Consider the following 50,642-nt stretch of genomic DNA (forward strand, 5'->3'; position numbering starts at 1 on the left):
GTATAGGAAATACCTTTGTTCATTCAACCTAGTCTAAGCTTGCATTCTCAGTACTGTACATATGACTGCCATCTCCCCCTCTTTTGTTTATTTAATAAAATAGGATAGAAAATGTAAGACAAAAAAAGACATAGTCTAGAGCAAACTGGCTCTAATACTATCCTGGACTTTATCCCCATCCCAGTTTTTCTCTTTTAGTCCAGCAGCTTCTTTCACCTGCCTGCTCACAAATCTTATTTGTGTATTTCTTGGCTTTTGCATTTGATTGTCCTAAAGAGAGAAAAATCTATAGACACTGTTGATCTGAAAGTTTTAAATCAGGCAATTGTTCAGTCTTGAGGTAAGATACTCATTAGCTTTTTCTGCTTTTTCCCTGATTCCTCTAATTCTCTACTTATTTCTTTTATCCTCATTCTGTATCTTGGCCAGGTCCAATTAAAAGTCAGTTGAACCTTTCTGAGCTTTTGCCAGATCGAGCTGGTTTTTCCACAGAGCATCAGTCCCTCGGCTAGCGGTCTGGGCAGGCTCTGAGCCTGGACGAGTCAAGCCTTTCCATGGCTGATTCCTTTTTTGGATGTCCCTGCCAAGCGCTTCCGAATCCAAGGGGCTGATTTATCCCCTTCCTCCTTTAATTCTGCTTTAAGCTCCTTTGCCTCATTTTTTTTAACTGAGTTGACCTTGGGTGTTATGTATTAAGAACCAATGTTAATGTGTTGTGAAACTAATGTACCTCCAAACTCTTTTGGAGGGAAACTTTAAGAATTCAAGTTTGGGCGGGAGCGAGCTAGGTTGCAATTGGCTGTTCCCCTAGAGGCAGAAAGTATAAATTGCAGGCATTTTGCTGGTTTTAGACAGTTGTGTTCTGACTTAATAAACACCGTTTTACCATACCAGTCTGGTCGTTGCCTACAAAACCTACTACACAATATTGAGGGTCTTTCTCCTGGCCTCAGTCAGCTTTCTTCTTCCTTGCTGGGCTCCTGGATTCTTCCCTCTCGGCCTAAATTCCTCCGCCATTTCAAAGATGGCTCCTTTTTAGGCCTTGTTTCTCTTGCTAGCCTTGCCAGGTGGCTCCATATTACTTCAAGGAAAGGGGCAGGGCTCAGCCCAAAAGCTGGGCCGGGAGGACAGCAAAGGGCTCGGCAGGCCAGAGAAGGACCCAGAGAGGACATTGGCTTTAAACCCACAAGTGGTTCAGCACTCTGTTTTCTTTTTGTTAAACGAAGCCAAACATATATGTCTCATGACATCATATGTTATAGAAACCCAACTTTTTCCTCGTGGTAAAATCACCACTCTAGAAATTGTGAGACATTGAGTTTAAGTCCCACCTTAGCCATGAAAGCCGGCTGGGAGACTTTGGGCCAATCCCTCTCAGCCCATCCCACCTGACAGGGTTGTTGTGGGGAAGACAGGGGGAGGAAGGTTTGTTGGCTTTGTTTGCTGTCTTAAGTTATTTGTAAAAGTAATAAAGGTGGGATATAAACAAACAAACCCTGGAAATTAGGTCAGAGGAGTAGAGCATGTTTGTGTCATGCCCCCACCGGAGCCTGAATCTGCTGAGGAAGATGATCTGGAACTGGAGCCGATGGAGATCGAGGAGGAGGCATCTTTGGCTTTGGAAGAATATGGGGAGGACCCTATATCTAATTAAAGATTCCTACCAAATGACATTTAGTAATCCAAATCAACGCTATGTCTATATTTAATGTCAATTATCAAGTATCAGTCAGAAAAATATTAGCACTTTCCTCTACTGCCAGAGTGTGAAAGTGAATGAATTTAAATGGATAATATTTAGTTCTTTGTCTTTTTGTATGCTTACATATTTTGCCACGTGTTCATTAATATCTCCCAGAAAAATCACTGAAGCTTTCGTGCTTCAATGCTCTCATTGCTGTGTTAACTGAGGCCAGGTTTGCAGGACCCTTGTCAGTCTCGGGCCTAGAGTTTGTGGTGACTACATTGATTATTATATTATTATCCTGATTAAAACCATCTATCTGGTGAATCACAGTGAAGTAGCGAATGCTAGAGCACAGGTACTTTCAACCAGATACAGCTGACATGTTTTCTCCTGAGTCACACAGCATGGGTTTGTTGCATTTGTCTCTCTCGTTTGTTAAATCTGGTGGGAATTTAAAATCCCAAGTACACATCCTGAGTCCTTCATGAGTAGAACCATTCTTTATGTCTTTTAGTATCCCCTAATCATCTTTATTGCTCTTTTCTGCACTCTTTTCCAGAGTCCCTACATCTTTTCTATAATATGGTGACCAAAACTGGATGCAGTATTTTAAGTGTGATATTACTCAGGCTTCATAAAGTGGTACTAATACTTCATATGATCTTGATTCTATCCATCTCTTAAGGCAACCTCAGACTCAGTTGGCAATTTTGGCTGCAGCCGCACACTTCTGGCTCATATATATTGGGACAAATAAAAAAACAACACACAGCATGGCAATACAAAGGGAATAGGAGTGGAAGCTGACCAACAACTGTATCAGTGACTCTTGCTCAGTCAACTAGCTGAGTAGACCTTCCATTCAAAAAGGCAGTCTACAACCAAAGAGCCATGCCTTCTGTGGCAAAAGATGAGAAATAGGCAGCTTTGGTGATTTGTTGGTAGGTTCCTAGAGACCTTGTCTGGCATTGGTGTGTGTAGAAATGGTGGAGAAGGTGAACTTTGATAGGATGCCAAAGGAGGCTTGTCATAATCATCTCCATGGGGATTCTACTGGTTTGATGATGTCATCCATCCAGCTCAACTGTCAGTTACTGTCAGTTCTCAGTGATCTGAGTGGAGATGGCTGCCAAGTTTTCAGTAGTCTTCAGAAGTGCTCCTGGGCTCTGGGTAACCTTCCCCATTGTAGGCACCTTCTCAGAGGATTGGGAGATTCCAGAGGTGGGAGCAGCCATTTGTGGTCCTCTTAGGAAAGGTAAATAGGGGGCAATCGTGGCTTTCTTTTCCTTTCCTTTCCTTTCCTTTCCTTTCCTTTCCTTTCCTTTCCTTTCCTTTCCTTTCCTTTCCTTTCCCTTTGCTTTCCCCGCAGCATAAATGTTCTTAATCTCTATAATGTGACCATGGGAAGCTGCAAAGAACTTTGAATCTTGGTCGTAGGTGGCTCTGGTCTCCGTTGTACCTTTGAATGGTTGCTAAGTGACCAATCATAAGTTGAGAACTATCTGCAAAGAATTCATATTGTGTTCATGACACATGGATGACTTCTTACAGATAGTTAGATACACACTTTCCTATAAAAAAATTGTTTTAAACGTAGTTGTCAATCTATGACAATAGAACATTTGTTTAATATGTCATTCCCCACCCGTTTGCTGTGGTTGTTCAGTGAGTCAGAAGCTGTTAAGTGAATCGTGTGCTTGTTAAGCAACTCTGACTTCCCCCCTTGATTTTGCTGGTCAGAAGCCAGCTGGGACGGTTGCAAAAGATGATCACGTGACTCTGGGACAGAGCAACTGTCATAAATAGGAGCCAGTTGTCCAGTGTCTGAATTTGGATCACCTGACTATGGAGATGCTGCAATTGTTGTAAGCGTAAAAAACGGTCAGAAGCCACTCTTTTCAGTGACCTTGTAACTTCAAGCGGTCCCTAAACAAACTGTTGTATGTTGAAGAGCCCTGAGGGTGGAGAGCAGGAGGATGATGGAGGATAGGTGGGGGGGGGGAGGAAAGAAGGAAGAATCTGGAGAAAACGTCACTCTTGAGCTCATCTGGATGAAGAAGGCAGTTGCTTCTCTTGGCTTCCCTCTGTCTGAAGGCATCTGGTGACAATCGGGTGCAGGAGAGAAGAACCTCTGTTGGGCCACCATTCTTCATTCTTCACTGCTTCCGGGTGATCTGATAGCCGGTTGGGGTGTCTAGAAGCATCTCTTTCGCCTCTTTCCAAGGTCATTCCCCAGGAGGAAACCTCCGAGAGCTCAGCTGGATCATGTTTGCAAGTCTTCTGCTCAGGCAGAGGGCTGGACTAGAAGACCTCCAAGGGCCCGTCCAAGCCTGTTATTCTAGGTTCTAGACATACAGAGGCTCTGGATGTACTTTAAGTTTTATATAATAATATCTACGAGCCATTTCTAAAACAACAACAAACTATCTAACAGCAAAACCCAAAATCAAAGTTACATTTTTCCCCACCTCAAGCTGTTGGCCAAATCTGGCTCTAGAGGTTCTGCCTCGTTCTACATGTTTTTCCAATAAACAAACCAGTCAGAAAATGATTTAAAAGCATTTTATAAAGTACTTTGATCAAGTGGGGGCTCCATAGGAAAAGGGGAAACTTTGTTAAAATGGTTTATATTGACTTTTACATTAGCAAAACAAAGAACTTCAAAGCAGGACAAAAAATTATATGAAATCCAAAAAGAGCCGCAAGAATTGGATAAAATTATACATGGAACAGAAATAAAATTAATTAGCAATTTATACAAATACCTATTGAGATATAAAATATAAGACGAGGTTGTCAAAGACGCAATGATTAGATGGGCAAAAAATTTCGGATATAATATAGAATTGGAGAAATGGGAAAAAATATGGGAAATAAATATAAAATTGACTATGTCGGCGGCATTCAAGGAAAACCAGTTGAAGATGTTTTACAGATGGCATCTTCCACAGCAAAGCTTGCCAAGATGTTCCAGAACAATTCACCAACATGCTGGAAATGAAAAAAAAGTACATGGAACATATTATCATTTATGGTGGACATGCCCAGTTGCAAAAAAATACTGGTCTACAATAAGAAAATGGATTGAAGAAATGATAGACCAACCCGTAGACTGGAAACGAAAGATCTTTTTGTTGAGTATTTTACACAGAAAATATAGTAAAGAAATATGGTACTTAATTTTACATATAATAACGGCGGCAAGAACAGCATATGTACAGTGCTGGAAAAATGAGAATATGCCATCAGAGGAAGAAGTAATAAGAAAAATCCTGGCCTGTGCTGAGATGGACAAATTAACAAAAGAGATAAAAGAAAAGGAAGACACAGAGTATTATATAACATAGAACAAGTGGTATGTCTGTTTGGAGACTAGAAATAATAGAGGAGAATAAATATGGACAGGTCAAAAGTGAAAATATGTGTATAATAATGTATAATAATATAAATTATTCTTAGTAAGAAGTAGAATATGAAGGAAGAAAAATGTAAATAAGAAACAACGGGGCAATAAGGACAAATATTCTAAAGAAGAATAATGGGAGAAATGTAAATAATAGATTACCATTACGCAATCGCTATAAAAAAAGGGAGAGGAGTATATATTGTGTGTGTATGTGTGTTATGTTTTGCTTTGTTTTGTTTTGTTTTGTTGGTTAAAAAAAAAATAACTTCAAAGCAAACCTTGATTGGTTTAGAAACAGTCATGTGTCCAGTTACATCACAGAAATTAGAGCATCCAATAATACGTGAGCACAGCCATAGAAAAGAGCATTGCATGCTCAGTAAGAGAAACATTTGCAAAGGGAAAACCTCTAGATGTATCTGGGTAGGAAACATTCTCAGCTCTTCCCAAGGTTGAGCTTGAATCTTTGCTTTGATCACGGAGGCTTCAGAACAGCTGAAAGGGAGACTGTGATCTGCAGAGTATGGAACGCTCTCCTGCCAGTCCCCGTCTCTGAAAAGGAGGCATTTTTCTGAAAGCGAAGGCTTATGGGAACTTATGAGTCACACATTTGAAAAAGCAAATTTAAAGTACAAAAAAATCCCATGTTAGTTAGCTGGTGCAAGAGTACAACAAAAACCATATTTCAGCTATTACAAAGTCCATCAAGGCACAAAGCACAAGTCCAAAAGAGGTTTCCAATAGAAACAAAATTTTGTTCTTTTCTTTAATTAAAGCAGTCCATTTAGTGTCTTTCTTAACTCCATCAACGTTTTGCAGCCATTTGTCCACTTTGGGAATCAAAGTATCCTTCCATTTTTGTGGAATTATTCTTCCTCTGTCAGCATATATAACATCAAAGTTCCATTTCTTTCAAGTTCTTTATTCATTCAGCCCAAGAGAAAAGTCTCTGAATTTATCTTGATATTCACTTTAAGAATTTTCTGTATTAAAAAATTTTTTTGTGTGACATGTCCACCATAAATGGTAAAATGTTCCTTCTTTACATTTACATTTCTATAATTCATCTGAACGCTTCATACATTCTTGACAATTTGTCCCGTGTTAGTTACCAATAGTATGTCATGTAAAAATTTTCTTTTCAGCTATAATTTAAATTTTAAAACTTTTGTCCATATATGTTTCCTTTGTTGAAGCATTTAATTATATCCAAGATTCTTTGCCCACTGAATGATATAATGCTTTACAAATTCATTCTCCATATTCAATAGCAATTTATAAACCTTCACAATAATAAGTTAATCACTACCACACAACAGAATTTGCATATACTTTTTTACAAAATGAAATCCATAGATTTTTAACAATCTAATTATTTCCTTCAACTGTAAATATATCAATCAATGGCCAACAATTCCTTCTAATTGCAACTCTTCTTTAGATTTGAGTAGAGGGTCACCATAACAGAAAAATATTATTTGACCATAAGCCTTACCACCAATTTTTTTCCAAAAAACAACACAAAGCTTCCTGGAACGACACCCAAGGGGTTATTTTTGCAGAGAACCTTATTTGATATTTACTTCAAACTCTTAGGATGGCATGTCTAACAAAATGGTTGTTGAAATCATCATTTCCTTCAACTTTTTCATAGCATAAATTGGCGTGCCATCCAAATCTTAATTCATGGCACTGCAGCTCAACTCTCCTCTTATTTTAGAGGGTCCCCCGCTCTCTTAGCCAGACCAAATAACAGGCATCAACGTACAAGTTCAAAGTTGGTAATCCCAAACCTCCTCTTTAGTTAGCATTTTGCAATAATTTATATCTGATTCTTGGTTTTTTCCCCCCTTCCTTCTTCAAGATGTTTGTCTGACATTGTTAAAATGGAGCATCAGATACAGAAAAAGAGTCTGAAACACAAAAAGCATCTTTGCTTGGACATTAAACTTCATTACAGAGATTCTACCCAATAAGTTATCTCATCCTAATTAGTCTTTTTTACTTTTGTGACAAAAAGGCTCAAAGTTATCTTGAAACAGTTCAGAATTTTGTTGTCAATGTAAACCTAAGTATTGCAACTTTTTCTCCAACTTAAAACCTGACTTTTTATTTAGTATCTCATAGTCCTGAGAAGCCATATTCTTAACAAACATTGTTGTTTTCTGTTTATTTATTTTATAGCCCACTAAAGCTCCAAAGTCATTTAGTTTCTTTATCAAATATTCTATAGTGTTTTTTCTGGATAACTCATCAGCAAATGAGTTTATAAGCTTCCTTTTTAAGATTTATACTTGTGATTTTCTCATCTTGCCTAATATCTTTATTGAAAACTTCCAACACTGATGCAAACAGCAGGGGAGATAAGGGGCTTCCTTTCCTTGTATCCTTTGGGATTTGACTTGGTTTAGTTAAGTCTCCATTATAATTTGTTTAACTTTTTTTAATTAAGCCTATATTCTGCTCTGGGAAGCTCGGGGGGGGGGGAGGGAATGGGTGGTTTGGGAGGGGTGGGGGGGGGAGTTGTTTTGTTTTGTTTTTTCTTCTTCTTGTTGTTGTTGGTATTGTTGTTTTTTGTCTTTTGTAAAAGTCTTTAAAAAATTTCAATAAAAAAAAATAATAAACTTTGCTTGATATGACATATGGGTTGCTTTCACCAGTGTTATAAACTGTTTTGGCACCTTATGTATAATATTTTGTGAATTAAAAAGTTGAGATTGTATGTTATTGCTTATTCTACTGCTCCAAAAGAAATTGTAACTCAGTGCTTCTCTTCTCTTCTCTTCTCTTCTCTTCTCTTCTCTTCTCTTCTCTTCTCTTCTCTTCTCTTCTCTTCGCTTCTCCGCCTTTTCCTACACATTTTCCTCATTCTGTTTTCTTCCCTTTGTTTCCCATTATTTTCATTTTCCTTCTAGTTCTCCATATTAGATTTGGTGACAAAAAGGCTCAAAGTTATTTTGAAACAGTTCAGAATTTTGTTTTCCCTATAAACTCAGATATTCCAACTTTTTCTCCAACTTAAATCCTGACTTTTTATTTAGTATTTCATAGTCCTCAGTTCCATATTCTTAACAAACATTGTTTTTTTCTGTTTTATAGTCCACTAAACTCGAAAGTCGTTTAGTTTCTTCATCAAATATTCTTTCGTGTATTTTCTGGATAACAAACCCATCAATAAATGCTGTCACTTCCTTTTTAAGATTTATACTTGTGATTTTTTCATCTTGCCTTATATCTTTATTGAAAACTTCCAGCACAGAGGTAAACAGCAGGGGAGATAAGGGGCTTCCTTTCCTCCTACTCTTTGAGATTTGACATGGTTTAGTTAAGTCTCCATCAATAATAGTCTTTTTTTGCTCTGATGTATGGATTGCTTTGACCCATTGGCACCTTATATTTATATTATTATATATATATTATTTTGTGAAATAAAAAGTTGAGGTTGTAAGTTATTGCTTAGTCTACTGCTCCAAAAGACATTGTAACTCAATGCTTTCCTTTTCTTCTCTTCTCTTTTTCCCCTTTTCCTACACTTTTCCTTTCTCTTTTCTTCCTTTCTTTCCCCATTATTTTCAGTTTTCTTGTAGTTCACCATATTATATTTTGATAAAATAATAAAAGTACTTGACTCATCACATTCCTCATACTGCACAGAGGTGCATGAGAAGAATATCAGTCTCAAATGAAGAAGTGTGCTGGAAATGGACATACTATTGTAACCTAAATTAGGGTAATGGAATGTGTCAGGAGGAGCCCTCAGTAACTTCAAAGGTCAGAGAAAGAAACGTAGGAAGCAGCCGCTGTAATGGATCCAGAAATAAAAAGTTGCAGTTGGAAGTTTGTAGTTTAAGACTTGCAAGATGCTGTTCAAGTAGCTCTTTTTGCTGAATTTCTATTTTCTTTATCTCGTGTTTCTCTTAAATGAGCGGCATATAATTGGGGACATATAAATATCAGATAGATGCCAGAAACATTAGCTGGAAGGGCTGACGTTTCCCTATGAAATCTCTTAGTCCATCCATCAGTGGGGCCTGTGGAATCGCAGAGTCTTTCATGGTTCCTCCAGCCTGGAGAGAGGATGGCCCAGTTGGTAACAGTCGAAGGAAGGAGGTGAGTTCCAGGCGCCATGTTGATTGCTGTCCCAAAGTCCTAAGGAGACAGAAAAACCACATTGCAAAAAACAACATGAATCCTATACTCGAGAGAGAGAAAGGCCACATTTGCAGAAAGTGAATCGTTTGTTAGTCCAACCCTCCACATCACCAACCTGCTGCAGCACACAAAAACGGACGAGAGTTTGTATCTGCTCCACAACACGAGTAGCCTTCTCGCGATCTTCCAAAATCAGTGGTGGTCTTCAGTAGCTGAGAGATCTGTTCTTGAAGGGATGAGGCGGTCCAAGAACCTGAAAGCAGAAATATCAGAATTTACTGTATTTTAAGTTCAGAAGAGTAATTGATTCTAAATGGGAGAAACGAAGGGACTTTCCTTCAGATAGACTGGAAATCCTTTTGATCCATCCTTCTGTGTCCAACGGCGGCAGGGAGTGAAGACGTCAGAGCTCCTCTATTGTTAGGTCACCTGCATGGGGACAAAAGTTGAGACAAATGAAGGAAGGAAGGTGGCAAATGGAAGGGAAGCGTCTGCCTATCAGCACAATGAGAACACGCGAAGGATACAGAGATGCTGACATTTAAGCATCTGGAAACCAGATAAGGGTAGTCCTCAATTTACAACAATAATTGAGTCCAGAATTTTGGCCAATTATACGATCATTTTTCTAATGGTTGGTAAGTGGTCTTAAAGCAAGTAATGTGGTCATGAATCCAAATCCAGATTATTCATAGATCAGTTTTGTCATCTATTTTTGTCCAGAAAGCAACACAACAACAAAAATTGGAAAACATGATCACATAACCACAATACGCTGCAACTGCTCTTAAGTGTGGACCGATTGCCAAGCGCCCAAAATGTGATCACAGGACTGCTTAACTTAACTTTCCGCTGTGTCTTAACTTTGAATAACTGTTATGTGACCAGTTGAAAGTTGAGGAGTACTTAAACCCCATTTTGGATACAAGGGGGGGGGGTGTTATCCTTCCTTTCATGTGCTGATACCTGCACACAAACGCACACACACACACACACACACAGACCTCTCTTAATGTTCCAAAAGAAAGTTACCTTCATTGATGAATCTGTCTTCATATCCAGCCTGCACAATCTTCACTGGAAAGTGTGGAAATGTCCTCTGGGCTTCAGTGAGCTGGAAGAGAAAGAAAGAAGTCCATCGTACTGTTGCCAAAGTGTCTTGCTGAGTCATTCCCTATGTTCAGTTGGGCCCATGAATACAAACATCAGCTATAAAACACCATGTGTAGGGATTCCCTAGTCTGCCATAAAGTGGAAGCAAAGGAAAAAGAACCCCTTGCCCCCCTGTCCTTATCTCCCAAGAGAGAGGGGTTATATGAGGATGGGGTCCCAAAAACAGTGGAGGACCCAAAATGTGCAGTCTTATTTTGATGTTTCTACATACGTTGATTCTACTTTGGTGGATTCCACAATAGAGTAGCTGATTCCAGGCAGACGTGAAGCATTGCCGTCCGTGTTTCTCAAAGTGCTGTGGAATTGGAGCAAAAACATTACCTTTGTTACTATTCTTGGGAAGCTCATTGTCAAACACACCTGTGTAATTTAGGGTACATTCCTCAGGCCTTTAAAGCCGCCCACTCCCTCTATAGCTACTCCCAGCTTCTTTGGTGGAAGGTGGAAGGATGGGATGGCATTTGAAGCAAAGGACCCCATAAACAAGTTTTGTCTCTCATCTGCAATTCTGGCCATGGAGCATTAGAGATAAAGAGGCTTCTTTGTGAAGAGGTCCCTGAATGTTGGAAAACAGCGCTTGTGGGAAGCCGGATTCCCATCCTCCTTGATGCCTGTCCTTAAGAACTATCCCCTACTTAGATTGTTCCCAGTGGACGATTTCACTGGAGTTCTAACAACGGATTTGGTGAATGTTTCCAAGGGCCCAATGTCCCTTCAAGCTTCCCTGGGACATGGATGCCCTTACCTTTAAAATAAAAATGAAATGCTCCGTTTTGGCCGATTGTTGCAGAAGACCTCGGAGCAGGAGGCCAAAGACGTCTTCCAGCAGCTTCTTCTCTTCCTGAAATGAAAGACAGGGATGATGATGTGTGAAATGTTTTTCCAGCTGTTCCAGTACCAGAAAGGAACTCCCAGAAATGTTGCTGAAGGTGGTACCTCAGAAATATTCTCCTCTCCGTTTTTCATGGAGGACAACCACACGGACCCAAAGATTTTCAGGAGGCGAGACTCAACTTTTGGGTCCATGGCTGGAGGAACCTTGCTGTGAGATCAAAGGAAAGAAGAGACATCAGTGGCCATCTTAGTGAACAGCTGTGGGGTTCATTTTTCCCGAGAGAATAGCAGGCAAAAGAAAGAAAAGGCGGACCTGATGTCGTAGACTGCAAGCATTGCAGCTAGTCCTGCCGTGAAGCTGCTTAAATTGTTGTCCTCCATCAGAGCCTGGCAGGAATCAAGAGTGGAGAGAAGCAGAGAAGGGAAAGTCAGCCTTGATGCTCCAGCCCAGCCCTTCCTATTTCTCCCAGCCCCTTTTGACCTCTTCTTCTGCCACAGCTTCCCTCTCAGTACAAAGGAGGGTTAGCCCCTGCTTAAGGACCCTTTGCACAGGATACATTTTAACCGTCCAGGGGAAGCTTGTCTACTGCTCCTGTTTCCCTGTCCTGTTTTGCTTGCCTCCAATGGCCCCTGCCTCCCTCTGACCTACCAAGACAGCCAGGCTGTAGAGGTCCTTGTTTCTTGGCTCTGGGTCTGCCATTTGCCCACTCCGCTTCAGCTGAAACAGAGTGGCGATGGAAGAGAGGCCCCGAACGATACTGCGCTCCTGCTGCAAGAGAGAAGAGTTAGGCTGTAAGTTGGGGAGGCTGTTGGGCAACTTAGTCCCAGGGTCCCCCGTCTTCTCCTTTTCAGAAGGGAAGGTTGAAACCCTTCTGAGTCTCTCTCCCTGCCGAGGAAAAGTTTGAATCCCATTGAGACTGGGATTCCCCCCTGGGAGAAAGGCTGAGCTATGGGACCCTCTGATTCCCAGGGGTACCTACTGGTTGGTCTGTCTTCTGCATCCTCTCATGGACCTCTTCCCATATCTTCTGGCTCCTCCATCGGTCTCTTCTGCAGCAAGAAGCCTTCTGATGTCCTTTGTCTTGAAGAAAATTTTCTTCTTTTTTTCTGTCGTGTCCTTTCTGGGGAGATCTGGGAATGGAGAGGCAGGTGCTCGGCAAAGTTTTAGGTCTCCCCCAGATGAAGAAAACCCTCCAAAACCAGGCTCATCTTTGCAGCGTTTTTCCCCTTGTGACCCGACATTTGTTAATTGACTTTTGTCCCATCTTATGACCTTCCTTGACACAGCTGTTAATTGAATCATTGCTTCCCCATTGATTTTTCTTGGCAGAAGGTCGCAAAAGATGCTCACAAGACCCTGGGATACTACAACTATCCTAATTATGAGTCAGTGTCTGAATTTGATAGTGGGGATGCTGCAGCGGTCGTAAGTGTGAAAAACGACCATGCCATTTTCCTCCGTGCTATTATACCTTGAAACGGTCACTCCATGAACTGTTGTAAGTCAAGGACCACCTGTCTATCCCTACATGGAGGAATCCCCTCCTAAAGAGCTGCTTCCTCTCCTACTCAAGGTCCCAGCCCATCCCTGAGCATCTACTCACCACATCGCTCCACTTTCTGGAGCTCCACATCCACAACGAAAGCGACTCGTCTTTGCTCAGGAGCCTTGGTGCTGTCCTCCAGTCAGCAGGTTGGGGAACTGGGAGCATCGGCCCCTGGATCGCTCGCCTTCCTTGTTTTCCTCCGGAAGCAGGAAAATAACTTGGCCCTAGAAGAGAGAGAAAGGAAGGGAAGGGAAGGGAACAACTGAAGCCTATTTTCCAGAATCCCTTGGATTTAAAAAAGCAGAGTGGAAAAATAATGCTTCTGGGTTGAGCTTATCACTTTTAAACTTGGTTTGGTTTTACAGGACTGAAGGTGTTCCACAACCATGTGAGTTTTCAAATTTTAAAATGTTCCTTAATTTGGAGCTTAAGTACGCCATGTGATCCTGATTAATTGGGGAGTAACCAACCCAGTCTCTTAGCACCAATAAGGAATTAAAGATAAAACTGCTCTGGAACAAATTTGCCCCAGGTCCCTTTTCCTAAGAGGACAACAAAGGGCTGTCCCCATCCCTGAAATCTCCCAATCCTCTGAGAAGTTGGCTCTAAACTGGAGAAGAGCCCAGCAGCCCTTCTGAAGATCTCCTTACCTCTTGAAAGCCATCTTCCCTCAGATTGCCCAAAGAAAGTGGCAGTTGAGCTGGATGGATAACATCATCAACCCAGTAGAATCCCTGGGAGATGACAGGCCTCCCTTGGGATCCAATGAAAGCTCACCTTCTCCACCTTTTCTACAGACACCAATGCCAGTCCAAATCTGTAGGAACCTACTAACAAACCACCAAAGCTGCCTAATGCTTATCTTTTGCCACCAAAGGCTCTTTGGTTGTAGACTGCCTCTTCATATGGAAGCTCCACTGAGCTAGCTGATTAAGCAAGACTGCCTGATGCATCTCCTGGTCAGCTTCCAGTTTGATTCCCTTTGTGATTAGATGTTGGGTTTCTTTTGGTCTCAATATCTATCTAGGGTTTGTTATTTCTGCTTAGGTGCAGAAACTCTTTTTCTGAATGCCAAAGTATTGTTAGATGATGCTGTGTTTAAGGACAGAGAGAGATTTTGAGAGAGAGAGAGAGAGAGAGAGAGAGAGAGAGAGAGAGAGAGAGAGAGAGAGAGAGAGAGAGAGAGAGATTTTCTCCCTGGGTTTTTAAATTTAGATATCATTTCTCATAAGCAGTCTAGACCAGAAAAACAATTGTAGAATAGATTCTACCCAAAGAAAATATTTTATAGGATAATGAAGCTGAACATCAAATCACAGGATTCTCTTTTAGACAAGTTCTAGTATTGAGGGATGCTGCTCTTTTCAGAAAGCCAAAGGATCAGTTTTTTTCCTTTTTATTCATGAGGCCTAGATCTTCCAAGGTAGACTGCCCCTTGGTACTGAAGCTCTATTAAGCCACACACCTGAGTGAGACTTATCATGGCAGCTTTCATTTTCTACCTCTTCCTCTTCAGTTCAGCTGACTTTCAACACCAAGGTGGCTTCTCTAAGACGGGAAACCTGAAACCTAGTTCCAGAAGAAATGCTCCCAATGAAGAATGAATTCATTTGACCATCACCCAGTTGTTCAGAGAGAAATGGAGTTGATTCTCACATTGAGTGTGTTATTTTAAGGGCAAAGCTTACCCAGTTTGCACCTCCTCTTAAGTTCGTTCATTTCTTCCTAGGAAGTGCAATTCAGGGTTTGAGAGCTTCTGCTTTAGAGAGTGTTTTCTGGTTTAATATAGTCCCCCTCCCCCCAAAGGTTTGTGTCTCTTAACAGTTCAACTTGCTTATCTTTGCCACTGACCTATCCTTGATCTGGCAAAATGCAGCTTTGAAGTTTGGTTTCTGCAGTAAAACCATGCTTCTCAGATCTGTAGGCAAACCGTGGTCTAAATTTGCCCTTGTGAATTCAAGATCTCTGGCAAGGAATGGGGAGGTTTTCCAGAAGGTCCCGTGGGAGGAAAACCTGAAGGGAAGGGAGGGCGGTTGGAGAGGAAGGGGTTCTTGGTTTGTTGGCCTGGATTTTGTCTCTGCGCCATCTTGAACTTCGCAGAAAAGAGACCTCCCCCCATAACCCAGAGCTGGTGCTGAGCGACCACTACTAAGGCATTTCAAACCAAAGACATTATGACAAGTGCCTCAATTTGAGTGGCGATTATGTCGAAAAGTAATGTAATGTAGTTTTCTACTGTGTATAATAAAAGTTCTGTATCTGTGAGTGTCTGTCATTGATAACCAAACGGAGGTTTATTTCCGAATTGCCCTCACAATTCAAGGAAGTGAACATATCTAATCCTCCTTCCTCTTGTTTTCCCCATAACAACAACCCTGTGAGGTGGGTGGGGCTGAGAGAGAGTGACCAGCACAAAGTCCCCCAGTGGTTTTCTTGCCTCAGTCAGCACCTGAACTCAGTGCCTCCTGGTTTCCAGCCAGGTGCCTTAACCACTAGAATCTATAGGAAGGACATGCCTAAGACCTCAGTGAGACTTCTCTCATGGCCAGGAGCCTGCTTGAGAATCACAAAAGCTTTTTAATGGATGAAACTGGGTCTCAAAGGGAACAAAGATAGAGTTGATTTTGGCAGGATTTCATCATCTGGAAGAGACCTCAAAATTTGCTGAGGATCCCAGCACCTGTTTCTCCTTTCTCAGATTTCCCCACAAAGGACAGCTTAGACTCAGAGAAAAGGAACATTCTTTAGAAAAAAGACTTACAGCAACCACACAATACCCCTTGGATGTAAAAAGTCCCATGGCTGGGCTTTGCTGTCATGTTTTCATCTCAATTTCTTTTGTCCAATCTCAGTTTGGTACAAAAGATTCCTCAGGAAGGAGAGTCCCAGAAGGATTTCAAGCTTCCTCTCTGAAAGAGAAACTATTGTGGACAAAACACCTCACAAGCCTCCTTGACTTACAAGCTGACTCTTTTCTGTTCCACCAGCCAAATATTATTATTCAGGCCTTCAGTGCAATCACTGCTCTGTTTCAGCGGAAGCAGAAGAGGCAAATGAACAGTGCCCCAAAACAAAGATGTCTACAACCTTGCTGTGCTTATAAATAAGTGGGAGGCAGGTGGCAATTGGAGTCAAGCAAAAGAGGATGGAGGGAAAGTAGCAGTAGTCTTGTGGAATACGAAAGGACTCTTAGGAATTCCAGAGGGTTTAGCAGAGAGATTTATTGCGCAGGTTCAGAAGCTATAGCAACAAGCAATTCTGAACCCCGAGGGCGGGTTCAAACTTTAGTTTTATACTTTCCCTTTCTCAGGAACAAAGGGATATACATTGTAATACACATTGTAATACATTAGGTCCATTTCCCACGGTTATACAATGGAGAGAGTTTGCTACATATATTATATCCAAGTGCAATGCGCATTAGGTTAGTCACATACTGCTACACAGCATTATTCCAGTAATTATGCAGACACATCATTATTTAGTGATTGTTCATTATTATTCCACATTAGTAGGAAGGAGAAAAGCTACCTCAGGATTTTCAGAAGAGTTAGCAAAAACTAAATTTGACAGAGAAACAGAATGAAACTTTCAAAAACAGACTCATGCAAGGGATTCTTAACTTGGGGTTAATTTTCCTTTGGACAAGAATAGCAGGTCAAAAGGGGCTGGGACAGGAAAAAAAAAAAGGTCTGGAGCAACCTGGTTGACTGAATTTGCTGCTTCTCTCCATTCCTGTTTCCTGCCAGACTATGTTGGAAGACAAATTAAACAGCTTCTTTGCAGCACTAGCTGCATTTCTTGTGGCATATGATTTTAGGTAAATTATGTTTCTTTTATAGAGGATAGCTTGATCTCCCCATATCTCCTAGCAGATGACCCTGTGGATCCTATTCTCTTGGGAGAATGAAACCCATCCTTGTTGACAAAATCAAGTGCTGATGTCTCTTCCTTCTTTTGCCCTTACAGCAAAGTCCCACCAGCCATGGATTCATGTGTGGAATCCATGTTCCTTGATGTCTTTTTCTTCCTGTAGATAGGCACCATGGGAACAAAAGATGAGGATGTTACTGAGGCACCACATTCACCAATACTTCTGGGATGTCCTTTGGTATTAGCATGGCTGGGAAGACCTTCCACAAAAGTGCACATCATAATCTCCGTTTTTTATTTCAGGTAGACAAGACTTTGCTGGATGTGGCCTTTGGCCTCATGCTCAGCAACCATCTTCAGCCGTCTCCAACACCAAAGTGTTTGATTTTTATTTTGAAGGAAAGGGCATGGAAGTCAGAGGAGGAGCTTGAACAAATACTTGGTTAGTACAAACATTCACAGAATCAAAGGTTAAAACTCCTTAAATGTCCCACTGTGAACAATAACTGGGGGATTGGAATGTTCTTAAGGACAGGCATCAAGTACCATAAAAACATTGGTGTTTTTCTTCATGTTATAGTGACCTCAAGTTCTGTGTTGAAAATGCCATCCCAAAGCTTCCTCCTTCAAAGAGGCTGGGAGTTAGGAAAGTTGTGGCAATGTTACAGGTAGAGGATGGCTGCGGAGGCCTGGAGAAGAATGTATCATAAACTACACACATATACTTTGACAATGAGTTCCTTACGAATGAAGGCAAATATACGTGTCCCAGAATAATGTTGCAGGATCCAACATTATTTATTTATTTATTTATTTATTTATTTATTTTTTATTTCTGAGACTTACATACCGCTTTAAGTGCAAGCACTCTCTAAGCGGTGTACACCAGTAAGCAATGTATATATATATTTACATTGCCCCCAACAATCTGGGTCCTCATTTTACCTACCCCGGAAGGATGGAAGGCTGAGTCAACCTTGAGCCGGTGAGATTTGAACCGCTGACCTGCTGAACACAGTCAGCTAAAGTGGCCTGCAGTACTGCACATGGCTGAAGACGTTTCTCCTCAGTCTTGAACCAGTTTCCCTACTGCGGGAACCATCATTCTATGATCAATGTACATAGCAAACCTAAAATACCATGGATTGTAGGCTTTGGGTCCCCTGCTGTTCTTGGGACCCTGTCCTCATATAACCTCTCTCTTGGGATAAAAGGGCAGAGAGACAGTGTTCCCCCCCCCTTTTTTTTTATTCCACTTGAATGGATGTTTGGCTGGTAATATTTGTGTCAAAAGGCCAAGGTAGAAGGGGAATTATTCTCCAAGACACTTTGGCAACTTTCTTGCAGTACTCTACAGCAGATATTCCCACAAGCTCCTGCAGAGGTCTCACTGAAGTCCAACATGTTGGAAAAAAACTACAATTTTATTAATGAAGGTAATTTCATTACAATATTAAGGGGGGGGGGGTTACATGAAAGGAATGAAGGCAAAATCTTTGTATATTAAATGGGGTACATGTTTTCCAGCTATGTACCCAACAGATTAAACTCTTGTCTTTCAATTTTTTTGACAGGTAGAGGGTTCCCTACCATTTCCCAACTTCCCTTTTTTATCTTTTTCTCATCTTTTCTTTTCATGCAAATGGCCTGGCAGAGATGAGCTGTGACCTGTCTCTTCCCACCCACCCATTCCAGTTTAACAAGCTAAACTGGGGAATCTAGATCAAAGTGGAGAATGGGGAGTCAGATCATCTACTTGCCTCTTTGTTGACTGTTGGTTTTTCAGTAGCCTTGAGCAACGTGATAGACATTTGAGAAAATGGCAAGCTTTTCCTCTAGGATTCATTTTCTGAAGGACGAAGATGTACACGTAGGATGTTAAATTCCCAACAGATTTCAGAAAATATAGGAACAAACATAACACATCACCTGCTGTGTGCCTCTGGAAAAACAGGTCAGCTGCATCTGGTTGAAAGCCTCTGAGACCCTGCAGTCTGTTTCCTCAGTGGTCTACAAGATGGATGCTTTTTGAAATCCCAAACATTGGGAAAATAGATTTCCAGATGACTTTTTTCAGAACAAAACAGAGTATTATAGTGCTTTGATCCTGTAGTTCTAAGAGAGGTTCTTCTTAACCAAAGTCCTTCCATAAACATGGAAACAGAGGAAAGTATCTACAAGTAGTAGTTTTCAATGACAACCATTTATTCAGCAACTGTTCAAAATTACGATAGCACTGAACAGAGGCATTTACAACTTGCACACAAAGTTACGGCTGTACAGCATCCCTCTAGTCACGTATACAATATTCTCAGAGATTGCCTTTGGGAAAGAGAAACAGCTAATCTGCCCCACAGCTTTCCTATGTGGAGGGTCACAGGGTGCTGTCCTAGAAGTGACTACCATTTTGGGAGTGGTCACAATTTATCATGGCTGAAGAATTGTAGCTACTTCTTTGTAGTTATAGGAAGGCTGTGAGCAGCTTCTCCTTCCTGAAGGTGATCTTCGGAAAAGGGAAATGGACTGAAGCGTGACCCGGGAAGGGGCATGGGGAAAAGTCCAAGGCAATCACATGGATGACTTGCTTAACAACTGCCACAGTGATAATAGGCAGGCTCCATTACAGTTATAAGTTGAGGGCTATAGCTAATTTATTTATTTATTTATTAGACTTGTATACCGCTTTAAGTGCAAGCACTAATCATTTTCTATTCTTGGGAAACAAAGGATCTCATCTCTCTTCGTTTCTCAAGTTCTTTTGACTTGACTGGATTCTACCTCTGTTCTCTGTGTGTGTGTGCGTGTGTGTGTGCACAATACTTATGAAATCTACACACAGGGAAAAAGAATCCACAGGATCCCAGCACATAAAAATAAGATCAAATAATAAATTTAATCACTTTAAAAGTCCAGGGTTGCTATTCATGTAGACATTTGCTTCCTCAGTTTATCTTCAATGATTTTGGTTACAAATTATGTAACTATACCAAAAAGCCAGAGAAGTAAATATTTAGCCATTGCTGAGAGTACTGATATTTGTATGACTGATACTTGATAATTTACTTTAAATACAGGATTCGGATTACAAAGCCTCATTTGGTAGCATTTTGTAATTAAATATATGTGATGTGTTTGAATTGTAACTACTATCTTGCCATAAAAGAGACAAACTGAATTTAAGGAAGATGATTATAGTCACATTTGATGGGGTCTTTTTGTTATGTTGAAATCGCAGTTGAATCATGAAATCCCACAACTAATCTAGTGATACTGAATAGTGCGTTATGAAAGCTTTGGGATTTCTGACACATGGAAGAAGTCACATTGAAACTTGAATACAGTCTATTATATTAGAAGGATGGAGATGGTAACCTCAAGATTCTCAAAGTTTCTATCAAGTTCAACAGCACCAAACCCAAGATGCCACCTCACCATTCAGTAAGAATGTGGATCATTACTGTGGACAGTAATATTCAGCCTCATATTCATTGAAAAGTTTATTTTGTAGCAATAGCAGCAACTCAACCCACCTTAATAGCATGTGTATTTAATATGGATTTTTCATATGCCAGTCTATTATTAAAAGCCTCACTTAATAAGAATAGTTCTAAACTGCAAATTTAGATTGTAGTAGCAGTCTGCTACATTCATCCCTACCCTTTGTTTTTTATAATCCTGCAGGCAGTACTTGCCGTAATTCAGAGGTTGATTTAAAAAAACTGATGAAGCATTTAATAGTAAGGTATTAAGTATTTTACGGCCAGTAAATACATGTGCTTTTGCTTTCCTTGGAAAAAGCTTAATTCTATGTTTAAATGTATTAAGTATTGTTTGCTACGATATGGGTCTGATTTTCATATTGTATTTGATTACATGTTTTAGTGCGTGTATTACCTACAAAACAGTATAGTAACTTTACTAAACATTGTGTTCTGTTATTGTAATAATACAGGATTTTCAGGTTAACGGTTTGGACTGATAGGTTAATGAATTCTGCAGGACCAATTCCTGTCTCAAGAGTATTCAAATAAATGTGACAGATTAGCAAACTGGAAAAATAAAAATAAAAAGTGGGCAGCAATATTGGATAAAGTTAATACATTTCAATAATTATTATTGTTAGTTGATGTTTAGATTGGATTTGACATTTTCATCCATTTATTGATAAGTAGATGTTGTTATTTGACGGTGTTAAACATGTCATAGGATATAAGCTCTTCCAAGTAAAGCTGCCTTTTGCAATTGACTGATGATTTTGCTGATCTGTTCAAGTGGTGCTTCAGATGTTTTGGGTTGCACCCAGGGCACTTAGACATAGTCCTCAACTAATGGCCATAATTGAGTCTGGAATTACAATTGTAAGTCATGCCAATCCTTAACGCATGACCATGCTTGATTTTATTTTTTTGCAGCAGTTGTTTAGTAACATGGTGATTGTTAAATGAATACCGCTCTCTAAGAAAATGTCATCATGAGAGAGGTCATGAAAGCACTGACTATTTCTACAAGGAATTCTCCTTATGGGGCAACAGTATGCAAACAAAAGTCATGAGTTTTCTAAGGAGATGTAAACAATTCATCTGGTTTATCAAGACCACAAAATACAGAAGATTCCATTTTAAGGATCTGAGCTTTATGCTATATGATTCAAGTGGTAACATCCAATCCAGGTTGTTTCAAACACCTAGGAAAGTTAAATAGCAAGTCTCTATTTAGTAAAGGAACCCAATATAGGTCAGCTGTCATGAACTGTTTGAAGCCAAGATGTTGGCACAGCTCCTATACGATAAATTAAACAGGATCTAAATCATCTTCTTAGGAAGTGGTAAAATGTGTGTCCTGGACAGAAGACAGAATTCTACATTCAGGTTCTTTTGGAAAGAAAAAAAAAGATCCTAAAATAATTCAGAGTTTGAAGAATTTGTGCTTTACCAATTGTAAAACAGACCAAGCACGATCACAGGCCTTTTTTTACTTCCTCAGAGTGGTCCTGAAACAACTGTAAAGAACATGAGAAGAACTGGCTCTCAATGGCATTAATTAAAAGATGATGGGTAGATTTAATGCATATATTTAATATTTCAAAATGAAAAAAAGAATTGGTTTTGGTAGCTGAGCCATGATTTGAATCTTTCATGCTAATGGAAACATCTCAAAGAAACATCTATGGTGCAATGAACCCTCTCCGACTTTTCCTGGTGCATATTTATCTTGAGATTCAAATGTTGGATGTTACCTCAAAGTCAAATTATTAATAATTTGCTGATAATTGTTTATTAAAAAAATAATGAAATATCATGGATCATATGAGCCAGCTGAATCTTTTGAAATGGTAAGTTTCATATCATTATTTAAGCAAAGCATCTTAAAGGAAGTAGGTGGGAACATAATTCTGTTGGATAAAATAATTACTTCAAATGCAGTATATCAAGAAAGTAAAGCAAGCTTAAAAATGCTGTACAGGTATACTTCCACAGAAAAATTAAAAACATGATAATTATAGCCAAAAATGAAACTGATTTGCAAGTAAAGCTTAGTGATTTTCAATATATATGTAAAAGCATACTTTGTTAAAGCAAGCTGTAACAAATTGAGCAGACCGATGCGAATATTTTCCAAAGCAAATTACTTCTTGCATGTAAATTATGCATATATTCTATATGACCTAAGGGACATTTTGTTCTGACAGATGCTATAGGAAAAAAAAATGCACTAAACAGCTCACAGAACTGAAATATACCATTCTGAAATACACATTAGCCAAATTATGCTATGTGGACCTAAACAATAGATGTCACGTGGCAGTTGTTGGGCTCATCCAAAAACAGGGTACAGAAAACATCGTTGAAGAATGATGGATGATATTTGCATGCTCTGTCACAGTCAGGGTTGAAATTCACCTCTAGAATCTGGGGCTGCATACGTTGCTTCCCTAGAAGACAGATAAGTACAAAAATACCAGGTGAACTGTTAAAAAAAAGCAAAAGGAAGCAGAAACTGGACCTAATCGGAAGTGGCCTAATCGCCAGAAGATGGAGCCTTCCTCTGAAATTCACTGAGGGAGAAGGCCCCCAATCAATTTTCCTCCAGGCCCGCCTCTTGTCTCAGCGCTGCAGAAAGAAGCCTTTCCCCTCCATTTCACCTTTCCTGGAACAGGAAATGCCTATCTCTAAATTGCATTGTTGTTATTAGCTGCAAAATCGTGTCCGACCCATCGTGACCCCGTGGACAACATTCGTCCAGGCCTTCCTGTCCTCTACCATCTTCTGGAGTCCATTTAAGTTCACACCTACTGCTTCAGTGATTCCATCCAGCCATCTCATTCTCTGTCGTCCCCTTCTTCTCTTGCCCTCAATCTTTCCCAGCATTAGGCTCTTCTCCAGTGAGTCCTTCCTTCTCATTAGGTGGCCAAAGTATTTGAGTTTCAACTTCAGGATCTGGCCTTCTAAAGAGCAGTCAGGGTTGATCTCCTCTAGGACTGACCAGTAAATTGCATTAGCCCTAATATTTAATACCCACACTGGCTACTTCTCTGATTCATGTTACAGGTAGTCCTCGACTTACAACAGTTCGTTTAGTGACTGTTCAGAGCTACAATGTGACTTATGATCATGTTGACAAACTTCAAACGCTTGGCGACGGCTTCATATTTGTGACCGTTGCTGTGTCCTAAGGTCACGTGATCATCTGTTGCGACTTTCTAACAAACAAAGTCAATCTGGAGAAGCCAGATTCACTTAACAACCAGGTTAATAACTTATCAACTAGAGTGATTCACTTAACAAGTGTGGCAAGAAAGGTCGTAAAGTGGGATAAAACTCACTCAACAAATGTCTCACTTGACAGCAGAAATTTTGGGCTCAATTTTGGTCGTAAGTCAAGGACTTACCTGTGTAGGAAGGATGAGATAGCTAAGAAGTAGGAATTTCTCCTGACATCTTAGAAAATAGCTGCTAGAAGTGCTTTAAGCTTGAAGCAACCCAGGCTCAGACCTGAAGCACTTCTCCATCCACAGTGCCAGTCAGCTGGGGTGCTTATACTTTTTATGCCTAGGAGAAAGGATGGGGGGCCAGGCAGTTCCTACAGTTCCTTTCCAAGCTGTTCATTGCAAAGGTCAATGAAAACACTTTTCACGTACAATCTTTTACAACAACAACGACAATAATAATAATAAAGTTGGAAGGGACCTTGGAGGTCATCTAGTCCAATGGTATAGGAAACCCTATACCATTTCAGACAAATGGTTGTCCAGTCTCTTCTTAAAAACTTCCAGTGTTGGAGTATTCACCGTTTCTGGAGGCAGGTTGCTCCACTGGTTAATTGTTCTAACTGTCAGGAAGTTTCTCCTTAGTTCTAGGTTGCTTCTCTCCTTGCTTAGTTTCCATCCGCTGCTTCTTGTCCTGCCTTCAGGCGCTTTGGAGAATAGCTTGACTCCCTCTTCTTTGTGGCAGCCCCTGAGATATTGGAAGGCTGCTATCCTGTCCCCCCTCATCTTTCTCTTCATTAAACTAGACATACCCAATTCCAGCAACCGTTCCTTGTATGTGTTAGCCTCCGGTCCCCTAATCATCTTTGTTGCTCTTCTCTGTACTCTTTCTAGAGTCTCAACATCTTTTTTACATCGTGGTGACCAAAACTGGATGCAGTATTCCAGGTGTGGCCTTATCAAGGCACTGTAAAGTGGTATTAATAAAGATATATTAAACCTTTAGCTCAGTTTAAAGAAATTCTATTCCAAAATGTCATACTTTATGAACAAAAATTAATATCATGGCTGGGATTCGCCAAGATCTAAGCCATTTTGTTTGCAATACAATGCCATCCCCCTAAAACCCTTAAAACCAGCTTTTTGGCGAATAAGGCAAAAAACCAAACAAACCACAAGACAAGGCCACCAAATCCCATAAAAAAAAGAATCAAAGGATTTTGTCCCTCCCCCTCATCTGCTGCAACAATACAGGTAGTCCTTAAGACCACAATTGAGCCCAAAATTTATGTTGTTAAGTGAGACATCTGTTAAGTGAGTTTTGCCCCATTTTACGACCTTTCTTGCCACAGTTAAGTGAATCATGGCAGTTGATAAGTTAGTCGCCTGGTTGTTAAGAGAATCTGGCTTCCTGATTGACTTTGCTTGTCAGAAGGTCACAAAAGGGGATCCCATGACCCCGGGACAAATATGATAAATATGAACCAGTTGCCAAACATCTGAATTTTGATCACCTGATCATGGGGATGCAGCAAAGGTCATAACTGTGAATAACGGTCATAAGTCACATTTTTCAGTGCCATTGTAATTTGAATGATCACTAAATGAACTGTTGTAAGTGGAGGACTATCTGTACTATACCACCTACTAATAACAGAGATAAAACTACCTCCCAGTTGCTTGGATTACATTCCTGCTTTATTTTTGTTTGAGACTTTGTTGACTTTCAGAATAGTTCCCAAACTGTCTGTGGGTAAAATGAACATATGAACAAATGATTGCAGGATTTGGGAATGGTCAGTCTAGAGAAAAGAAGGACTGGGGGGTGGGGGGGACATGATAGCAGTATTCCAGTATTTGAGAGGCTGCCACAACGAGGAAGGGGTCAATTTATTTTCCAAAGCACCAGAAGGCAGGACAAGAAACAACGGATGGAAACTAATCAAGGAGAGAAGCAACCTGGAATTAAGGAGAAACTTCCTAACAGTGAGGACAATTAACCAGTGGAAAAGCTTGCCTTCAGACGTTGTGGGTGCTTCATCACTCGAGATTTTTAAGAAGAGTCAGGGCAACCACTTATCTGAAATGATATAGGAACTCCTGCTTGAGCAGGGGGCTGGATTAGAAGACCTCCAAGGTCCCTTCCAGCTCTGTTTTGATTGATTGATGGATGGATGGATGGATGGATGGATTGAAATGAAACAGGCACTAAGACTCACCATTACCAGATGATTCCCATTTCAGCATCAGGTCAATGGCATAGATAGCTCGTGAAGACGGATAATCACAGATGCCAAGGGGTGCCGGTTTGGCACAAGCTGCTCGGAATAACTCAACGAATGCCTTAAAGATGTCTTCCTAAGGACAACAAGAAATGCAGAGGTTGATGCACCTGAGCACTTATTTTTAAAAACTAAGAATGGTTAAAACATGACTTGAGATAGGATGGGTATCTCTCGACTGCACTATCCCTTAAACCAGTGGTTTACTTCTAAAATCCTCCATTGCAGAATGAAAACACCACCTGTGCTCCTAACTCTTTGGCTTTTGTGCTGCTTATAGTCTCTTGATAATGTTTTCAGGCTCTTTGTCATATCATTCATCTCCACATGAAAGATGAGAAAGGGATAACAATCTGTGGGCTTGATTATTTTGGTAAGCTTTTCAGTCACAGCTTTGATCTTTGCTAGTGCGTTAACAACATATCTCCCTTGATTGATTGTCTGGTTTATAAATTGCTATTTCCTTTCCTCTGAGAAGTGAGTCTCCTATCACCAAGACACAACATGTTTTTCTTGGGGAAAACTGGGCTATTTTTCTTCCTGTCACTGGAACCCTTGATGACATCCCTTTTTCAGATGTCTGCTTTCGTCCAGGGGAGGATATGAAATCAACTGCTTAGCTCCAGTGGGGCTGGACTGGATTAGACAGCAGGGTCATTTTTCTTGATATTTTTTTTCTATGAGTGACATGTCATCTATCTAACTAACTAAAGGACTTTTTTGGCAGTTTTTTTTTCCCTTGCTGTGTTCAGTTTGGATACAGTCATACAGACTTCTTCCTTTAGTTGGGAGTTTATCATTTTGTTGGGTGAATCTTGTGGCAAGACTTTGCTCTAGACACAAAAAAAAAAAAAAAACAACCACTCTATTTTTTTCCCCAAGACTATGTTTTTCTTCTTGTAGTTTCAAGGTATGGTATTATTTTTAGCCCTTTTTCTAACTTTGTAGCCTTGGGATCCTTCTCCTTGTATGCAGGATTTGATTTTTTTTTTATTTTTTTCAATATTGTATCACTTGGGTCCCTTTTTAAAAAATTGGTCTTTTGCTCCCTCCTGTGGTTAAAGTTGAAATAATAATTAAAAGTTAATTTTTGCTTATTGTTTACTACTTTTTAAAATTTTAAGTTTTTTTAAAAAATATTTTTTATTCAAATTAGATTTTAAGTGGTTTATAACAGCAAATAGAAGCAAGAGCGACTTACTTCAACAGTTTTCCAAGAATATTCTGAGTACTGCTTCTCAAAAAGTGGAATAAATTCATCATAATGGATCTGCAAATTAAAAAAAAAAGAAACATTTGATTATATATTTTCTCCTTTGCTTTTATTTTAACCTTCTACAGTAGAATTTCTTCTTTCCCTACTGGTTGTTCTATAAAAATCTGAGAGACATAGGAATAATAGCCAACATTTCAAGCAATGAGTTTCATGGTGGATTTTGAAATGCTTACCCAATGTATTAATTTTAATCAGCTTGTCTGAAGATTAAGGAAAAGAAACTCAGCTTGGTCAATCAACCTTCTTTTCATCATAACATTTGACTGGCTCATTACAGACTAGCTGTACTGTGCTTCAAACAATTTTTTCTTGGGACATATATTAAAACTTGTTTACCATACTGATTAACTCAACATCAATCCATATTGTTCTGTTATGAGAAACAATACAAACTATAATTCCTGGAATGATATTTTTTAAAGCTTTGGTAGGCATTTTACATGTTTGTATCTTCAAAAAATAAAAGCAGCACTATGGATACTTCTAGGCAATCATTTAAGTTTAGAAGTGTTTATCTTCAAAAGGGCTACCCATAAGCAACCCTGGCTGATGCAGTCCTACGGCCTCACCTTCACCCTAACATGGATCCTGCTATACCAATGTAATCACAATTCCAAAGTAACATCTCATTTTTCTGTTATCATTTACTCACTTGCTTTAAAGATATCCCAGGAACATAATTCATAACAGTAAAATGCTTCTCATAATCGTCTAAATCATCAAGTGAAAATGGCCTTAAAGGGGGGGGGGAATAGACAGGGACACAAAGTTAGTTTATGAAATTCAGAAATTCCACAAGCTTAATATCCCTGTAGAAGATGATGATTACCTATTTGAGAATCGGAGCCAAAACACATCGTAAACATACAGTTTGAGTGGATTAACTGATCTCAGCAGCACGATATATCGGACATCAAATTTAACCAGTCCCACATCTTCAAGATGAAACAAAACCGGATTTTCAATATATTTAGACACTACCTAAAAGAGCAGAAATTATTTTAAAAAGATAGAAATCAATTTTGCTTAGAACACAGCCAGTCTTGGGCACGCAAGATAGCTTGTAATTCTGAACCAACTCTTCAAAACAAAATAGCTACTACAGATTCTAAAGAAATTTAAGAAATTTAAAATCTGTAAGATGTGCCATTTTGATAGATGAGAAACTCTCTAAATAGGTAAATTGTGTCAATTTCCCAGATTAATTAAAAAAACCCAGAATTTGGAAACAAAGAGAAAAATGAATGGCATCTACATAATATATGTAGAATGTGAGTTACAACCATTCATTTAGTGACCGTTCAAAGTTTCATACATATGTCCATTGCAGCATCTTCTTGGCCACGTAATCAAAATTCAAATGTTTTTATTTAGGATTGTGACAGTGTCCCAGGGTCATGTGACCACCTTTTATGATCTTCTGACAAGTAAAGTCAATGGGGAAGCCAGATTGCCTTAACCACTGTGTTACTAACTTAACTGCAGTGATTCATTTAACAACTGTGGCAAGAAAGGTTATAAAGTGGGGCAAAACTCACTTAACTGTTTTGCTTAGCAACAAAGTTTTTTGGTTCAACTGTGGCCATAAGTCAAGGGCTACCTGTACCTTGATTTATGTAATCTTTAACTGGGTGTAATGATGTACCTTAGGGCAAAACCTTTTCAACCAAGATACCTCAGATGGGCTAAGTTACAGGATGCACCCAAAATCCGGGACCCATGACTCCTGTGGAATTTTGCAAATTTTATAAAACATATGATAATGTAAGCATTATCAGTGTATGACATGATACAAAATGTCATATCTGCCCTTTTGGTTCTTTAGTAACCTTGAATCCAGGGGTGGGCAGTACGGCAATAGAAGTGATGGCTATAAAAAAAAATAATACCTTGCTTGCTCTAGGAAGGGCAGGGAGTGAAAGCCTGTATATTTTCCCCTGTTGAGGGGAAAAAAAGACAAAACAGTGATCCTGTTAGTGTACTGGAAAATTTCAAGAATCTTGTTTGAATTCCTAAACCTTATATTCAGACTGGTTCTGGAGTTAACTTTAGTTGTGGGAGCTAGAGGATTTCAATCTCCACGCCCTGGATGCTGGTTGTGGGAAGGCTCAGTTCATAATCTCCCTGATAATCCTGCGCTTATACTAAAAATGGCCTGATTCACACAGGTAGACAATTGCTAAAAAATTCCTTTCCTTTACAGCAGATGTTCGATCCAGCTCCAGATCGATTATGGTCAGGTACGACCACTGGCCACTCCTTCCAAATGGTGGGCAGGCCATCCCAGACACCTGCAGGGGAGTTTCCCAGAGAATTGACCAGCAGTTCTTCTAAGCACCTTAAATCAAGAAATGGCTAGGGCATTTGATATGACATCTCCCAAATGGCCCCAGGAAAGTAAATGCATTTTAGGTTAATTCAGAATCTCTGGGAGATGAAGCAGCAGAAGAGACACCTGGAGTGTCAATGGAGGAAGATGAAACATGAATGAGTTCATGTGAAAGTGCCTCTTGGCAGCAAATACTCTTACTTTTCCACTGTTGATATATCAGTGAATTGCCATCTACTGACCTTGTTTTAGGTTGTCAGTTCCCTGTTCTTAGAAAATGACTGGTGGGAAAAGCCTTGTTTGCATCACAGTTTCCTTACAGAATTGCTAATGTCATTGTAACCTTAATTGATGGGCGGAATCTATGTAGTTTGGGGAATATCTTGCTCCTTTTGGCCTGTGAAATCAGTTGATATGAAGAGGGTATTCTCTAGTTCTCTCTCTGCCACACAGAGGCTTCATTCATGTCCTTCCTGGCTCCTTCAGGACTAAATGAAGGAACAAATCTTTCTGAGCTTTGACTATTAAGAAAAAGAAAGCACAAAAGTTACAGCTTGTATTTTTGTTTTCAAATCGAGCTTCTGTATAGCTAATTCTAAACTGTTAAGATTCTTACTTGCTTTTTTCTGGTCCTTCAATGATAGAGGAGGTTTGTGTCAGACACAAGAAATCAGGAACCAGGGTTGTTCAAATAAGTATAAGTTTATTCTATGTTATCTCTCTACAAAAATCTGAACAATTAATGGTCAAGTCAAAACGGTGCTACATAAGAATCAATGGAATTCAAGGAGGGCTGGACAAGGAGGGCTGGACTTAGATCTCTTGTGGGCGTGAAGGGACAACAAATGGATGACGCGCTTCACCCTTCCTTGGGCTTAGTCTGGTCATCTCCTACATCTTGTGTCTTTTGAGGTTGTGGTCCAGCCTGTGCTTGTTTACATAGTAATGTTAACCTTATTATCAGAGTGCAAATCCACTCTCGGAAGAGGGTGCAGGAGGGGACACCAATTATAGCATCTCCTCAAAGCATATTACAAACATCCTTTCCAGTCGTCAGATGGAAGTAGATGCCTCGTTGATAACTTTTGTAAGGCTTTAGATGGTGGGGAGTGGGGGAGTGTACCTTTCCTGGTCTTTTAGGGGCTCCTCCTACAAACTATGGCCTCCTCTTGGATCTCCCAAAGGATGGCAGGTGGAGGCAACATGCTTCTGAATAGACGGTCCCAGTCAGTGGAGAAGGAAACGTCCATTTGATAGGTTCTTACTTATAGGTTCCCTCAAGACTTGGTTATCTTCCCCTTATTTACCATCTCTATGAAAGTGCTGGGGAAAGTCATTCATAGATCTGGGGTGAGACACTGATAATAATTGTATATCTCCATTCTGAATAACCAGAAATGCTATAGAAGGCCTGAATCCTGTTATGGCGTTCAGGCTGAACCTGAACTCAAGCAAGATGGTGTAGTTGTTTGCTTCTTCTAGCTACAATCCCCAGTGGTGTTTCCCTCATTTTTTTGTGGGAAATAGGTCTAAGAAATGAACTTATTTTTCAGGGAGAATTTTAAATCTATAAACATGTATCTACAGTATATGTGCCGTTTTACAATCTTTTTTTGCCACAGTTGTTAAGCAAATCCGGGTTCTCCCATTGACTTTGCTTGTTGGAAGCTGGCTGGGAAAGTTACAAATTGTGATCGCATGACCCTGAGATGCTGCAACCATCATAAACAGCTGCCTAGTGACCGACATTTAATCACATGACCATGGAGATGTTGCAACTGTTGTTAAGTGTGAAAACTAATCCTAAGTTACTTTTTTCAGTGCCATTGTAACTTCAAATGGTCACTAAAGCAATGGCTGTAAGTTGAGGACTTCAGTAATTTATGCTTAATGATGTATTTTGGAAGAAAGTGAGTGCACTGAAAATTCTTTAGAGAAGAATGTAAGGAATGAAAAACTGCCAGACCAAAATTCCCTTATTGTCCTGAAATCAGAAAGATGTGGCTTATACTATGAAGAAAGCATAATGCTTCAAACACTGTGAGGCTGCAGCAAGTCCAAGCAGCTCCAAAAGAAAAGAGTGAAAGAAAGAGAAAACTTGATTTGCTTCAGACTTTTTCAGTAAAATAGTAACCGTTTTTTGAAAAGCGTCTTTCGCTCTGACCTTAGGGAGGCTCTCTCTGTGTCTGATGATGTTGTTAAGACTTTTGGTGATGTGAGTGTCCAGACCTCTAGCCAGATTCCATGGTTTGCAGATCCAATGATTGTCTTTTCCTCTAGATTAGGATCCACAGAAGAAACGGCATTGTGTTTAATGTTTGACGGTAAGCGTCTTTTCCTTAGATCAACTTTTATCATGGTGTCACAAGTTTAAAGTTTGTTTTACTTAATTCCAATCCTTTGATTCAGAAACCCAAATTATTCCTGTAGAGCTACATGCAGAAAATCAGCATGGCACATTGATTTAAGTGTTGGGCCATAACTGGGGAGACAGGATCAAATCCATCCTCAGCCATGGATCTCACAAGGTCACTTTGAATTAGTTAGTCACTCTCTAGGTCCAATTTACCATATGGGAAACTGGAAGGGGGAAAGCTCTCTTGAGCCCCTGAATGAAAGACAAAGTATAAATCTAAATACATATGTACATAGAAACATACATACATACATACAAACACATACATATAAATGCATTCTTTCAGTTTCTAACAAGTAATTACAAGTTCCCATTATGAGAACAGAATTAAGTTTGACAATAAGCAAAGCTATTGTTAACCGCTTACTTAGTGCAGCATAATATAATTTTATATAGTGCTTATGCAGCATGTGGAAATTTTCAGCATAAAGACTTCTAAGTAGAACTGGGAATGATGGTTCCCATAAGAACTGAATAAAGGGGCGTCATTCAATTGGACAACTATCGTTAACTATGAGAAGAGGATCAGGATGGGACTAGCCAAGACTGAGTTATAAAGTAGTTATGAATAAAAATATATTGTACACATTATATATATATACGTATACGTGTGTAAGTATGTAAAATATATCTATATCTAATTTTCTGTCCCTTTCTCCATGTTATAAAACTGGAGAACTTCAGAGCTTTCACACAGAATGAGGCTTTATCCCACTTCCCATCTCTAGGAAAAATGAGTATTCCTGGAGGTGTCATAAGGACTTCTTTTATCTCTCTCCATCTGACATCTACAAAGTAAGAATGGACGCTAATATGAGGGAAGATGAAAATGCATTAGCTGCCCTATACCTGTTCTCACGTTGCTGAAAGAAACTGATGAACTGTGGCAATTCGGTACAAAGATTGAAAGTGTGAGGTAGCCATTTTGGCCCCTCTGAATTTCCAACTCTTCTTGAAATTGAGGCCAGGCAGTCCTTCACAGTCAAGAGATTTTCACACGGAAACTGATTCACCATCACATGAGGTTTGTCTTCACTTAGTTTTCTGAAAAAGCAGGAAGGCATTTAGCACAGGGGATCCCTTAGTCAAATATACAGGTACTGAATAGGTAAAAATAACTGTTACTTGCAGGGAAATAGCTGTGTAACCTGTAATCTTTGAAGTGGGTGAAGATGTAGAGAATATCAGCTTCTTGTTCCAAGTCCGTAAACTCAAAACGGGGGTGATTCAGGTTCTGACGCACCTGCTGGAGATCGGTGTAAACTCTAACAGAAAGATCGGGGAAATGAACAGAGATTATGCGATTCAGAAGTTGTTACACACTTGACATTCCTGAGAAATATTTCTATTCTACTGTGGAGAATAATTTGTATATGTCAACCCTTCTGAGTTGCTGTTTGGGCCATGTAATATTAGCAGTTGGGCAGATATACGGGGGTGGGGGGTGGGGGGGAAATCAATAATTTATTTCAGGCTATTTAAGTTAATATCAACACTTCACAATGGGCTTGAAAACTGATTGGAAGACAGCACAAATCGCCAAAGATTCATGCAACAGTATCACCTTTCATGCTTGCTTGTTTACTTTTCACATTTTTGAACTACTCATCTCCCTCAAACAAGGATTCCGGGAAATATGTAATAAAATGTTAATGGGATGAATGCAATGGGATGAAGATGGTTCTATAGGTAGCCTGACCCCATGCCACATAGGGTTCCGTAGGTGACAACCAACACCTTGAATGGGACCCAGAAGGAAATTGGCACCTTTGCAGAGCAGAGATGTTACCTGCGTCATTCTTTGGGTGTCTAAAATTGCACATGCAGTCACATTTTGCACCAGCTGAAACTTTCAGATACTTTTCAAGGGCAGCCCATGTACAGCTTGTTGCAACAGTCCAAACAGGAATTAACCAAAGCATGAGTGACTAAGTAGAGAAACTTCCTATCCAGGAAAAGGCATAACTGGCACACAACACAAAGCTGAACAAAGGCCCTAGCTGCCACCTGTTTTTCAAGCAGGAACTGTGAGACCAGGAGAACACCCAGGTTACGCACCTGGTCTGTCTGAGTTAGTGCAACCCCATCCAAGACAAAAGATGATAAATTCCTGGTTACAGAGGGGTTTTCATTCTTTGAAAATCTGCTTTTTTAAAAAAACAAAACAAAAACCACAGCAGTTAGATACTTATCTAGAAAGCAAAAACATTTGGAAATACGTACTTGAAGATTTTATTCTTCTCATAAATGGGAAGCTTTATTGAAGTTGGCAGTTTTTCTTTGTTTTCAGTTAATATAGCCTAAAATACATACACAAAGAACCCCATCAGTTTTAATTTCATGTTATCTTTTACAAGCAAACACTTCTGAACTTCAGCATGAACCATCTGTTCGCTTGGTAGCCTATTGGGCAAAACAGTGATGTGGGCAGAAAAGCAGCTGACTACAATTAAGCTACCCAACAAATAACCCAGGCTTTGATTTAAAAAATATCATCCATGTCTGCACTACCTTTACCATGCTTGTTAAGAAGAATTTTCAATCCCATATCATCCAGAATTGCACAGGATTTATGCCCAGGGAAGTAGGTCTATCCCCTCATCTAGATCATATATGAAGATGTTGAAGACTATGGGACCCAATACAGGTAGCCCTCAACTTACAACCACAATTGAGCCCAAAATTTATGCTGCTATTAAGTGAGTTTTGTCCCATTTTACTACATTTCTTGCCAGAGTTGTTAACTGAATCATTACAGCTGTTAAATTTTGAACTCTGAGATACCCTTCTGCATTCTTCCCTCCATGTAGATGTAGTTCCATTAAGGACTATATGCTGAGTGTGGTTAGTCAGCCAACTGTGAATCCATCTAGTGGTGGTACTGTCTATCCCAGGGGTTCTCAATCTTGGCAACTTTAAGATTTGTGGACTTCAACTCCCAGAATTTCTCAGCCAGCAAAGCAAAGCTGGCTGAGGAATTCTGAAAATTGAAGTCCACAAGTCTTAAAGTTGCCAAGGTTGAGAATCCCTGGTCTATCCCACATAGTTTTATTTTATCAAGAAGCAGGCAGTGGTTTATTATATCACAAGTCTAAGTATAGTATGTTCACAATATTTTCCTAATGCATAAATTTAGTCATTTTATCAAAGAAATAAATAAGGTTTGGCATATGTTTTTAACAAACCCTTGCCGTCTTCTAGTAATCACCTTGTTCATTTCTAGGTGTTCACAGATTAGTAACTGTATCACTGTCCCTGGGAAAGGATTTATTCTATAAATTTATAATTACTGCACTCCTGTAGAGAGTTTACTTTGATCTCCCTGGCCTTCCTTGGCCCAGCTTGATTGCTGTTGCTATGAGGAGAAAATTCACAAATTTCTCCTGGTGGCTGCAAGGGAGCATTACAACCTCAAGGACTCCCTGACTCTCCCTCATTTCCTTCTTTCCTTCCTTCCTTCCTTCCTTCCTTCCTTCCTTCCTTCCTTCCTTCCTCCCTCCCTCCCTCCCTCCCTCCCTCCCTCCCTCCCTCGTATCTCTACTGCTCCTGCACTGACAGGTTCCCTCTGATCTTCATTGTCCAAAGGACATTTCATAATTTCCTCAGAACAATGTTGTTTGGTTTGGGAGTTACAGTAATCAAACGAGCTCTAGTAAGCCAGCTCATTAAAGCAGCTGCATCTTTCTCTCCTAGAATTTTTGTGGAAGTCTGAAAAAAGATATGGTTCCTTTGAAGCAATGCTGGTATCAAATTTACAATTCCTTCCTGAATCATTTTTTTAAATCATCCACAATCCTATTCAATATATGTATGAATATGTATGTTTGTGTATGTGTGTGTGTGTGCACACACACACACACAAATATTATTGTGCCTTCAAGTCATTGTTGATTCATGACAGCTAGTTTCGGTAGTTTTCTTTCACTAGATTTTCAAAATAGTTTGCTACTACCTCCTTTCTTTGTTAATTAAAAGAACAGAACGTGTGAAACCACAAAAAAAAAAGTCTGTATCTTAACCTCCAGATGAAAATTCACCAAGAGCTTCCTAGAATGAAGCTATGGTAGATCTATAGCTAAATTAGATGGATTTTTAACTATCTTTTTTTTTTAAAATTATACCTGATAGTGATCATCTGAGGGTTCAGTGATGAAACAGCTGACATTGAGCAGCTCACTGGATCTCCATGGCAGCAGCCGACATTTTCTAATTAAACAATCAGTTTCCCCATAGGCGTAATCCCGGGTTACTTCTTCTGCAAAGAAAAGAATTGAAAGAATTCAAAACTCTGCAGTGAATGCTAGAAATAGACAAAAGAGCAGATTTCTGGGATTCTTCCCCCAAATCTGGCTGATGCAATAGGCATCTATTTGAGGTGTATGAATGTAAAAATTTGTTATGAGTACCAGAACTGAACTGAACTCATAATCCTTTGTTGCCAAAATGCATTCCTGGTGATGCATTCTGCATTTCAACAATACAATTATTGGGATTCAAGTAAAGGAGAAGTTGATATGTTGCTATTGCCCCTTTTGAACAACGACTTAAAATCACTCTAGATCTACCAGCAGAGTAAAATTTTATCACCCGTATCTTGGTTTAGTGGGGGATATTCTTTTCCATGCAGTTAAGAGTTGGAATTAAATGTTGCAGCTGCTAGGATAAGCAACTAGCAGTTCTCCACTTTGGGGAGGTATGGGAAACAGAAACATTGCTTTTTTTTTTTAACTGAAATTTTTATAAACATTTTACAATAAAATCCCTCCCCACCTCTCTCCCTCCCCCCTCCCACTAACCCCCCCTTCCCAGAGCTGAATACAGAGCTAAAAACAACAAAAAACATAAAAAATTAAATAAACATCAAACAATTGTACATAAATCCTAAAAAGTTATTAAACCCCTTTAACTCCATTACAATAAAATCAACAAATCTAAACATAACAACTTTATATAATAAGTTATTCAAAAGCTAAATAATACTTTCTAATCCCATATTTGTTCTGAACAAAATTTACCCATCTTTTCCATACAGAGTTATATCTCTCTTGTAAAGAAACATTGCTTTTTTGTAGCCTCACTAGCCCTCTGGAACGGCCTCCCACTACAGCTTGGTTTAGCTTGACTTTAGCTACCTTCTGGAAGCAGGTGAATGTGAGCTGTTCTAGAGTATGTTTGGATTTGATGCCAGGGTTTTGTGGGGTTTTTTTTGAGTTTTGTATGTTTTTAAGAACAGTATGTGGTGCTGGATTGGGACTACAAACACTTATATACAGATACAATTTCAATGACGAAAGCAGTGCTTTGAAGGAAGGCCATAAAATGCACCCCCTGTCCAGTTTTCAAAGAATCAACGTTGAATTTACAAGCAGTTGATATGACTGAACATTTATCCTACTCCAAAAGCAGAATGGGAACACAGACATACTTACCACCATTCTCAAGGTCTCTTAAGGGCCAGAGAATAGTATAAGCAATTTGTTGTGGCATGTAAAACAAAGGTGCTGTTGCAAAAGTGGGCTCGTCTGAATGCTGGATACGGGATCCAAACTCATCCATAATGTACCAAACTGGGACTTTCTCCTCAGCTGTCTGTATATATATATGAAGCAAAAATGCATCAATAAGAAGCTATCTTAATATACCATGGCAATACAATATACTTCTATTACACTGAATTTTTTTACATGTTTCCCTTCCTATTCACCTCAACAATTTTTAAAATTACAGTCAAGTCTCAAGATAAATGTAATTTCTGATGAATTCATGAACAAGTACTTTTCTTGGCAAGAATATGGAAAAAAATTGTTACTGCCTTTTTTTAAGGATGTTTTGGCTTTCCAATGTAGTTTTGAGATCCCTTGAAGGTTTCCCATTCATACCTGACCTTGTTTAGTTTTCAAGTTCAGACAGGTTGCCCAAGTCTACCTGTTGAGATTACTCTTTGTATCCTTGTAAATAGAACTTCCAGTTGAACAAATGAAGGCACTGTGTTGCTAAATTTCTCTTCCTACCTATCCTAAACAAATAAATGTCAAGTCTTTTCTTGATTGCCTCCAGCAAAACAAGCTGTCCCATTGGTTAACTGCTCTGTCAAGAGATTTCTCCTAAATTCCAAGTAGGATCTCAAATGAGTTTCCACCCACTGCTTCTTGTCCTACAAACAGATGCTTGGGAAAATAAGTCAAGTGTTATCTCTGGGATTGCCTCTCAAGTACAAGAAAAGAGCTATCGTGTCACCTCTAATTCTTCTCTTCCTTGTGCTAGACATACCTACTTCTCTTAATCATTCATCTTACGGTTTAGCCTCCAGAGCCCTTATCATCTTTGTTGCTCTTCTCTCCATGCTTTTTAAGTCTCAGCATCTTCTTTGTATCGTGGTGACGGAATAGAAAACAGTATTCCAAGTCTGGTGTAGTTTAGACCTGTACTATCACTTTTTGTGATCTTGATGCTATCCTACTATTGATGCATTCTGGGATTGCACTGGCTTTTTTTTTTTTTTGGCAACTGAAGCACACTACTGGCTCATACTTAAGTACAAATGGACAGCCAACACACTTTCTCCTATATTTTGAGAAATATTTAATACCTAGCTCTAAATCAGCGGTTCTCAACCTGTGGGTCGCGACCCCATTTGGGGTCGAACGACCATTTCACGGGGGTCGCCAAACAACGCAGTCCGCCACTTTTTCCCCTTTTCCTTAGCTGTGCTACTCTCTTTTATTCTATTGGCTTTTGAAAGCCAATAGAATAGACTCCCTTGAATAGAGTGTAATTCTATTGGCTTTCAAAAGCCAATAGGAATTGTCCAGGCTGTTTCTGCCCTGCTGAGCCCGCCAAAAGTCCCATTCTGCAAACGGTGCTGCAAGTTGTCTACAGCGAAGGCGAGCTGTCTGGAAGCTTCCACCCCTCCCTGCTGAGCAATTACTAAAAATGTAAGTAAAAGGGCCAGGGGTAGGAGGTGGGAGGCCGGCGGGCGCAGGGAGGGTTGCTGGCGCGCGTGGGGCCCAGCGGGTGCCTTACTTCCCTTGGGCTGGGCCAGCTGGTGGTCACCCTGCGCCGTCGCTGCCCCTTGCCAGCTACGCCTCGGCCGGCGCAGGGGGCGGCACCACGCCTACGCGGTGCTCCCGGGCAGGGAAAGTCCTCGACTTACGACCGGTTGGGTAGTCCTCGACTTACAACTGGTTGGGTAGTCCTCGACTTACGACCGGTTGGGGTCGCGGCATTAAAAAAATTGAGAACCACTGCTCTAAATAAAGCTGTAATGCTTTGTTAGGTTTGTATTCTTTATATTGGGTTGGAAAGCTACAATATTCATTACTGGTTATGCTGCAGATCCAATTCTACTGTAGGACAAGAAGTTGGGAAAGGCAGACCTAAAATCCTGAAACTGAAAGTTATATTCTGCAGATATCTCTTCACAGGAGATGAACTATCCCTGTTCAGGACACTTTCCTAAGATAGTTGACTTACAACTTCAAAGCTAGAGATCTTTAACAACTTCAGTCATTCTCTTATGACCATACCCCACATGACAGCTGATAGGTCTGGTTGTATCTCCACATTTCTTCTAAGACTTGATTGACCACTGCCTCATCGGGAACCTCTCCATGGAAGTCTATTCCCATCAAGTTGGCCATTCTGTGAAGCAGGCCAGGAACCTCCATAAGCTGTTGGCGGGCATGTTCCACACGGTACGTCCAGGCATGATCGATAAGAAAAACGCTTGGAAGACAAAGATAAAGACGTGTTAAGCATAAGCTCATAGAACAAAAACTTCTGCTGGGATGTAAATCCAAAAGCAAAGCAAAAGATTAGGAAGTTTATTTTCACTTCTTTTCCACTTCAGAGTACAGGTAGTCCTCGATTTATGACCACAATTTCTGTCGCTAAGTGAGACAGGTGTTAAGTGAGTTTTGCCCCATTTTACGATCTTTCTTGCCACAGTTGTTACGTGAATCACTGCAGTTGTTGAATTAGACTGTTAAGTGAATCGGGCTTCCCCATTGACTTTTGTGTGAAGGTCACACAAGGTGATCACGTGAAGCCAGGACCCTGCAACCGTCATAGGAACCAGGTGCCAAGTATCTGAACTTTGATCACGTGACCATGGGGATGTTGCAATGGTTGTAAGTGTGAAAAACAATCATAAGTCATTGTTTTCAGTGTTAACTTTGGCCACTCCATGAACTGTTGTAAGCCGAGGACTACCTGTATCCCCATATTCCTTAGATATAATTTTATTAAAGTTACCATAATATACTATAAAATACAAATGTAACAAAAATAATAGGGAAATGAGGGAGGGAAAAGACAGGGAAAAAAGAACTGTGGGGTAAGAGAAAAAGAAGAAAAAAAAGCATTAACTTGCAACTTTCTTCAGTGCAGTAGAATAAAAATACAGCCTCAACTTTTTACTTTTCACATATTTAATATACTAGCCATTTTTATAATAACAAACATATCTCATCCATAAATCCCCAAATCAGAATTTCAATTTATTCCTATTGGAGTATAAAAGCATTTTCCAGTAGAATCAGTTTCAAGAAGAAAAATACTTCCTATATTTGACTCACTGCAAGAATATGGTCCTTTCTATCCATTTCCACTGGAAAATTTACCATAGCTGATGTAAACTTTCCAAACTCTCTGTTTCTCTGTCCTCCTTCTTTTTCATTGTAGATATTATAAATTATGATCTGTTGCTTCCATTCATTTGGCTTTCAACCACCACTAGTCAAAAGGACTCTTACCACACAAAACGCAGCCCTTGAGATGCTACCTTCTTTCAAATTCCTTCTCTGAAAACTTTGACATAACAACTATTTTGCTACTAAACCTATGTACCATAACTGAAATAACCCTGTTCCTGCTGACTCGCTTCCTTTTTTCTTTCATTATGAACAATCCCTCTTAGGTTGCCTTTTTATATATTTATTTAAATATTTAAAATAATTACTAATTCGCCTACAATTCAGAGCACCTTGTTGCAAGTTATAATAAAAAAAAAATCAAATAAAGCGAAGTAAATAAATTACAAAAATGCAGTAAAAATAAATATATTAGAACCAATCTGATCTCTCCAAGAAAAGAGTATAGGGATCATTAGGCACAATGACAGAGAAGATCCTCTCCCACATGACACATCCTGGATCTCCCACAACTGTGGAAAGTGAGGCACCTGCCTAATCCCCCAATCTTAACACAGTGGGAGAAAAGCTCTCTTAACCAATAACTGGCATTAAACCATTAAAAGCCTTGAGCATCAGTGTTAAAATACTGAGGTTTAACTACAAACAAAATATTCTGTTGCAAGATAACATTCAAAAACATATATGCAAAATGTGTGACATCTGAATGCACTCAGCTTGCACGTGACCTTCCCAGCACTCATGCTGCTAAAAGTTTGCAGCAAAATGGCAAAATGTGTGTGATATTCAAGGGGGCATATTTTTTTCATTGTGGTCACAAAGACACACATAGTGAGGTGAGGTTAAGAATTAGAACTAATTTGCCCCTGGCCCTTTCTTTCCCCCATTACACTGGGAAACTAGCTAGAATCATGATCCTGCAAATACTTTGTAAATATCACAAAATTTAAAAATGTTTTCAAGCAAAAACTCACCTGTCACAATTTGATGCCTGAAGACCATTTTCATTTGTGACTATCACTTTGTAGCAAAGTTCATTGCCAAGATTGGATTTCCTTTTCGGTTCCTCCTCTGTTTCTTCCTTATCTCTTTCTTCATTTGCTTCCTCCACCTGCATTATCCCAAAGTATTCACCTGCATCGAAGACCTAGAATCATAACCAAAAAAATTGACAATTGAAGAGCAAACAGCACAAATTGATATAGCACTTGTTAAATGTCCTTTTAAGTGAAAGCATTAGAGCAGGTAGGAGCACCAACCAAACACGGATAATCTTGGAAAAGTTAAGCAATATCTGATCTAGCTAGTACTGCAGGGGGAATATCATTAGGAAGTACCAGGGTGCGAAATACAAGTGGATATTAAAATATCTTCTTAGAAGAAGACAATGGCAAACCACATCTACCTTGCTGTTAAGGAGCTTGGTGGCATATATTTTTAAAACAGTAACAATAACAGAAACTACTTAGTAGTAACCAGAATATGGGAACCACTGCTTGTAGCCAAAGATCACAATCTCCCATCACTCATTTTGAAGCAACTCAATTTTCATAGCAAGATTAATCAAGAACATAATACACGCCGAAACACAAATATAGTAAGAAAGAGGTGGGTACCATCACTCTTTTTGGCATCTGACCTCAACATCCACTTCTGAGCACAGTCAGCAAACAGGAGCAAACAACCAGACAGGAAGTGAGGAAGAGGGAGCAGAAGAAGATAGAAGATGGGAGAAGGAAAAAGAAGGAGAAGGAAAAAAACAGGAGGACCAGTAGCGGCTGCTATGAGCATACAACCAGTGAATGAGCAGGTGAGTAAGCAGGGAAAACCTGGCAGCAGCGGACGAATCCAGAGAAGCGGTGGGCGCAACTGGCAACAAGCAGCAGGGCAATATTTTATTTTTCTGGAAACAGTATCATCAGACAAAAGGGGGTTGCATTCTGCATTAGCAAAAGTAGCTAAATGTGTTGAGCAGGGGTCTTCAAACCTGGCCCTTTTATGACTTATGGACTTCAACTCCCAGAATTCCTCAGCCAGCATGCTATAAAAGGGCCAAGTTTGAAGATCCCTGGTGTTGAGAATCACAGAGTATACAGCCATTGCATAATATCTATCCAGATTCAAAGCAAGTCATTCAACATCATCATACTACAAATCTACGCCCCCCACTTTAGACTCAAATGATTAAGAAATTGAACCTTTTTACAGCGAGCTTCAATGTGCTCTCAAGCAAATATCAAAACAGGATCTTTTGTAAAGTGTGGGCGATTTCAGTGCAAAAGTGGGCCAAGGAGACATCGCAAGAATAGTAGGCAAGTTTGGACTTGGTGGATGGAATGAAGCTAGCAGTCGTCTATGCAAGTTTGCCAGGAAAATCATCTCAGCATAATGAACACGTGACCTATGCAACACAAATAACTTTTATACACATGGACAGCACCAAACGGACAGCACAGAAATTTTATGCCAGCAATGCTGAAACGGTTCAGTTGCATCTGTTAAGACACCTCCTGGGGCTGATTGTGGCTCAGACCATCATTTATTAGTGGCTAAACTTAAGCTTAAACTGTGCAAGGTGAAAAAAAATAATATTCCGCCCAAAATTCAATGTGAACAACATCTAACCTATGTGTGCTATAGAAATTAAGAATAAGTCTGAACTACTGAATTTAGAAGGGAAAGACCCAAATGAACAGTGGTGAAAGATCCAAGATAACTTCATGGAAATTGCTGGAAAGTATGTGTCATGCCAAAAACCAAACAGAACAAACAAGTGGCTCTCTGATGACACCATCAAAATAGCTGATCAGTGAAAGGCAGCCAAAGGTAATAAGGATAAAGTTAAAAAGCTGAATGCAATTTTCCAATGTGAAGCCAGGAAAGACAATAATAGGCAGAGGGAGGAACAGTGTCAACATCTGGAAGAAACTGATAGGAAGGGACATACTAAGGTCATGTTTGCCGTAGTGACAATGATGAGATCCAGCTTTTCAGCTCAGCAAGGAAATGTTAAAGACCACAAGAGGAATGCATTAAGTGATCAGCAGAAGATCAAGAACAGGTGGAAAGAATACTGTACACAAAAGGACTCTAGTTTGACTTACCATCAAGATGGTAAAGATGACAGCCCAATTAACAAAGAACCAAATATCTTGAAAGAAGGAATAGAATGGGCCATGAAGAAATTGCTGAACTGGAAAACCACAGGTATTAATGGAATATATATGGAATTACTAAGACCTGTGCCAGTTAACATTATCACTGCCCTATGTCCAGAGATATGCGCTACATGCCAATGGCCTCAGGATTGGAAAAGATTTGTTTTTATCCCATTAGTAAAGAAAGGGAATGACAAAGACTGCTCCAATTTATTGCACGATGCATTGATTTCTCTTGCAAGCAAGATTCTGTTAAAAATCATTAAACAGAGGCTATGGAATATCATTGATCAAGAGTTAGCCGATGTACAAACTGGCTTTAGAAAGGGGTGCGACATTTGAGATCAATTGCCAGTATTAGATGGATTATCGATAAGGCTTGTGACTATCAAAAGGATCTTTATGTGTGCTTTATTGATTACAGAAAAGCTTTTGACTGTGAGGAAAACAATAAGCTATGGGCAGCTTTGCATGATCCTGGTGTCCCAATTCACCTGATCAGACTCACCCAGTCACCATACCCTGATCAGAAAGCAAAAGTGACACAGATTGGGTCAGAATCAGTAAAGAAGTTAGATAGGGATGTATTTGATCAGCTGTTTCGTTCAATCTGTATGCTGAGGTGGTCATGCGGAAATTAGATCTGGAAATGCCTGATATTGGAGTAAGATTGGGAGAAGAACCATAAATAATTTGAGTATGCATATGATACTATTGTAGATGATACTATTGGCTGAAAATAAGAAAGACCTGAAAAAAATGATCTGGAAAATCGAGGATGAAGGTGGAAAAGTAGGATTGAGCCTTGACATCAGGAAAAAAGATAATGATAACAGCTGCAAATGGACATGAGACATTTAAAATCAACAAGGAGGAAATTGAATTAGTTCAAGAATTTATGTTCCTTGGATCCAAAATAGTTCACAGTGGCAGTTCTACTTCTGAAATCAAATTTAGGATAACCTTAGGCTGCTTTGCAATGGTTAACATAAATAAGATCTGGAAAAGTAGGGATATTGATTGAAATATAAAAAGCAGGCTAGTTAGAGCAATAGTCTTCCCTATAATGATGTATGGGTGTGAGAGTTGGACACTACAAATGGCTGATCGAAGAATTGATGCCTTTGAACTGTGATGTTGGCATAAATTACTGTGTATGCCATGGACAGCCACAGTAACTAACAGAGAGGTGTTAAATTGTATAAAACTGGACACATCACTAGAAGCTAAAAACATAAGACTGCGTCTGATTTTACTTTCCCCAGGTCATGTGTGCAAATTCATTGGAGAAGGAATGATGTTAGGAATGGTTAGTGGACAAAAAAAGGGGCAAGCAAAGAACACACCTTCTTGTATCCAAACCTGATACCAAGTTGAACATAAAAGAATAAAAAAAAACCTCTGCTTGACAGGGTAGCCTAGAGAGCACTTGCCCATAAAGTCAACAAGACACAATTAAATGGTTAAAACAACAACAAATTCTTGAACTAATTCAATTGGTTCAGTAGCGAATTTTTTTTTTTAATCTCCGAATCACTATTTTTCCTTGAGCCACCTGTTGTTGCCCAAGAAACTATCCACCTGAGGAGGTAAGCAGCCTCAGCCACTAAGGCAGCATTTCTCATCCATTGCGCCCCAAAGGTTGGAGACTTTGGAGAGTGCAGGCCAGTCCAAGCACCCGGGTTTCTTTTTATGAGAATTACTAAAACCTCCACATTACTTAAGTTCCCTGAGAAGAGAAGAAAGAGCGGGAAGCGCAGCCAACGTTATTAAGAGACGGAAGCTTCCCCAAAAGACTACTGCAGTGTTTCCCAAACTTGACAATTTTAAGGCATGTGGACTTCAACTCCCAGAATTCCACAGCCAGCAATGCTGGCTGTGGAATTCTGGGAGTTGAAGTCCACATGCCTTAAAATTGTCAAGTTTGGGAAACACTGGACTACTGGAAGCTACTCGGGCACTGCAGCTTTTTTTTCTCTGCCCTCAACTTCCAAAGCGACGGCAGCGCAAGACCCTTGGCGCCGAACTCCTCTCCTCGCCCCCGTCGGATACGCGGACCCAGCGCGCCTTTTGCGTCGCTTTCATCGGAGGAACGCGGCGGGCCTCCGAGATTTCAGAGGCCCCCTCAGCCCCGCCGGTTCTTCGCCTCCCTGACTGGCAACCCACCTCGTTTTCCAGCTTTCGCCACAGGCTGGGCCAGTAGTACGGGGGCACCGCGGAGGCGCTGAGCGCGGGCCCGTGCAAAGCCACGAAGGCCAGATACGCGTCATTCTCGCCCGCCGCCATGCCGCCGCTCGGTCTCCTCGCCAGCCTCCTCTTCCGTCTTAAATGGGAAGCCCGGGCTTGGCCGGGAGGCGGTGTGATTGCGGATGCAGCTGCGTCGCGAAGTTCATTTGGTGCCTCTCCCGGCAGCCCTTTTCGGAGAGCTGCGGCGCTTCCGGACTCCTTGGCGGCCTCTGTCTCTCCAATACGCCCCTTTCTTTGCAGGCCGAGGCGGCTGGTTTCTGCGGTCCTCGATGCGAAGCCCCCTCACCGCCCCCGTTGGATCTCCGCTTCGCCTTGTGCGGGCCCTGCGGCAGCTTCTTTAGCGGCGACGGGTGCCGAATGGGGCTTTGGCCGAATCTCTTCCGAGCAGCTGGGAGGAAATTCAGGGACGAAGCTGCTTTAAGGGATTGTGGAGCAAAGCGAGGATGGTCGCAGATCGGGGCCCAAGAGCTCAAGGTGGTGGCCGTGGTGGAGCGCTTGAAGTTTTAAGTGTACCGCGCATAAAAACAGGCGAAGCTGCTGCTGTCTTAACTTGGTTGACAGCCAAGTGTTGAAATTGAATCCGAAGGCCTACATGCTTTCCGTCAGGGTTTAACTTACAAATGTGGGTAGCGGTGTGTGTTGTGATTCGGTGAAGATTTCAAACCAGAAAATTAGTAATTAATGCAAGTTGCACATTTGCATTTGTTTTTTGCAAGTTCGGAGTCTGAATAAATATAGGTGAGCAACCTTAGAAGTCTTAATAAAGATATCCTTTTCTGACCTTCTGTGTCACTCCATTGAAAGGAAGTTCCAAAGGCAGCATCGTGGCCTCCTGCCAGGCTTGGAGTTCAAAATCATTAAGGCCTAGTTCTGTTTATTTAATGAAAAAAAAGGACTAGAGTGACATGATAGCAGTCTTCCAATATCTCAGGGGTTGCCACAAAGAAGAGGGAGTCAACCTAGTTTCCAAAGCACCTAAGACAGTGGTTCTCAACCTTTTTAATGCCGTGATCCCGAACCGGTCATAAGTTGAGGACTACTCAACCGGTCATACGTCGAGGACTACTCAACTGGTGCAGCACCGTTTGCAGAATGGGACTTTTGGCGGGCTCAGCAGGGCAGAGACAGCCTGGGTAATTCCTATTGGCTTTTGAAAGCCAATAGAATTAGACTCTATTCAAGAGAGTCTATTCTATTGGCTTTCAAAAGCAAATAGAATAAAAGGGAATAGCACAGCTAAGGAAAAGGGGAAAAAATGGCGGACTGCATTGTTTGGCGACTCCCGTGAAATGGTCGTTCGACCCCAAATGCGGTCCTGACCCACAGGTTGAGAGCTACTGACCTAAGGGCAGGACAAGAAGCAATGGGTGGAAACTAATCAAGGAGACAAGTGACTAGAACTAAGAAGAAATTTCCTGACAGAACAATTAATCAGTGGAACAACTTGCCTCCAGAAATTGTGAATGTTCCAACACTGAAAGAAGAGATTGGGCACCATTTGTCTGAAATGGCATAAGGTTTCCTGCCTGAGCAGGGACTAGAAGACCTCCAACCAGCCTGTCTACCTAGGTAGCTATAGAGCTAATTACATTGCCATGGAGAAGGCCCACTTCTTAGGTCCCATGAGATGATACATTTAAGGCAATCTAACTGGCAGCAATGGACAAATAACTTCAGGAAGAAGAAGTCCTGCAAATGTTATATTAAAATGTTACCATCCATGTGTGGGAAGTCAGCCCCCCAGAGAAAGAAATATTAAAAGGGCAGAAAAATATATTTCCTCAAAGGATCTTAAAAGAGGCAGAAAAGCACGCCCAGTTTTTCTTAATAGCCCCCAAGTCTCCCTCCCCCAAACAGAAACCAGCTCTATAGACGTGCAGATGTAAATAATCCAGGAAGGTTGGAAGCCCCCAGCTAGAAGATTAAGAAGACAAAGACCTAAAATGTACATACCCCACCCAAACTCTAAAACAGGACATAATAGGATTAACCCACAGATGCCAAAGGGACACAAGTCAAAATACCTGACACAGGAAATACAAAGCCTTAAACAAGAACAGGAAACAATTTCAAGAGCCCCAGATGGTATAAAAACCCAGTCCCTACATGTGCTCACTCTCTTTCTTCCAGAGCCATCTTTCCGTCTGGCTCTCCTCTTCAATAAATTGCAACCTTCTTTCTAAAGCAATCTCTATTTTGTTTATCCCCGGCTTGGACTGAACCATGATGAAGACTTTTCCTTCAACACATGCCACATACAGAGTTGAATGAAATCTTAACGATTGATCTTTTGGATTTATTGTGAAAGTGTTTCAACAAAAATTACATGCCTCCTTTTGAGTTTTGCCATCGAAAACAAAGCTACTGATAATACAGCGCTGTGGAGGGATACAGGGTTAGGAATATACATTTGCAATAATCTAACAATTGGTTTGAATATATTGTTAAAATGTTGATAAAACTCAAGATTTTTTTAAAAAAATTATTTGCTATTTGCTAATGTTATAGTATATTTTTCATGGAAAGTGATCATTTGTACATAATTTACATTGGAAATAAAGCTTAAAATCTCTAAACGTTTTTGTTTTGATTTTTATTCATAGCCACTTTAGGAAAAAAACAAATCTAGAATTATTGAATATCCAGTTTGAGGCATCACAGTAAATATTTTGAGCAAATAATGGATGTATCCCAGATGCTCCCTGTTCAGATGATATGTCATTGATCTGGTAAAAATAGTGATTGGAGAAAGGATTAGACATTTCTGATTCTGCAGTCACTATATAGAGTTGGTACTGAATATTTATAAAAGACTATATGCAAACTTCTCCATTCTTCTTGTTTCTTGATTTCCTCCAGAGGTATCCATAGTGTGGAGGGTCATAAAAGTGAAGATGACAGGCATAGCTACACAAATGGTTGTGACTGCCATTTTGGTGGGGTTTTTTTTATTTTATTTTGAACCCCAGATTTCATCCACTCCATTCTATTCTAAATGTCTTCAGACACAGAGTGAGTGGCTGGTTAGCAATGTTCAGTTAATAGCCTTCTCAGTCAGCTAGTTGGTTTACTCTGCCCTGTTGTGGAAAAGCTGTTTAGGGAAGACAGACGTTCTGTACTGTTCGAGAACATCAAGTCACATTAGCCTGCAATCAGTTTTTAACACCTGTATTTTTTTTAATTTGCTTAATGTGAAAATGTCCCTAAGTGCATTTCCCACCTGTAAGGTTAGCCAAAATGGGTTCAAACATTTTACCCCTATGCTGAAAATGTAAAACAGCATTAGGTTCATACTACTATATGTGGTGGGAATGCCCAAAGATCTGTGAGTATTGGAACAGGACATGAAACTGGTTGAGGGATATATTAACACTGGACTTAGAGTTAAAACCTGAACTCTTCTTGTTGGGAATAACGACAGAAAAATATGACAAGGGAACAGTCTACCTGCTGCTACACATCCTGACTGCAGCTAGGCTTGCTTTAGTGCAAAAATGGAAGAGCAAGGAAATTCCCACAGAGGAAGAGTTAATACATAAAATATTAGCATGTGCGGAAATGGAAGGCTCACAATGATATTAAAAGATAAATGTGGATCAGTTTATTATGAAACCTGGGATAAATTTTACCGCTGGAGGAATTTGAAGAGGACTGTCGGGATTAAAGATGAATGTTAAGATAGAAATATATGTTAGTTTAGAACAAGTATTGTATATAAAACTTAGATGTATATGTAGAGATGAAGAATTGATTATAAAAAGTGGAATAATCTGATAAGAATGTATATACTGGAATGTCACGTCAAATCCAATGTTTGTTTGTTTTTAATTGTATTATAAATAAAATTTGTTTTAAAAAAATGTCCCTAAGTGGTATGAACATGCTTTCATTTTAGATGATTTGGAACTAATAGTTTTGTCACCTCACCCAGATTGATTTCCCTAAAAGGCAGGGGGAATTCTCAGTTATTTTGCAAATGTGTTCACATTTCCACCAGGCTAGGAATATTGCTTATGCAGAAAGATTAAAAGGTTGACTTTTTGTAATCACTAAATTGAATCCCAAGGGATTTACAACAATTCATAACAAAGGAAAAAATGTATAATTAGATTGATTTTTACAAGTCATATATAAAGAGCATTAACTTTAGAAGTTAAATGAAGCCAAAGCAGATTCCTCATTGCCCAATTCAGGTGTCTGAGTATTCATAACCATGTCTTAGGAAGAGATGTATATAAACAGGACTTATTTCAATCTTGTTCCTATAATTTCTTGATGCAGGTTTGTGCTGTGTGGTTGCTTTTTCTTCCACAATTTTTTAGATGAAGAAAGTCCATCAGAAGGTAAATCATAATTATCTATTTAAAAACAATGACCATAATATTGAGTATAAGGATTAATGTTCGTCACTTTTTCAGCATGTAGATTTAAGAACTGAATCAGGAGCAAATTTATTCAGGTTAATTTTAATAAAACAAGTGCAATATCTTTCTTACAAATCATATTATTTACCTTGCTCCTTATAATTTTTGTGTGTCTACCCGTGAAATTGGATTTCTTCTTTCTGTGGCTAATTCATGGCAACTTCTCCCAGTGAAGCCTTCCTGAACTCAGAGTTGACTTTCTTAAAGTACTTTTATATCAGAGATTCAGAATCAAAGACGCTCCACTGAGGAGAAAAGTGTGTAAGGCAGCTGTGACCACTTCCATTTTCTTCAAATATGCCAGTAAAAGCTTTAAGTAAGAGATTATTTAAAGTAACATTATTCCAACAGCACACTTCGTATGTGATTAGAGTTGGTCCATGTTTAAACAAAGCAATCTGCTACAGTCCTGCATTTGATCCTGGATCTAGGACGAAGCTTAGCATCTCTCTGTGCACTGGAGTGGCTGCCATCAGATTAC

General features: G+C 39.9%; 2 protein-coding genes across 3 annotated transcripts; both read right to left on the reverse strand.

Moving 5' to 3' along the window:
• Nucleotides 1-7,696: 7,696 nt before the first annotated feature.
• On the reverse strand, nucleotides 7,697-12,980 carry LOC120307068. Of its 2 annotated transcripts, XM_039341329.1 has the most exons (9): nucleotides 12,857-12,980; nucleotides 11,902-12,383; nucleotides 11,566-11,639; nucleotides 11,355-11,460; nucleotides 11,164-11,259; nucleotides 10,630-10,713; nucleotides 10,278-10,359; nucleotides 9,361-9,674; nucleotides 7,697-9,242 (listed from the first exon to the last, which is right to left on the reverse strand). In XM_039341329.1, the coding sequence occupies exons 2-8, from the start codon at nucleotides 11,950-11,952 to the stop codon at nucleotides 9,649-9,651; spliced, it is 519 nt and encodes a 172-aa protein (XP_039197263.1). In that variant the 5' UTR covers nucleotides 11,953-12,383; nucleotides 12,857-12,980; the 3' UTR covers nucleotides 7,697-9,242; nucleotides 9,361-9,648. The 2 variants fall into 2 exon arrangements, with proteins under 2 accessions (XP_039197263.1, XP_039197262.1); XM_039341328.1 differs by lacking the exons at nucleotides 7,697-9,242; nucleotides 9,361-9,674 and having other exon boundaries at nucleotides 10,333-10,713.
• An 8,940-nt stretch (nucleotides 12,981-21,920) lies between these two features.
• Nucleotides 21,921-46,689, reverse strand: TTLL12 (tubulin tyrosine ligase like 12). Its single transcript, XM_039341332.1, has 14 exons — nucleotides 45,657-46,689; nucleotides 41,307-41,479; nucleotides 39,208-39,406; nucleotides 37,111-37,270; nucleotides 35,803-35,936; nucleotides 33,905-33,981; nucleotides 32,830-32,946; nucleotides 32,531-32,725; nucleotides 31,430-31,541; nucleotides 27,766-27,917; nucleotides 27,589-27,670; nucleotides 26,862-26,930; nucleotides 25,598-25,736; nucleotides 21,921-22,604 (listed from the first exon to the last, which is right to left on the reverse strand). Exons 1-14 carry the CDS (start codon nucleotides 45,774-45,776, stop codon nucleotides 22,453-22,455), a joined length of 1,881 nt encoding a protein of 626 aa, XP_039197266.1. The 5' UTR covers nucleotides 45,777-46,689; the 3' UTR covers nucleotides 21,921-22,452.
• Nucleotides 46,690-50,642: the final 3,953 nt, after the last annotated feature.

Source organism: Crotalus tigris, unplaced genomic scaffold (assembly GCF_016545835.1).
Source record: "Crotalus tigris isolate CLP2741 ecotype Arizona unplaced genomic scaffold, ASM1654583v1 scf7180000017764.6130737, whole genome shotgun sequence".
In the NCBI taxonomy this organism is placed as follows: Eukaryota; Metazoa; Chordata; class Lepidosauria; order Squamata; family Viperidae; genus Crotalus; species Crotalus tigris.

Excerpts from the sequence above, each read along its gene's own strand:
- TTLL12 (XM_039341332.1), bottom strand. The coding sequence starts at position 45,776 with ATGGCGGCGGGCGAGAATGACGCGTATCTGGCCTTCGTGGCTTTGCAC. Across the intron at positions 37,271-39,207 it reads CCTATCAGCTGTCATGTGGG|ACAGCTGAGGAGAAAGTCCC; the intron begins GTATGGTCATAA and ends ATATATATACAG. Across the intron at positions 31,542-32,530 it reads TTTCAGCAACGTGAGAACAG|AGGAAAAGACAATCATTGGA; the intron begins GTATAGGGCAGC and ends ATCCTAATCTAG.
- LOC120307068 (XM_039341328.1), bottom strand. The coding sequence starts at position 11,952 with ATGGCAGACCCAGAGCCAAGAAACAAGGACCTCTACAGCCTGGCTGTC. Across the intron at positions 11,461-11,565 it reads CTTGCAGTCTACGACATCAG|CAAGGTTCCTCCAGCCATGG; the intron begins GTCCGCCTTTTC and ends TTGATCTCACAG. Across the intron at positions 10,714-11,163 it reads ATTTCATTTTTATTTTAAAG|CACTTTGAGAAACACGGACG; the intron begins GTAAGGGCATCC and ends CCAATTCCACAG.